Genomic DNA, 71,345 nt, shown 5'->3' on the forward strand with positions numbered 1-71,345 from the left:
GGGTAAACACATATCCCGAGGTTGACTTTCTTGAGTCAATATCTCCTTGGAAATCTGAGTTTGTGTAACCAACGGTTTCAAGACTCCCACTACAATAGACCAACATATAATCTCTTGTTCTCCGTAGGTACTTGAGTATATGTTTAACCGCTATCCAGTGTTCCTCTCCAGGATTAGATTGGTACCGGCTTACTACTCCCACTGCATAGCAGATATCTGGTCTGGTGCACAGCATAGCATACATGGGACTACCTACCGCTGAAGCGTAAGGTATCCTACTCATGCGTTCTTTCTGCTCAGGAGTCTTAGGAGACTGCTCCTTAGAGAGATGAATCCCATGCCTGAAGGGTAGAATTCCCTTCTTGGAATTCTACATGCTGAACCTGGCAAGTATTTTGTCAATGTAGTTAGCCTGGGATAATGCCAATACCTTATTCTTACGGTCTCGCAAGAATTTAATACCAAGAATATAATTGGCCTCTCCCAAGTCCTTCATATCAAAATGCTTGCTCAGCCAGGTCTTTATGCCTGACAATACCTCTGCATCATTTCCGATGAGGAGAATATCATCCACATAAAGCACTAGAAAAGATATTGCGTTACCTTGGATCCTTTTATACACACACGGCTCATCAGGACTTTTCAAAAAACCATAAGACTTAATAGCTTTATCAAATCTGATGTTCCATGCTCTGGATGCTTGCTTAAGTCCATAGATGGACCTTTGCAACTTGCATACCATATCTTCTTGCCCTTTGGCTATGAACCCTTTTGGTTGCTCCATATAGATATCCTCTTCCAAATTTCCATTTAGAAAAGCAGTTTTGACATCCATTTGCCAAATCTCATAATCAAGATTTGCTGCAAGAGCTAAGAGAATTCGGATGGACTTGAGCATGGCAACTGGCGAAAAGGTTTCTTCATAATCCACACCTATTTGGGTGTACCCTTTCCCCACCAATCTAGCTTTGAAGGTTTGAACCTTTCCGTCCGATCCTCTCTTTCTCTTGTAGATCCACTTGCATCCAATGGGTCTTGCCCCTTTAGGTGCTTCTACAAGAATCCAAACTGAGTTAGAATGCATAGATCCCATCTCACGATTCATAACCTCAAGCCATTCCTGAGCATCAACATCTTCTAGTGCCTTGTCATAACTAGTGGGGTCATTATCTTCCTCAATGACGACATCTTGACTCAATTCACCCAACAAGAGATATCTTGCTGGCTTACGAATCAATCTCCCACTACGACTGAGCTGCACTTGTTGTTGAGCATCTACAGGATGATCCAAGTCTGGTGGGTTAACAATTTCAGGAGGAGGACCCTCATTCATTTCTGGATAAACCATTTGATGTTGTTCTACCACAAGCGGTGACTCCACTTGTTGTTCATCATGTTGAATTTCTGGTTCTATTTCTGGTTCCTGTGTATGTTCAACTTTGGGCATATTTTCCCCTCTTTGAACAAATACAGGAATAAAAGCTGGAACCCCTTGAGGTTGAGACGAAACTTGATCCGAGTCTAGCTCATCAAGTATAACCGTACTCCTCGGCTTGTGATTTTCCATATAGTCCTCCTCTAAGAAAGTCGCATGTGTACTCACTAAGACCTTCTTTTCTTTCGGACTATAAAATAACCAGCCTCTGGTTCCTTTAGGATAGCCTATAAACATGCACACTTCTGTACGAGAGTCCATCTTATTTGGCTTCTGTTGTAAGACATGTGTCGGAGCACCCCAAATCCGAATATGGTTCAAGTTGGGCTTACACCCTTTCCATAATTCTATTGGAGTCTTTAAAACAGATTTTGATGGAGCAAAGTTCAAAAGGTACATAGCAGTTTCTAAGGCATATCCCCAGAATGAATCAGGCAAAGGTGAATAACTGAGCATCGATCTTGCCATCTCTAAAAGGGTTATATTTCTCCTTTCAGCTACTCCATTCTGCTGGGGTGTCCCAGGAGAAGATAATTGTGAAACTATCCCCTCTTTGGTCAAGTAAGACCTGAACTCGCCAGATAGGTATTCACCCCCTCGGTCAGACCGAAGAGTCTTAATTTGAACACCAAGATGCTTTTCTGCCTCAGCCTGAAACTCTTGGAATTTTCCAAAAGCCTCAGACTTGTGACGCATCAGGTACACATGTCCAAATCTAGAGTAATCATCAGTAAATGTGATGAAGTACTGATACCCGCCTCTGGCCTGGACATTCATTGGTCCACATACATCAGTATGTACCAATTCCAGCTGAAGTGTGGCACGATTCCCTTTGGTTTTGAAGGATCGCTTAGTCATTTTTCCCTCTAAACAAGATTCACATACTGGCATTGGTTCAAAGTCCAGGGATTTTAATATCCCACTTTTCACCAAACCGTGTATCCTGTTAGAATTAATATGACCCAATCTCAAATGCCAAAGGTAAGTTTCATTGGAAACTTTTCTTTTCTTTGAAGAATGAGTATGCTCATCATCCTCTAATTCAACATGATTAATTTCACAGGGTGCAGGACTAAGGAAATACAGACCATTAAACAATTCACCGGAACAGATAAAAGAAGATGAACTTCTAATATTAACTGAGGAATTAAATTGAACTGTCAAACCATGTTTAAACAAACAACTAACAGAAATCAAATTCCTCTTAAAATCCGGAATAAACAAACAGTCTTCCAAAACCAAAGTTCTGCAATTATTAAAAGATAAAATAACTTGTCCTACTGCTAGTGCAGACACAAGTTCCCCATTGCCAAGCTTCAACACTCTTTGTCCTTCACTGATCGGCAAGCTATGTTTGAACCACTGCAAAGAGCAACAAACATGGTTAGTGGCTCCTGAATCAATGATCCAAATATCATTGTAATTCTCCACTAAACAAGCCTCAATCACAAATAAATTACCCATACCTTGCTTATTCACACGAGGGCAATTTTTCTTCCAATGCCCTTGTTGTCCGCATTTGAAGTACTTGCCTTTCGGCTGCCTCACTGCAACAGGTCTGGCTACTGGAATCCCTGATTTCTTCTTTTTCTTGTTCTTTTTCTTACCCTTGGGTTTCCCCTTAGGTTTACCAGAACTCTCACCAACATGAAATGCACTGCCCTGCTTGACCAGAGACTGTTCAACACTCTCAAGCTCGTGCATCAGCTGAGTGAGATCAAGATTGAACTTGTTCATATTATAGTTCATCTTGAACTGACTGAAGCAATCAGGGAGTGATTGTAAGAGAAGGTCAACTTTCACTTCTTGTTCAAACCTAACCCCATGATCCTCAGCTTTCTTGAAGTTTGCAATCATTGACAAACAATGATCCCGCACACTTCCTCCAGACATTACTGTCTTAGTGACAGCATTCAGCGCAATCTACCTAGCAGAGCTGCTAGACGTAGCAAACATGCCATCAAGAGTCTGGAGCATAGCTGCCCCACTCTTAATCATGTTTACCTGCTCCTGAAGGTGACTGGCAAGACTGGCTAAAATGTAACAGCGAACTGCCACATTTGCCTTCTCCTTCTCATGCTGAAATTGTGCCTTTGTTGCCTCAGGCGCATCTTCAGCAGGCTGCGCTGGTATAGGGGTGGTCAGTACAAAGTTGAGCTTTTCGAATTGTAGAACAATATCAAGATTAGTTTTCCATTGTTTGTAATTGGTACCATCCATAGGTTTTTGGCTCAAAATAGTTGCTAAAGGATTGAATGAAGACATTTTTCTGGAAAAACAGTCAAAGCACACTAATTACAAACTAGTATTAACAACAAACAAAAAATATCGCTAGTAGATTCTAATAACTACTAATTGTTTATTGTTGAACAATCCATTAGTTATCTTTACAAGGCTTACGATGGGCAAGGTACTTGTAAAACTAACATTATTATTTGGGCCTTTAGTTCCATTGCTAGAGCCTCGATGGGAGGGTTAACAACTTTACCTAAGTTGAATGTTTTTAACCATTGTTTACTTCCAAAATTATCTTTAGTGTCTAAGTGTTGCCAACGATGGGCCGTACAAAACTTTACTAAAATTTCGAAAATATTAAGGTTTAATCTAGTGAAATCCGATTATCCTTATCCGATGGGGCTTCAGCGATAACCATTCACTAATAAACCCACAATTGGAGCCCTTAGGTTTTTGAAAACTTAATTTTAAAAAACCTTAACCCATTCAATATTTTAAAATTTTAGAATTTTCCAATTTCCAAGAAATTTTTAATTCGAAAATAATTTTGTTTGATTTCCAATCCGGTCACTTTACGTCAGCGTGTGCTCCACACATTCATGATACATGAATGTTGTATGCATCGTGTGTTATTCCATGACCATTTCAGAAAACTCACAAAAATTTATTTTCTTCAAACAATTTTCTCTTAGGAAATTATCTTGCTAATTTGTTTTGATTTTAAACTCCAAAAATAATCAATTTGATTATTCTAGATTTTACCAAAATCATAATAATTAATTAATTTTCGAAATTAATATAACCATTAATCTAGATTTTGTTTCTAAAATCATAATCATAATTTTATTTAACCGGAATATTTAAAATCAAAAATTACGCGCATAAACTATCATACTAGTCGGTAACGACATAATAGTAAATATGCACGTATGACATGTGATCATGCAACAATATGGCACCTTCCTATCCTATATGACATGATATCGCAAATATCATGTTAATCGCACATATAATTCATACCAATCAATAAAAGCATTAAATAATAAATTCTAATTACTTTAATCCATGGTCTTCCTATTTTTTTTTAAAAAAAATAAAATAAATAAAATAAAATAAAATATTACAACTTTGGAATTCAACTTTCGCCTAGCCCATAGTATCTGTCTCAAGCCCCTTTAGGGTTTCCATGGATTAAAGTATTTTTACCGATTAAAATTTAAACTTTTATGAAAAAGAACTATAAACAATCAACATGAATTTAAATAACAGAATGAAGGTGCCATATTTTCATAAATCACAAAAAAAATGAATAAATCAAAACTGATCTTAATCCCCATCACAATCCGGCTCTGATACCAATTGAAGGTATATCATCAGAAACGCGGAAGCGCATCGTACCGATGCGATAAGGAATGAAGAACACCGCTTTGATTACCTGGGGTGAAGAAGCGAGCGTGACGATTCCTCACGTTCAGTTCTCCTTCTACGACTCACGATCTGCAGCAACCACCACGAACGGTAGGAAAATCCACTCTGCGGTTGATCTTCCAGGCTATGACTCAAGGGGATCAGGGAGTCGTGTGGGCAACCGTTCAGATGATGAACGTCTGCCTCTTTGTGTTTCTGATGTCTGTAACCCTAGGAGGCAAAGGGAGAAAAGTGTGCTTATATACCTGCCCAATCCAAAACTAACCCTAAGTTTCATGGGTTAGAATTAGTCTTTGGGCTCATCTCACTAAAGCTATCGGGCTTAAGTGAAAAGAGCATACTTAAACCCAACAAAATTGATCCGTTCAGCCTCGTTAAATATTCAACTATGCCCTGTACAATGCAAATATTTGAAAGTTTTTATTTTCAACTCTTAAGTTGTCAAACAAATGAGCGTGGATATATGCAAAATTGATCCGTTCAGCCTCGTTAAATATTCAACTATGCCCTGTACAATACAAATATTTAAAAGTTTGAAACGAACCCAACAGTGGATGTAGGGCATACGATCCTGGCATTAAGATTAGGTTAGACTTTAGAGTAATTTAAAAGAGTCTCCAATTTGCAAGAAATCATCAAATTGAAAGAAACAAAAAAGGAGTTTCCAATGAAATATGATTCACCAGATTTATTCTCCAGACATTGACAACACTCCCAATAAAAATAAGCACCAAAATCCAACAGTAGCAGACTTTTGGGCCTAGCCTAATGCACAAGTGCACATTTTCACCCTTTTTAAGATAAAGGTTGTACAATCACCAGGTACATGAGCATACATTAATACCAATTTTCTACATCAAACAGCAGTAAATCTTAATTAAAATGATAAAATTTTAAAAAAACACAACAGGTAAAGCATTATAAGTTCCTCAATGCAAAATAATATACCTGTAGGTCCCCCGACATTAACCACAAGCAACGGCTTTGGCAGAGTTGCTAACTCATCATGCCAAGCAGAAGCAGCAACCCTGAGAGCAGTGGAATCAGCTTGATGAAGCGCTCCCACAGTGAGGACCTGTAAAAATGTAAAATCAGTGACCTTCAAGATAGGATAAAAAGTAAACATTTCAGCATAAACATGACAACCATAAAATGTTGTTCTTAGGCAGAGACATCACTAGAGCTACCACTCAACCACAATACCTACCACATTGCGGCCAGGAGGTTCCCATGGAGTGACCCACCTCCGAAGAAACCAAGGTATTTGCTGTTGGGCATGAGGAGTCAGCGGATAATAATCATGGCGTGGAGTAATAACAAGATCAAACCTACTCAGGTGCCATCTTGGATGTTGTATCTGAATTGGGCATGGGCATCTAGGAGAGTTAGAAAGCAATATACATAAAGTATGTATGCATTAATCTATTATACATAATCTACGCACATATGGAATGGAAACGGAAAAATTATCAAAACACGCACCAAAGAGAAATAGGCATTTCATGTTAAACCTCAAAAGAAGCAAAATAAGAATAGTGGGGAGGGGGAAAGAAAAAAAGGAAATTGATTATTTCACCTAAAAGTTATAAGAGTTCATACAACTTATAACAAAGGTACTTAGATGGCATTCAATCATTATATATGATTCAAGGGACAGAAAAGAATAAAGTGCAAAGTTTAACCTGAACAAGAAAAACATTTTCTGGAGCTAACCGTTTAATGGAGCTGGCAACAGAAATGGTGTCTCGTCCAGATGCAACCACCAACAAGGGGCCATCCCTAGGAATAAAGTAATTGAGCATTTCATTAATCTCATTCTTTCTTATAGAACTCAATTTACCAGAAGCATAACTAGAATAGAACAATCACAACAACATACTTGCGAAACGTTTCACGTGCCACTGTTGCAATGTGGTGAGCATCAGCTTCTAACACGTCAGATATACCTGAACAGAACTAGCATCATTTTAATGCTCAAAAATTACAGAGACTGGCGTATAGTATGAAAGGGAAACGTTACCTTTCGATGTTTGAAAGCGTGAATTGCCACATAATTTTCTGATAACGTATTCTATCTTTTTATGGAGAGAAACCGGAAGCCAACGAAGCCACCTATTGATTCCTCCTCGGGGCCTCGTCACGCGCTTCAACAACAACAGAATTCAATTCAATTCAGTTCTATAAATGTAACGTAGAAAGGAAGGCACAAGAAGAAGCTTACGTATAAGGAGTGGCGATTGGAGAGACCGAGAGCACGGACCAATCCAATGCATTGATTCTCAGCGCCGGCGAATCCGTTTCCGATTACAACGGCTCGCCGAATTGCACCGTCCAAGATCTCAGGCATAGCTTTCATTCCAATATTCAAATGTGAAAAAAGGAAGGGAAAGAAGGGAACAGGTCATTTTCTGGGCCCAAGCCCTAAGTCCTATAAGAAGGCCCGGCCCAACAAAAAGGCAAAGGTAAGAAAGAAAGAAGCGCTTTGAACTGTGACGCTGACAGAAAGAACGAGTTGAGCAAAAAATGTGGGCAAGCGCCGAAGGTGGTTCTCCGGAGGTTACTCTAGAAACTTCCATGGGTTCCTTCACCATCGAGGTAGGCACGCTTTATCAACATTCTTAGTATTGGGTCATCAAAATTCTATTTTTTTATTTATTTATTTATATAATTTTGGGTTTAGCTGTACTACAAGCATGCGCCGAGAACTTGCAGGAACTTCATAGAACTATCTCGCAGAGGTTATTACGACAACGTTAAATTCCACAGAATCATCAAGGTATTACCCACTTTCCTCGTTCCCCTTCTTGGTTAATATTCTTACATAGAATAATGTGGTCGGTGCTGTAGGACTTCATAGTACAAGGTGGTGATCCCACTGGAACAGGAAGGGGAGGAGAATCCATATATGGGTATATGACATAAACTTTGGATTATTATTATTATTGTTGTTGAAATTTGGTTACTTGATGATTTATTACTTTGCTCATGTTATTGTTTAAAACAGTCCAAAATTTGAAGATGAGATTAAACAAGAGTTGAAGCACACTGGAGCTGGTATCTTGTCCATGGCAAATGCTGGACCAAATACTAATGGTAGTCAGTTCTTTATTACTCTGGCACCCTGCCCCTCTCTTGATGGTAATATTGTGCTTCTTTCTACTTTAGAATTTAGATATAGAAAGCCACTGCTATTAGAATTTAGAGAAAAGCTCACCTTCTGGTTTGCTTCACCTATGCCCTTGTGGTTTTGTGGTTTTTTATTTATCACATATGCCCCTGTAGTTTGTAAAAAGTAAAAAACCACATGAGCATATATGATAAAAAACATACCTCACAGGGGCATATGTGATAAAAAAAAACCACAGGACATAGGTGATTCTGGAATAAACCTGAACTTTTCCCTAGAATTTATTACTTGTAGATCCATGTTGACAATTTTCTTTTATCACTGCATTTCGAGGATTCTGTGTTCAAATGCCATCCTTTTTTCATTCAAGTTACTTGAGAATTATATGCATGTTGCCAAGAGTACTGGTTTATGGACACATCAACTATGCACATTGCACACGAATTGTCTCACAAGTAATGGGTTAAGCCTTGAATCTCCTTGATTGTGTCTGCTTTTTAACTCACCTGTCAAAAGAACTATGGTGCATGGATCACCAACATGGCTAGCCTATATGATACGACTTCTTGCTTATGTTTCATATATTTTCTACTTTATTGAGTAGATCCCCGCATGCATATTTGTAGCGCACATTTTCTCATCTAACTGCATATTATTTTTCGTCCTTTTGCATTAATTTCCTTCACCAAATTGGTAAGAAAACAAAACGAGAGGGGCTCTTATTTTCTCTTTTAGAAGTTGTTTGAGTTCTCTAATATCATCTCTGCATTAAGTAAACATAGACTTGCAGTTCTACTTAGTACTTTTTCATTGATTACTGGAGTTTAGTCTAGTAAATTTTTAGCCATAACCTTGGCATCAGAATGGTTAATTGACCAAGTTTGGGTGGTTAGTTTATGATTAATCATTCTAATTCATATAATGAAATTTCTGGAAGCCTAATGATACTGTTTCTGTTTTAACCAGGAAAACACGCAATATTTGGAAGAGTATGCCGGGGGATGGAAATCATCAAAAGACTTGGCAGCGTCCAAACAGATAATAACGATAGGTATGTCAAATATGTTTCAAAATAACCATTTGAAATAGATACTATACATAAACCAACAATCTTGCCAAGAATTAGTCTAATAATGACACTCTGAAATTAGCAGCAAATCAATTGACAACAACATTAACTTGGGGCATTGGGGACCATAAACCTGCTGACTTTGGATTATGCTATGCTTGGTATACTAAAGAATGATACAATTTACACCGTTTTTTTTTTGTCATCTGGGGTATGGATTTAAGTGTTGCACCTGCATTGTCACAATTAGTTTTCATGATTCTTCTGTAAATACATGATTACTGGGGAATTTATGGCCAATGAACCCCTATCAGAGTCTATGAATTGAAAAAATATGGGAACAAAAGGAAGAAAAAGGCAACACTATAGTTTTGAAATGGGCTACAGGGGCTTACGGCCTAGCTTATATTAGGCCAGATTTGGCCGATTATATATAGTCAAATAGAGCAGGTCTAGGCTTTTAAAAAAATATATTTAAAGTTTTTTTTTTTCCACGTGTCGGGTGTATAAGCTTACAGGTCGACCTATATTATATTATTTATTTTAAATAAAACAAATAAAATTATTATTTTAATAATAAAATGATATTATTTTAATTATTTTTTTATTTATTGAATATTTAATAGGCTTAAACAGGCTAAAAGGTCTAGGTCAAGACTTTTGCTTTTTTAACTATAGGTCAGACCAGACTTATAATTTAGCCCTACACAAGGTCAATCTGCGAAGTCATGTCTAAGATATTTTACACAAGCCTTGGCTATTTAAGCCAAAATCTAACTTAGCTTAACCTATTTACACCCCTAGTTGTCGACCTATATTATATTATTTATTTTAAATAAAACAAATAAAATTAGTATTTTAATAATTTTTAATAATAAAATGATATTATTTTAATTATTTTTTTATTTATTGAATATTTAATAGGCTTAAACAGGCTAAAAGGTCTAGGTCAAGACTTTTGTTTTTTAACTATAGGTCAGACCAGACTTATAATTTAGGCCTACACAAGGTCAATATGCGAAGTCATGTCTAAGATATTTTACACAAGCCTTGGCTATTTAAGCCAAAATCTAACTTAGCTTAACCTATTTACACCCCTAGTTGTCGACCTGTATTATATTATTTATTTTAAATAAAACAAATAAAATTATTATTTTAATAAAATGATATTATTTTAATTATTTTTTTATTTATTGAATATTTAATAGGCTTAAACAGGCTAAAAGGTCTAGGTCAAGACTTTTGTTTTTTAACTATAGGTCAGACCAGACTTATAATTTAGGCCTACACAAGGTCAATATGCGAAGTCATGTCTAAGATATTTTACACAAGCCTCGGCTATTTAAGCCAAAATCTAACTTAGCTTAACTTATTTACACCCCTAGTTTTGACAATTAGATTATGTCATAATAGGGGTTCCATGAAACAGAATTCATGAAAAACATTCTTCGATCTACATTGTAAGCTAAAACGGGGGCTTTCTTTGAGCTTCCTTTGTGAACTTATTGAAAAATCATTGAAGCATTTCTAATTTTCACTTTCGACTTATCAGGCCCATCCATGACGTGAAGATACTACGGACATCAGTCAAGGATTGAGATGAGTTGCATGATATTCATATGATATGAAGAAACTGTAATTTTATTATCAATTTCTGGTGGAAGTATGGCTGGAAGTATCATTGCCTATTTGGCTTCAAGCTTATTTGTAAGAGTTGTATGTAGTTTTCTGCACTAGTCACCAACATACTGAAGACATTACTTTTACCCCGAAGACCATGATTTTAACCTGCAGTTTGAGACAATATTTACAACAAAAGAAAACTTCAATTTGATATAGTTTCCATTGAGCCTGATAATCTGTAGAATCGTAGAAAAGTTAACCTGGCATGCGAGGATACTTATACACGTTATCTAAAGCGGATCAGTTAATTTTCCATTTCCGTTTTTATTTTAAATAGCCGAGCTACATGATTTGGACGTTATGCAGCGTTGGTGACCACGATAGTTCCGATAGATATCTAACCCGGGCAGACTTCACAAGTGAGGTACACATATGCACATGCTGGCTGATCATGATACTCGCGGTTTCCTTCAAACTTGTTTTGGGATCTGTACATTGTACCCTAAACATATTAGGGGCCCTTATCAAAGGTTTTGTTTAAAGATTTAATATGTTGTAAAAGATAAAATTATGTCTTACATATATATTTACATATAAAAATATATAGAATTTATATTTATTTTTTTCTATTCACATGTCCCATATAAAATTCAACCTTACGTATATATAAAAAAGATAATTTTATTTCCTATATCAAACCCTTTGATTAATTAGCATGGTGATTATTATTTTTTGGTACATGTTAACACAACAATCTTAAGTTTATTCATTTCCTGCTCTTTCATATGAAAGCCTTACACATTTACCCAACGAAAAATGCCATGTTAAAATAGACGGACAAGAACCCTTGCTCAAGGTGAATATATATTACACAAGATTTACAGAACTATTATAATTCAGGGGGAAATTGTGTCACTGGCTACAGCTACCGAAAGATTGCAGTTACAGGCTACAGCTCAAGGTAGCATCTCCTCGTTGCACATCCACTTCACTCAAGGGAACATATAGTTGTTAACTGTTGCCGATAGCTTTCCCATCCCCCCTCACCCCCCAAAAAATGTAATTTATGCAAGTCAACCTTGTGTGATGCTGTGGTTTCTCCAGCCTCTTCCAGCAGCATTCACAATATACACCATGCAACCTAATAATGCACCTATTGTAATAAAGTTCAACATCCTGGAATCGCTAAAAGGATTCTCAGACGAAATTCAACCTGAATTCGTCTTTCCTTGTTTACTACTGTCATTCAATGACAGGCCGTTTTCTTCGCAACTGAGTATATTAAGCTTTGACGGATGCATTGAATTAAATCCATTGGCCTTGACAGATCCAGAACTGTCCTCCCTTGAGTTTGAAATCCTTATTGGCTCAGAATTCTTATTGGATGAGTCACAAGTACCAACTGGTTGTTGCAACAATTCCATGCGTTTCAAGGATGGAACATCTCCTTTACAATACCTAAGCCACACTTTTCTATATGTTGACTCTAGGCCAAGGATAAAATTTGCACCATCACATAGAGGAGACTTGGACATAAGATCTCGCAGACTCGTTCTCAAATTTTGTAGTGCGGAAATGTCAGAGGCCAACTGCAGAGCCAATTGAACGTATTCATCTTCGTTTTTGGCAATCAAACGCTCCAGTCCTGAATTGTAACAAGTGAAATATTCAAGAGTTTTAGTGGTGATGCCAAAGATGCAATAAAAATATGATGCTTTACAAATTAGAAGACAGACTGAATAATTCAATACCCTCTCCCAATAAAGAAACACGATGAAAAAGCACAACCATGCAGGCACATAGACAAACAAACACAAGTCCACCTCAGGTAATAGAGGAAACATTGAAACTCTAAAGCTTATAGCACACATGCAAAGATCTGATGAGAGTAAAAGAATTGCACATACTACTTGGCCCAGGCAGACAGAAATTAAAATAAACCCATAATCCAACAAAATTGCAAATGTAATTGACATTGGGCAAATGAATTATTAGAATGATTATAATGCAGGATTCTAAAAACTTGTTCAAGCCCTTTAAGATAAACAATGCCATGTGACAACCATCAGGTATCAGCGCCGGCTGTCCTTTGCGATAAAACATTCCCCATCCCAAGAAATTTACCAATTCGGACTCACTGATTCCAAGTAAAGTGACTTATCCACTACCAGTTCGACAAGACTGAGATGGAGTTCAAATTTCGTGCCAAAATATCACGATTTGCCAAACTATAGACAGGTTTATTCTCAGTATGACTTTCTTAGCATTTTTTTTCCTGATAGCGTGAGTACCAGAATGTGCAATGAATACCATGAGGGTATCAACTATAAAGCAGAGTCATATTTGTTATTCAGAGGACAAAAGTAGGATAGACCTTTTTCCTAAAAAGAACTACAGAAAGTGCCAAAAAAAGAACACTATATGAATCCAATGCAGCAGCAAACAAATAATATTGCTCATCAAAGAAAAGAACACTATATGGCCCAATATTATTACAGAGAAACTAAATAAGAATTTAATATATAACTTTAGGAAAGACAAAAGGTTGAACTTTTTGAAACTAGTCTAAACTTGCAGCAAAACATGGAAGTTTTAATGACACTTCCCAAGCACTATTTGGCTAGATTAAGGACATTTCACAAAAGCACAAATTAAATGAAACAACCGTTCATTTATTGGGAAAAGATACATAAGACAATTAATAAATTGACAATAAACAAATATTCTGAAGAGTTTCTCACCAACTTTGCTAATAAGACTAACACCAACATTGTGCGCGTGTACTGAGCCAGCCATAGTGACACATGGAACTCCCATGTATAAAGATTCACATGTAGTGGTTGTTCCAGCATATGGAAATGTGTCCAAACTACACAAAACAAGACATGAGAGTTTACGAAGGGGTATGAGACTAGCCACATGACCAAACACAGTGCATAACATCCTTTCATTGGATTTCAGAGATATATGCTGCTCTGACATCCATTTTTCTAGAAATACAAATAATCAACAATAAAATAATAAAAACATTGGTCATGATTCATGAAGTAAGATTAAAACCACTGCATGTGAAAAGCCTATAAAAATAAAGTTATAAGCATAAGCTAAATAAAATTTTAGTTTTTAACATTCAACAAACTAAACAAAAGATATGTTTCGAACATATCAAACAGCTTATGTTTTTGAAAATTAAATAGGCTAAAAGAACCATGTAACCAACAGATAACCTTGCAATCTCTGTTTATTAACAGAACTTTCAATAGTGCTTTTGCATGCTATTCATATGATGCAGTCCCATTATGGCATAGCCACATAACTACACAGCTAAACTATGTCAATGAACGGTAACGCTGAATTCTTTAAATTTCCAAAAACTATGTCTAATAATTTATGTGCCTGTAACCCTGTACTATATGGTAATTGGCTTGAGAAAAAAAAATTGTTGAAATGATTTTTAAATTTTATGATACAAACAAATTTATAAGAGAAAGCTATTAATTTAAATGATGTCACGTGGTACCGGAGAGATGCAAGTTTGCCAGATTGCAGCCATATCTAATTCACAGACAAATTAAAGATTAACAGATTCAAGCCACTACCAGCAATAAGAATTAGAAGAAGCATTAAAGATTGAAAACATAGGAGATTAAAAAGGTTGTAAAATTACTAAGAACATTCGGAAAAAACTGAAGTGCTATTCATAAAACAAGACTTGTAGTCAACACAAACAAAATATGCATGAATCAATTTACTAAAAAAAAAAATACGCATGAATCACAAAATGTGAGCTTAAGCAGGACCATTAAAACCCTAAGTAATACAAAAAAGAGATATTACCTGATGTCCATCAGAGAATATGCTTGCATATGATCATGGTTTAGAAGAATAAGGGGCAAAAGATCAACACGTAGCGGTTCCAAACCTAACTGCTCTAGTGTTGAAAGGAATCTTTGTCTCACACTGTCACAGCAAAATGGTTTACATTTTACCACAAGGCGAGAATTTGGAATAGCACACAGTATCCTTGCCCAAACCTGCAATACTTTAGGAGTAATCTGATGAAATAAAAAGAACACACATGTTAGGGGCTATATGACTTATGTTTCACAATTTGTTCCCGATAAACAAAAAGGGTCATATATGTAACATATTTAACACAACCGATACCTTGGCAAGATTGTTAAAACTACCAAATGTAATGAAGCCATTAGAAAGAGCGGGAGTTGGACAAACAGGACCAGCCTCAGGTGAAGGGGTGTAACAAAGGAAGCTTTCTGGCAATCTAAGTAACTCCTCAACATGCCTGTAATTTAGGAAAAGTACCATAAGCAAATAAACTATAATAAGAGTTATAGAGAAGTGTTCTAGTACAGATCAATGACAAGAAAGTACTGAAGTTCTTGAAGAGATCTACTTCTGCTTTGTTTCAGGAGGGTCAGCCAGTGAATCAGTGATTCTATAATCAATTGTAGGCAATCCTGTTGTATTGGGATAACCAATCCAAGTCACCTGAGTGTTAAGCAACATGAGTCACAATTTTGCATATAATGATAGCAAAATGCATGTTGTTATGAATGATACATGCCACTTCATATCACAAGCTTGATAGCTAAAAATTTAGCACTGCTTGCATATATTGAGATCACTAAATGTGGCATTGAAACAAAAGCAAAGATTAAAGGCATATATGGAAAATAAATAGTTATAACATCTATGGAAAATAAATACTGCTCGGTAGCTAGGATAAACAAATCACAATTTCTATTCAACCAGCTCCCTAATTTTTATAAACAAAAAAAAAAATCATAATAATTCACAGCATAATACATCGGGAGAAATGTGAAATAATAACATGCTAGAAATCACACTGCGGCATCCAAATTATCGAGCATCACAAAAACAACATAATAGTAAATAGAGGTAGGAGTAGGACGATAAACAGGGATAAAAGATATAGTAACCAAAGGTAAGAAGAGTAATAAGCCAAAAAACAAAGGGATCAAATCCATATATAGACATGCTGAAGTCTAAACACACCTGAATTGGTGCAGGTCGACATGCCATCATGCCCAACTTATTGTTCGCAGTATGACCTGTAAGTTCTACCAAAATATCAACTTGATCTTCTCTAACCATGTTGGCAACCTTCTTTTCATCAATCCCATAAATATCTTTCCAGATACCACCCTTCTTTAAGACTTTCTCTCTAAATTTAATGGTTTTTGCATCTGCCTGCAATATCACATGAAAATCAATTCCAAATTATATGGAAAAAAGTCAAAATCAGAGATATTGATGACAAAATAATGAAACAAAGTCAGAATATTAACAATAATGTAACATAACTCGTTACAAATTCTAAAAATGTGTAAATTCTGTTAACGTAACCAAAGTCAGAATGTTAACCCAGCTAGCCATTAGTACCAACAAGCCAATTTGAAGAGTTTCTTGAAAATTGGTCTTTCAGTAAACTATTGTAACAGCAATTTTCAATGAATCATATTCTTTTCCCCAAAAAAAATTGTTAAATCATATCTGACAGACAGAATCACAAAATAATCAATATCAATAAAGCATAATGAAATTTTGGTCAAACTAGATAAACCAAGCTAGAAAAGAGTGCGACAATAGCAAACTAAGTGCAAACTTCAACCAAAAGAAGAAAATTGCAATTTTTTTAAATAAGAGACATAATGCAAAAGATAAAGAGCCCAAATATTTGGACAAGCAAAATGTATTCAAGCAGGTTCACACTGATTAATGCACACTGGAATCATTCTGGACAGATAAGCCATAGGAGCCCAAGCCACTATAATTGATAGAGTGTCCTCATTTAGAATGTAATCCACAATGCAGGATGAACATCAACTTGAATGGTTGACTAGTGCAAAAGCAACTATAGCCACAACCCATGATGGAAAGTAATATCAGCACCAAGGACCAGAGTAATTACAACCAGAGGGTGTCTTATAAAATAATAATAATAGTAACAACAACAGGAAGTAGAGGGGGGACTGGTGGGTTAGTTCCCACTGAATTTCCTGCAACAGTTTGGTGAAGAAAGAGAAAAAGATCTTCCTCCAGCCAGCAATATGGTATATTGTTTTTTACATTCCCAGTGCCAATCCATCTTAATTGATAGTTGGTACTGAAATAACATAGATATGGACATTCACAATTGGTACCCAATTTCACCCGTAAATGGCGTTCTTGCTATGTACCCACAAGGAAGATATAAAGGCTGGTGAGTAAGATAGTGGTACCCGTGCCAGTCTCTTTAGTTGCTTAATGAATATTAGCTAAGATAAAAATCAGAATATATTAACACTGTATAACCTATTAGATATATTAGAGACATAATATAAAATGTGTCTTCACCTAACATCTTAAGTTTTTCGTATAGTTGGTTCATGACATGGTACCAGAGCTTCTCTAGTTCAAATCCTTCCCAATCATTCTTTCAAATAAAAAAAAATGAAATTTCAGCAGGTATGTAAGCTTGTGCATTATTTACGCTTCAAGCCCAAAGGATTCCTGCACCGGGGAGCATATTAGAGATGTAATATAAAATCACTTATATGTCTTTACCTAACAGTTTAAGCTTTTAGGATAGTTGACTGATGACAAGATCAATTATGATCGAAAATAGAAGAAGAAACCAAAATGGGGAACCAAAACTTGAACTAAATATTTTATCTATGATTATAGTTCAATATTGTGTTGAACTACCTATTGATCCATCAGTTTGAAATGTTGGAAAACAGGACCAGCAATGTACATGAAACTAACTGAACAAAGGTAACCACACTTCCTAAAGCAAATATTTCTATCTCCTAGAACTAAAATCATTCATATAGATTGAGAATCTTTCTCTTCAAGATACTCTAGATCACCCATAACAAAAAATTGTCAGTTACAGTTAAGAAAGAACAAGTTCAAGCTCTTCCAATATTTGTTGGACATTTCTACTATTAAAGAAAGTGAAACACCATATAAACCTTTGATAGCCAATCAATTTTGGTTCTTAGCTGCAAATATAGTTGAATTAAAGTTTGAATTTTAAGAGAACACGAGAAAATGTTATGCCAATGGTCTAGAGTAATGATTAGATGCACGGAAAATACATTAAGATAGTTAGGTATTGCGATTTGCATACATGAATTCATAACTGATACCTTGACAACTGCAGAATAAACAATCACTTTATAATTGGTGTAGTCATGATAGACAAGGGGAGCTTCTATGAAATATGACACAGAATGAGTAAAATAATCAGGTGATACATATCCTATCACAAGAGGCCGTTCAGGATCTTTTGAGTTGTCCCATGATGTGTACTGTGGATACAATCTCATAAATCGCCTACCCCACTCCCTGCATGGAAATGATTTTTTATAGTCTCCAAGCTACATATCCTATTTTTGTACATGAAGTAAATTGCTACACATAACTGTAAAATATCATGAATGACAATTTGCCAATTAAAACTATCACTCATCAAAACCATGCAACAGATAGATCACATAAGTATTGCTTCCAGAGCCAACATAAAGCAAATGTTGACGCGGGTTTATATTCTACATTAAGTGGAAAGTTACTATTTAAAGGTTTAATTTGACTACTCTCAATATCACACTAGCAGCTTCCTTTGGTGTAAATAGACATTAGAGAGCGCAAGAGCATTTTCTTCAAGCTTTTACTGAAAAAGAAAGTATTTCTGTGCTTAGAAGTTGACAACCAGCACATATTTCATCTTACCAATGCATGCTAATTGATCCCTATATTTAGAACAAGAAATCATTATTTTGTCTTTAAAACTTAATCAAGGTCTGACTGTATATTCTTGCTTTTCTTTCCTAATAGAAGCTACCCAGAAAAGCATTTTACTCAATACTCTTATTTTTCTTCTTTTTTTCCATTATCTTTTTATGCACTGGACCACAGCTAATAAAATTGTACAAACCATTACTCTAGGTTGTCAGTAGCGGCCTGTAGCGCCGCTAAACCGCTACCGTAGCGGGTAGCGGCAGTCGGCCGCTACAAACCGCGATGCTACGCGACATTGGCCGTAGCAGAAGGTAGCGGCGTAGCGTAGCAGCAATACCTCTACCCGCTACACCCGCTACAACACTCCCATGTTGGAATTTGATGGAGAATCCGGAGATGATGATGATTTTCTTTATTAGTCCAGTTCTTGTACTTGACTATTTGACAATTTTATTGTTCAGTTGTGTTTAATTTTGGATCCTTCCTTTATGTTCCTTGTATTTGACATTGATTGTGGAATTATGTGTTTGATTTTGTGTGACTTCTTATGTTTGAGCATTAATACTAAAAGCAGTATTGCCTCGTTTCTTGACTGTTAGTATATTATATGTGGAATTAATACTTCACCGTAGCGGTAATACCGCTACCCGCTACACTGCTATACCATTTTCGGGGTCAGCCACTACCGGCCGCTAACTGCTATTGACAACTATGCCATTACTTTATCTCCACCAGCATAATGCAGATAGAATATATCTTTCAGGCAATAAATAAAAGTAATTTTTTTCATCACCTGAGGAAATTAGATATGTAATTGAACATTTATGAAAAATCAATGAAGTTGATTAAATATTATAGATAATGAAGTTGATCAAACACTACCAATGATCAAAATTTAAGTATACAAGGTCAGTCAGTGGAGAAAGCAACAACCTGTGAACCTCAAAAAGTGTGTCATCAATTCCTTCATCTATGTAATTCATTGCAAGCAAGCGGTTCTGCATATTAAGGTGGATTAAAATGAGACATAAAATACTGATGAAAATAGCTCCAACAATCAAAAAGTGAGATAATTCTTGCAAAAAAAGAAATCCATTCATCCGCCCATTGTATTACAACTAATGTGAATATGACAAAAACAAGTATTCAAATTATGATCAAAATATTTGAATTGAAACTAAAAATGGCACTTTCAATATCACTAATACCCAGCTGAAGCAGCTGAACAACCTTTTGTTATCATGTCAACTTGAACTCCCCTTCACTTTCTTATGAAAGCCATGAAAAAAATAGAACCAGAGACATGGAGAGAAAGGTAGAGTGGGGTGGGGAGAATCTTCTGGCTTCAAGGATACTTATGTGGTTCCCCATTCTCCAGGATAGGTATATAGGCTTCCCATAATTGATGAACAAATCCAAGAAAGTAACAATTGCAGAAGTAAAAGAGAGGCAGGCTTGCAAGCTCAATAATTGGAAGGCAAACCATTTTAGTGGCTTCAGCAATACTAGTGTATACGATGTCCTGCTTTAAACTCCTAAAAAACCCTTTGTCGAAATTTAAATAGATTGGAGGCAAAATTTTGGCAGGGGTAAAGAATAAAAGGGAAAAAAATGACAAAATGGGTTAGTTGGAAAAAGGTTTCAGACCAAAAAGCAATATGTGGGTTTGAACTTAAAGATGTTGGGCATTTAATTTCACTAAATTGACTATGCATGGCTGGCATTTACGTAGCAGTAGGGAAATTCAATACAATTTAAATTCTAAGGGTGTCCATACACAATTTCATGGATGCCTAAAATGGTCATTATCCTTCACAAACATAGCAAATAATTCATAAAGGGGGAAGAATCTTGGAGGTCAATAAAGGCAAGTTGATCATAGATGCCATGAAATGGAAGCAAATAATGGTGTAGAGTAAATAAAATAATATTTTCAAAGACAAATAACTTTCTCTGCTCACATAGTCACAGCACTTACAAGTACTCCTTCCTGTTCCCTTTCCCTTTTACAATTCAATATTACCCTGCTTTTTTCTCAATAAAGCCTTACCGTAGACATCTAAAATCCTTACTTTTTTGCCGCTGCCGCCCCAAAATTTTAGCAACTTATACTTTCATACAAGTCACTTTTCACCTTTTAAACCTCAAATTTATCCTATCCCTATAACAAAGATCCCAAACTGCAAGCTCACCCGCTAGAAAATTTAAACTCTACAGTCTACATCATGGGGACCATAATATGTATCTAAAATTAAACTCTACAGTCTACATCATGGGGACCATAATATGCTCACTATGGGCACCATAATCCATCATAATTTAAAGACATGTATCTAGTTTTACATGAATCCCAATTCAGATGGATGTAATCCAGTTCCTAAACAGAAGATAGGGAGACAGGCATTTTAGGTATAATGTTATATATTTAAGTATGCATCTAAACAATTAACAGAACTCATCAAGGATGAAACAATCACCCAATATGCACCATTACCTGGCCAGCATTTCGGGAATCAGGATCAATCTTTAGACATTGCTCATAAGCATTAATTGATTGAGCGATATCACCGGCATCCCTATAAAGAACTCCTGCACAACATAAATACAGAAGATAAGCATATCTTGAAAGATGTGCTTAGATTTTCACTGCCTTGTGCCCCTTGCAATAAAACATTTTGTGATTACATGCAAAGAAAAAGAAAATAATAGATCCTGGTATTCACACTGGAATTATACAGAAAGTATACAGCAATGCTCTATTACAATAGCAAGAAAACAGAAAGAAACAGCAGACGAAAGTAGAAAATTAAGATGGACTCAGAGAAGCACGGGTTGCTACTTGCCCCAAGGCCTAAGCCTCCCCAATTCCCATCACAGACTCAATGCCGTCATCTGGTCCAGCTTCCTCCATCATATTCTTTCCACTCCCCATCCTTCCCACACCCCTTCAACAGTGCCCTGTAGCCACCTGAAATACTGTTAGACTCATCCCTAACATCTCGCACACATTTCCTATCCTGCCCTTTTCTTCCCTGCTTCTATTCTTTCTCTGGTAAACCCAAATTGAAGGCCCAGGGATGCCTATCAATAGCCCCACCCAGTGAATTCCATCTCGTCCTCAAGGTGCAATTCTGGGAAAGATGCTTGGGTGAGAGTAAAATCTTCCCCAAGTGATGTAATGGTGAGGCAGTGAGCCCACTTAATGAGGACTTCAATGTCCCCATTTATTAACCTTTGCATATGCTAAAACTTCTTCAGGTACAACCCGCAATTCCCAGTCTTCTACGAGAAAATATGGGATTTGCTAGCTGTATTGAATAAGGCCAGTTCAAGCTGTGAAACATTGAAAATAGGGAGTAATATTGAGCACTCAGGTAGTTGCAGCCAATAAGCCACTGTGCCAATTATGTATAGTACCTGAAATGACTCTTATCCCTCCAATAGTAATTAGTCCCCCATAACTTCAATATGTTGGTATGCTACAGAGATTCAGCAGCAGGTTCATCTCTACTTCAACTTCCTCCACCACCTTGGCCTCTCATCCTCCTCCCCAAGCAAGATCACATGCAGCTGCTTGTTGCAGCATACATGGCCGGAGAATACCAACATCATAGCGAAAACATAGGCCCCTTCTTCTCTTATCATTTTCTTCATCCTTTGTTAATTTATTAAACCCCATTCCTCTCCTATTGCCGCTGTCCAGACCACATATTGGGCCTTGTGGTCCACTCCCTTCCTCCTATCATGTCCTGGATCCCAATTCCTCTAAGGTCAAAGCTGGTCTCACGACATTGTAGCTGTACCCATAGGTTGTGCTCCCCACTAAACCTGTGTTTCTCTGACTCTATCTTAATTTTCCCTTTTCATCTTCTGTTTCTTTCTGTTTTCTTTCTACTGTAATTAGAGCTTTGCTCTATACTTTCCCTTTAATTCAAGTGTGAATACCAAGATCTATCAGAAAATGAAAACAAAAAATCCATAAAACATTTTGGGGAAAGAGGGGGGCAACTTGCAGAACTCTCCAAGCAAAGAATACAAACACAATTCAATTTTTTCAAAATTCTTGCACAGAACATTTTATAGCTCAAAATGAAATTTCACAGCAATTTTAGCTTTCTTATCCTTGCTTCAGTTGTTCTAATATCATTTTAAAACAAGTTTTTTTTCTGTACATATTTCAAAATAAGCTTTATAACCAACTATTTGGTTGATTAATCTCTTGGAATATATACATTTATATAACCATTCAACTACCACAAAAAAAGACCTAACCAAAGAGATAGCAGACATGTTTTACTTGTGTTAGAGAATAAAATAAGTGGTTATTTACAACTTGTATGCATTCTTTGTTCATCATTGACCATGTTGATAAGTCTAAAATGTTCTCAATTACTATAATGTTTTCAGGTTACATTACTGAGAAATCTGACAGTTAAATTGATCTTTAGCAACCAGGAAGCTTAGAAAAGTCCAGATCAAAAAACCGATCACACATTTACTCATTAATCATTCATTCCACATTTAAATATTTAATCGACCCAGTATAACCTAATTAAAAAATTATGCCAGTAAAATGTCAATCATAAATTAGCACAACCATGACACACACAATCGCTAAGTGTGGTAAAACCATAATAACCAAACAGATAAATAATTAGAGGAAGAATAAAAAATACCTAGGTTATTGTATGCTTCTGCATATGTTGGATTTGCAATGATTGCTTTCTCAATCATACTTGCAGCAGCATCCATTTTACCCTGGAGAAGGAAGAAAAGATAGTCACTTAATGAAGATATTTGATAACTCCAAAATTCAAGAATTATGCAATACTTAACCTGGACAGTGTATACAACACCAAGGTTATTTAATGACTGTGAAAAGTTAGGTTTGATTGATAAAGCAAGCTGCGTAACAAAAATAATAGGTTATGATTATAAATCTATGCAATCCAACAGGAGTGAAAATAAATTGACATGATCATCACTGTTACCTGGTAACATTCTACAGCTTTATCAAGATTGTCACGATCTTTATATATAACTCCAAGATTGTTACAAGCTTCCGCACAATGTGGATTGAAGTGAAAGGCAAGTTCATAGAATACAATAGCCTAAATTGTAGATTGAATTTCCACCAACAAAATTAGTATGGAATAATATGTACATGTGTGATGTATCTTAATGTAATACATGCAGATGTGCAGGTAGGAACATAGGCACGTGAGTGTCAGAGACATACCATATCAAACTTAAGCATCTCACCATAAGCAACCCCAAGATTATACATGGCATCAGCATAATGCCAGTTATAATACAAAGCTTTCTTATAAAAAGCCACACCTCGGTTGATGTCCCCCTCCAATTTAACCTATCCACCAAAATAATTCTCTCAGTAAGATAGCAAAGATCCAAATATGTCAAGGTATCTCATTATATATGGGAAACAAAGATAATGATAGAATGGTGCTTCAATAGATGCACTTTAAAGGGCAGCCCAGTGCACAAGACTCCCACCATTGTGAGGTCCTGGAGGGTCAAATGTATGCAGCTTCCCTCCCCCAAAAAAAAAAAAAATAAGCAACGAAGCTGTGTCTGTGGCTAAAGCCTGGGACCATTAGATTACAAATCAGCAACTTGCTGTTGTGCCAACTGCCAAGGCTCACCCTCTAATTGGCAAGGGGAGATTAAAAACATAAACTGGCTAGCAGTAACTACTGGACTCAAGTCAGAACTTAGAATTTCACTAAAATTGCTTCTCGATTCACTAGGAACTACGAGACTGTATTTCCTTAAAGCCACTGTAAAATCAAGTTGATGTTAAAGGTGTCATTTCTTAAGCAACAACTGTTGTTTCCACCCCTATCCAGCACACAATTTTACATTGCATTAAAGTCGTTCTAAAAAAATGACAATCTCCATTATGATTCATTATATCATCATTGCATTAATATTATCAAGGATGAACTGTCCCTTCAGAAGTTTTACAATAAACATGGTGATAATTAAGTATTTTACCTTTCAATTAAAACAAGAAAAAGGACATAAAATATATATATATATAGCAATAAGGCTTCTAAAAAGCAATTATCATATTGTAGGATTTCGGATGTGTCACCTTCGTTCCCAAATCTGTCAAAGCTATAGCCATATTATTCTTTGCAATCTCGAAGTTGGGTGACACAGCTAAACACCTACCATAAAACATCAACTGATCATTAGAACCAAGAAGTCAAGTCATTAAATAACAAATAAATACATGCAAAACTTGGCTCAGAAAAGCAAGACCAAGCTCGAGATATGTAGAGTACCTCTCATAACAAGTAATAGCTGCTTCCAAATCACCGCGATTTTTAAAAATCACACCCATGTTGCAATACGCTTCAGCGTACATAGGCCTCTCTGACGCGGCCTTTTCATAGAAACTGAGGGCCATGTCATATTGCATCATTTCAGAGTACACCACACCAAGGTTATAATACGCTGGCTGCAAGCCCGTAACAAAAGAAAAAAGATATATCATGCAAACAAAAAGCAAAATAAATTTTAACAGGGTTTAATGATAAAACCAAAGTATCTAGAATAAGAAAAAATTACAGCATAGTGCGGATCTATTTTAAGGGCTTCAAAATATTTTTGAATTCCCTCCTGAGTGTTTCCTGCAAGCTTTATGTTGGTACCAATATCTGTTAAAACAATGGCAAGGCATTCGGAAGCTGCTTTGTTTGAAGGATCCACTCGTAAAGCCTTCTGGTATGACTGTTCCAAGTAAATCAATTGATTAACAGTGATGAACACCGGACAAATTTTCAATTAACTTCTATAAACACTGGCATGGTAAAGATATAAAACAAAAAGTAAAGAGCCAGCTAAAATTTTGTGATATGGGCAAGGGGAAAATGTAGCACGAAGGATATGTAGATTAAGCTAAGCATACCTCATTATAACCTAAAACCAGACATAGCTGAGAAAAAATAACCAATTGGAGCCCTGTACCTAACATCTAAAGTAATGATGTAACGTTTGGTCTCATAACACGTCAAAGCCATAACTAGAACAGACAGCCCTGAATAATTACAGGAAAATTCATCCCTTTATCTACCAAAGCTATCAAGTAAACTATGGTTGCAACAGGGAGGCAATGAGAGACTGAATAGAGGTGGGTAAGCCTAAGAACCTTCTGTCAACACATGTAACTCCTGATCACTTTATGTACTAAAGTTCGGTGTCAACAAACTTAAGCATGAACTTATTGAACTCAGTTCTAAGTGATCGTCCAAACAATAATTGTGATGACGCATGCACGCAGGCTATGTACAATCTTCTCATTTGAAGTCAAGTGGGCTTAAATTAGCAATTCATTTTTCAAAGGTGCCTTCCATTCTTTATGTAATTTGCACATTTACCTTTGTAAGGTGAAATTCGACAACACAGTCAAAATAAATTGCAGACCAATAATTTCGGTAATGTTAGCATAAACTGTCACAAATATCCAAGTTCAACAAGCACTACCATTTCTTCCTGCTAATTTACTTACATTGAATAGAACTACAACTTTGAGAACTTTACTAACAATCACATATACAAGACACAATCAGAGTCTGGTCATAAACAATATACATAGACCTGTATTATGTGCCACAATGAATCTATTATTATAAATTCCTTATCACCTCGAAATATGATGAATTTCACCATAGAGCTATTAAACTATCATAGACATACCTCAGCAGCCTCGACAAGGCGACCCTCCTCCTTGTATAGAATACCGCAATGCGTGAGGGCACAAGCATTTTGAGGATCGAGCCTGATAGCCTCAGAGAAAGTTTCAAAAGCAAGCCTCCCCATGTTCTGCATCTGCAAGCATATCCCTTTTCCAATGAGAGCCTCTACATTTGCACTATCCTTCTCCAGAACACGCTCGTACAGAGCAAGAGAATCAACAAACTTGTTCCTAGAACGCAGGATGTTTGCATAAGAAAGACTATCTTTCCCTTCACACCCAGCACCACCAGCAGAGCCACTAGCACTAACAGAAGGCTCTGAAACTTGCACAAAACCATTATCTCCCGCTAATTCCCTTTCACTCGCACGATTCCCGTCATGATTTTCCATCTCTGCCATCTGCACAAACGGAATTCGAGTAATATAGTCAGAACTCGTCAACACAAATTGATCGCATAACAAACCCTAGCAAACAAGAAGTAGAACTAAAGAGGATTGAAATAGATGAGAAATTGAGGAAGAAATTAGGGTTAGGGAAGTTACAGAGTGCGAGCGAGTTCAAGTGAAGGAAGGAGCACTGGAGCAGAGTGAGCGGAAAGAAATAGAAAATAGAGAGTGAAATTAAAGGGTGAAGAAGAAGAAGAAGGTAGTTGGAGAGAGAAGGAAGTAGCAGAGTTGGGAGGACTCAATGGGAATTGACAGCAACTCGCTCCGACACAGAGAGTTGGATGTGCGCCAAACCCAGAGGCCCTCTTGTAGAGGTTCCTTGCTGTTACAACATTGGGGTTGGGGGACAACAAGCTTTGTTTCTTTAACCCCCATTTCCCTCTTTTCTCTCGCCAATTCTACACTGAATAATCACATGTTTAATTCTGCGTCTGTTTTTTTTTTTTTTTTTTTAACACAGGTCAAGAAATTACTGTGAAGAGATTTCTTATTTCAAGTTGTCTAAATCAATGATTTTTTTTTATGGAAAAAGTATTTTTCGTTTTAAATAACATAATTTGTGTTATTTTTTTATTTTATTTTTAAAATTGATTCTAATTGAGGCGAATCAGAATTTCTGGTATCCTCACATGTTCGACTCTTTGAGCCTAATCTAGAGTTTGGGTGCGAGTACAAGGATTACGATACTTATGCTCTCTCCATATGGTGTTGGTGGGATTCGAACCGAGGTCTTCTCCCACCACTCAGTCAATTTGTGTTATTTTATTTTATAAATAAATGAGACTCACATCTTTATTTTCTTTTTTATCCACTCTCTTTTATGATCTATCTCTTTTTCTTATTTAAAATGACATAATTTTACATCCTTTAAAATTAGTACATTACCCGTGTAATGCACAGGAAAAAAAGATCAAAAAATTTGTTGGAAAATGTCGTTGGTTAACCTCTAAAAAGAAAGAATCATATCATTATTTTGTGCTATTTTTGGAGTAGAAAAAGTTACAACATCTATAGAGAACTACGTGAATATCAACCATAAACAAAATTCTACAATTAAGAAACATCAATTATTATGCAAATCAAATATAATTATGTACTAAATAATTTAGTATCTTCATATACAGCAATGCATATAGCAAGAATAGTGATAAAATGCATATTGTCCTACCAAAGAAAAATAATCAAAAAATAAGTAAAAGTTCTTGCGTTCAATAGAACAATTATCAGCGTTCGTTAAGTGATACTATTGAGATTTAAACTTATAATCTCATATAAATTATTAAATTCTAAGATCACTAACTTAATTTTAATAATTTGCTAGGTAGTTAAATTTGCCCGTGAGAAAGTGAACAAACATTAAGAAATTAAAACACACTCATCAGTGAATTTTTTTTTTTTTTTCCTATAAATTTTACAGTATGTAAAAACTTATTTTGGCAACAATGATGCAAATTCCTCTAAGCAAAAAAATGTGACGACAAAATTGAAGCTGTTTAGAATTTTTTTTATTTTGTAAAGTACAAACGATAATAAAGGTGTTTGTTCAATACAGTCACCAAATTATTGAGGGGGAGAAAAAGATTAAAAAAAAATTAAGAATAGAAAGTTCATTACACTAAAATCCAAAAATGTGATTTAAGCAAAAGTTAGGGTGAAAAGGGCAAAAAAATTGGGATAAATTTTTTCTACGAAGTCAAATTAACGGTAAGTTTAATAGAGCTTTTAGCTACTTGAGTCGGCAATAAATTGGGATAGATTTCAGATTTTCATTAGACCTCTGGGTTATGAGAAAAAAAAACAAGGGGGAAAAAAATGAGAAAGAAACATAAAAGGAAAAAGTAAGAGAAAAGAATAAAAAAAAATAATAAAAGAAAACCGAGTTAAGTGATTAGAGGATTGGTGAAAACTTTCAGGTAAGTAAGAGTTAATTTTTTAACAAAAATTGTTATGATTGTATTTTATATTTGTTTATACTCAAATAATATTAGAAAATTCACTTTTTTTTAAAAAAATCTCTATACACATACTATCTGGTTTACATTTAAATTCAAAGAACATCTTATATTAGGTTCTCAAATTCAGATAATCCAACCCATAATTGCAAGAATGGAGCTTTACCAACTGAGCTAAATATAAAATAATTTGTCATTTAACTCACGTGATTTCAAGCCAATGTGACATTTTCTGATTTTAAGAACCTAGGGTAAAGCTACATGCTAACACTTTAGAATAATATGCATCCCCTCACTTTTACATTGTTTTTGCAACTAATTCAATAGCTTCACTTAATAACTAAGGAGACATATGTAACTTAATGGTTTTGAAGATTCATCAACATTTAAATAAATTATTTATGAATAGTCCCTATACAACGGATTGTCACCAGTTTCATCAGACAATTGACTACATGACCTAATATTTACTCTTCACAGAAAAATAAAATATCTTTCTTTTTTTTTTGGTAACAATAAAATTTATTTACAACAAAATATCTTTGTTATCATGTTAGATGTCTACATTTCTATCATGTCAAATATCCACTTTATATGTGATTCCCCATGTGTAGGCACATTTTTCATGCTTACAAAGTAATAATCTCTATGTCTTCTAGTTATTTTATTTGTTAAATAACATGGTCTTTTTTATTATTGTGTCCCTCATTCATTAAAAGATAATTAATTAATCCCTCACCCAAAATATTTCATAAGTCTGCAACTGTTTCACCGTTGACTGAAAGGTTTAATGGATTACAATATGGACGTAGTCAATTAAATCTTAAAAAAACGTTGGTCATTGACCCGTGATGTAATGGATTACAGCACAGTGTGTAATCGATTACATAACGCCAGAAACTTTATATTCCCTGTCTCATTTCACTTATACCCATTTGATACACTAAAATCTCTCTCGTTTCTCATATCCATTCCAACTCATTAGATTTTATTTCATCCCACCATCTCTAAAGTCTTTATCTTGTTAAATCATTGTCATTACAAGAGGCATATTCCATTTTTGGTAAAATTTGAACCCAATCCCAAAAATTCGAACCCTACTCCCCAATTTCGTGTGAAAGATAAGCTCAAGTTCAAACACCTATGTTACACTTATCTATCACAATGGGAGGCATTTTGAACCTCCCAATGGTGTCCAATTTGAAGAAAAAACAAAAATGATGAAAATCAAATGGGGCACTACATACAATGAGCTCAGGGGGAGAATTTACCAAAATTTTGAGCTACAAGACAGCTAATGCATTCATCGGTTGATTGCCAAGGTAGAGACTACAGTTGGTAACGATACTGTATACTGCATTAGTAGCGATATTTACGACGATGAAGATGTGGAGTGTGTCATAGATGCATTTGCTAACTGAAAATCTCAAAATTTTATTGAGATATATGTTAAAGTTGATTTTGGTCAGTCTTCATATTTACCTATGCATATAAGAACTCCACAATATTTTGGTCGAGAAGACAAAGTTGTCGGTTTATCTGCATTTGCACAAGCGTTAAGTCATATAACATTGCGGGGGGGGAGATGAAGATGGGGAGGAGGATATGGACAGCGATGAGCAGGGAAAACCTAAGAGTGTTATTCCACCAAGTGACACATCAGATACTGACATGGAGGGTGATTTTGACGTTGACACAAACCCAGTAAGCCCGAGTTCCCCGGCTATGTCACCACTCCACTTCATGTTGACCCAGGTAACAGTGGTAAGTTAGTAAATTTCAATTTTTATTTAACATTTAATATTTGTGTTGTTATTACTTCTGACAAAAATATCATGCTTTAGATGCAGGGCCTGAGATTGAGTCATTTTGGAATGAAAGTAAACATTATTATTTCATTAATTGGGCGCACCCTAATGACAAGATAAAGATGGTGTATGATGATGATAACTTGCACAGTGGTTGGCAGTTAGGGGATCCATTATATGTGCAACACGAGTTTCATTCCAAATTTGAAATGCAACATGTCGTTAAATTATATTGCATGAAGGATCATTGTAAAAGGATGATTGTGCTTGGTATGTGAGGGCAAACATGTCGAAGAATGGAAATACTTGGATGGTCTGTAAGTAGGGTAAAGATCACACCTACCTGAACCAGGCTTTTGCTCAGGATCATAGACAACTGGATTCAGAGGTTATATGTGCAACCATTATGAGTATGTTTTGTACTAATAGCAGTTACATATGATTTGTTTGTGTTATTTATTTAGTGAAGAATGCTCATTGGCAATATTGCAAACTTGCTTTGTTTTTTACAGGTATGTTAAAAGAAGATCCAGCTTTAAAATCAAATCTGATGTAAAAGAGGATACAACGTATATATGGATACAATATATCATACAAGAAGGCTTGTGAGACAAAAATAAAGAGCATTGTGAAGTTATTTGGTGACTGAGAGAAATTGTATGCATTCTTTCCCAATTGGCTTACATGCGTGACGCCGCGTAATGTTGGTTCTGTCTTCAAGCTTGATACAAATGAATGTTCTAACAAACGTCAAGTTTATACCAACAAGGTCGTCTTTCATAGGGTCATTTGGACATTTCATCAGTGCATTGAAGCATTCGAATATTGTAAGCTCATAATTCAAATTAATGGCACTCATCTGTACGGGAAATACAAAGGAACTATTTTGATTGCGACGTCATATGATGGAGATGGATACATTCTACCAGTTTTCTTTGTTGTTATTCCTCCAAGTGAGAATCTTGAAGATTGGTGGTGGTTTCTTAGCCTTCTAGGTGATCATGTGACATAGAGGCGAGGTATTTGTGTAATGTATGGTCGTCATTCCAACAATATAAAGGCGGTCAAAGAACATGTTAGTTGGCAACCTCCATTTGACTATCGCGTGTTTTGCCTACGTCACATCGGAAGCAATTTTAATACTGAGTTTAGGGATGTGGAATTGAAGAAAACGTGATGAAACTAGGTATAAAATTTCATTAATATGTACTTGTTATGAATTTTCATTATTTGTATTGTACATATTCGAATGCATTGAAACTCTTTGTTTTGTAGGGAACACGAGTTGAAAGATTCATTTTGACATGAGATTTCAGGAATTTACCGACAATAACATAAAAGTTGTTGCGTGGATTAATCGAATTCTGAAAGAGCAATGGTGCAGGTCTTATGATGAGAAGGGACAGAGGTTTGGTCACGTGACAACTAACATATCTGAGTGTGTGAATAAGACCCTCGACGAGTGCACGTAAACTACCGATAACAACATTGGTCAAGATGACGTGCAGTAGACTTGTTGAATATTTCATCAAGAGACGTGATAAGATCCATTTAATAAGATTTCAGGAATATGTCCAAATATAGTGGTACGTGCGGGAAGAACGAAGTTTGCACCATTGAATAAGGTAAATGACACTTAGGTGGCCTAAAACAAGATTATGGTCATATTAATGGAATCAGTAAAACAAGTAGGTCCCATGAGACCACAAAACCCCTCCCCAAGTCACATTGGATAAGTTAATGGTGAACAAAAATTGTTTGATCAAAAAATTTCATGGAACATTATGCAAACAATTTTTGGATAATTGATGCGTAAGATCGGCAAATGCACCGATCGTACCAAGTAATAAAGAGTGAGTAGAGTATTGTCTCCACGAGGATTGAGGCACCTAAGTTGTTATAATTATTCCTCTCTTGTTGGATTAATCAAAATAGGTTGAGAATGATTGTAGTTCATGAAACAAACTAAAACAATTAAAGTAAAAATGTAAATGATTCCAAAAGTGTTTTCAGAATGCAAGGACAAAAGATTAAGGATGGAGAAAATATTTGAGAAAATATGGCGGTAAAGAGAAACAAACACCTTTCCGATCCCCACCTTACAACTTGGATTACGTTTACATTTACCTATTTAATTGATCGAACAATTCATCATCTTTTATATGAGTAGTTAAGCCTTAATCCCTTAGTGACTTTAACCTTGTTAACTCTATTAGAATCTTAATCCCTTAGAAATACCTTTTTGAGTTAACCCTTAGAATTAATGAATCGTTAACGTTCGCGGTTCATGTAGCCTATCCCTAGTGCGTACATGAGCAGTTATCTTATTCTTTGTCAGGAATTAGAATTCCAACATCCCTATTGTAAACCCTAACCCTCGCAATCCTACTAGATTGATCAGTTCCAATAGAATTATAGAATGAAGAACAAGAAAAGATAAATTCAATTAAAATAGATAAACGTAAATTTCAACCAAGGTACAAGGGGTTCACATCAAGGATTGTGACCCTTACCACAATGATAAAACTAGCCAGACATGTTAATGTCTGACAAAATAACAATAAAATAAAGTAGCATTTAAAACCTAGAAGAGAAAGGGAAGATGGAGATCTTCCGTCTTGATCGATCGAATCCTTGAATCTCCGAGAAGATCCAAGGAATCTCCACTCTCTTTGTTTTTTTTCTCCTCTTGATTCTCAGAAAAGTTTCTTCTTCTTCTGTTTCTGATCCTTTTATTAGGTTTTGGGAAAACCTATTTTCACTTGCACTCCAATTGAGCCTTATTTTGGCTGATTCGCAGTAAAAATTATATCGCCCACGCACGGGGCGCCAAGCCTGGCGCCCCAAACTTGGGAGAAATAGAAGATGAATTCGTCAACAGCGCCCCGGGCGCCAACTCTGGAGTGTAGTGCGTCAGGTTGGCGCGCCGTGCGCCACCTCCTGCGCTCCGGGCGCCAGGTTGGTGCGCCGTGCACGGCCGAAACAGAAGCAAATCGTCGCTTTGGCGCCCCGTGCGCCAGGTACCGCGCCCCATGCGCCAACCTCCGCGCGTTGTGCTCCAGCGGGAAATTTGGTTTCTCCGTTTTTGCTCATTTTTGCGGCGTTTCCTGCTATTTAACATATAACTTGAGTGAGAGCATGATTGAGAAGGAATAATCAATATTTATATCATTTAATGACTATTTTCACACATTTATGATTAATTCCTTGCTTCTTTTAAGTTAGAAAACATCATCTGCTAGACTCACATCAAACAATTCCCAGATTTAGATGTTGTTGTCCTCAGCAATAAATTGAATTTAAGCATGGGAAGCAAGGTTCAATTAATCATGCATAGCATTGCACAGACAATCATAAAGATTACTATACTAAGCATGAATGATTTCTAAGTCAAACTTAAGATGATGCTTAACACTACATTCAAACGTCAGAGTCTAACTTGATTACCCCTCACAAGACATGATATTCACTCATCACTCAGTGTTTGGGGTCATTCATCATCACTCATTTCATCACAGCTGTTGTACTACCATAAGCTTGATCTTTTTCTCAAGTTCCTAAAGATGAGGAACATCAACACATGCCTGATTGATCAAAAGGGCTTCTTAAGGTTATAACTTGGCTTGGCTTAAGGTTAGAATCTTTTGGAAAGTAGCTGAATAATTATTGAGATTAAAACATCATTTTCATTAAGACTCAATCATCTCTCAATTCAAGTTTCAGCTCCACTTTTTATTCGAATTCATGATTCCTTCCTTTTTCTCACTTTTTCCTTCATAATTGCTTGTCAATTTTTGCAATTTATTTTTCTTTCTCTTTAAATTCATGTGAGAACTATTCTTTTCTTTTCCTTTTCAACTGCTTAACCTCTAGTGGAGATTACCTCAATTACTTCTAACTTTTTGATTACTGACATTTCAATCTCAATCAAGGTAAGTTCTGATGGAAGTGGTCTAAACAGTTTAATAAGGTAATTAAAAAAAATTGGTCTCAGGCTCAACATGGCTAACAATGGATGATTTCTCAGGTAACTATTTGGCCATAAGCTTAATTGAACAAAATGTCTCTATCACTTCAATCAACACATGCATTGGAGAGAATTAGATCAAGTTCTAGAGTACCACTGCAGTGAGGACTCTAAAAAAAAAAATTTAACTGTATAGGCACAAACCTCACAAGCTGTGGTATCAAACTAGACTCTTCTTAATTTCATTTCAAGCATCATTATCATAGAAACCAAACAAACGAGCAATCATAATCTCTATTCATGCTCTATGCAATGTCATGACAATCTTGCATATCATGCAATGCTTACTCATATTCAACCAAGGAATTGACTGAGTAGCACATCTAAATCAGGACTGTGCTTTCACATAGCAGGAAATGAAACTAAAAACAAAAAATTTCTACCAAAATGAAAATAACTAGAAAGGTTAAAATAACTCCCCTGAAGTAGCTATGAATCTGCTGAACCTTTTTTTTGTGTGATACCTCGATTGTCGTGTATGCGGCCCCAATTTCCAGATTTAGAATATTGCTGTCATCAACAATAACTAAAGTAGTCGGAGAAAATACTGCTGCGCACGTATAAACATCACACATGTGAAATATCAGGCAGAAAATAACATGACCAATGTACTGGAGAATTACAACCCAAAATACCAAAGAGGTTAAAATGACCCCAACATAAACCTAGATGGTCAAAGAAAGACAACGAAAATAAAACATCAAAATAAAAATTAACACAGATACGGGAAAAGAAATAAAATAAAATAAAAATAATAATAAAAACTCATTGGGTTGCTTCCCAAATAGCGCTTGTTTAACGTCACGAGCCTGACGTACCCCTTGTGATCATGGTGGTTGGTAACTCGGGCTCAGTGATGACACTATACCCTTGCTCAGAATTTGTGTCCCGCCATGGTTATACTCATATGCATGTGGATAAGGATGAGGGTTCTCAGAAACTTTAAACTTAGTCCTCACATGCTTTTCCTTACCCTTAGGCTTTTCCATCTTAACCTTTGGCTTGCTTCCTTCATGCCACTGATGAATTTCCTTCTTATTCCTTTCCTCAACATTTTTCTCCGCAATGTAATTGACTTGATTCTTAGGTTGAGGAGTAGGCAATGAAGGAGCTTCATTTATAAGTACTTTGAATATTGTTTGCTCTCCATCCATGCGCATTATCAACTCACCCTTAGGTACATCGATTAATGCTCCTGAGGTTGCTAAGAATGGCCTCCCGAAGATCATAGGCACACTGGCATCTTCATCAATGTCAAGGATAACAAAATCAGCAGGAATTAGAAATTTGTCTACCTTGACTAGCACATCTTCCACAATACCATGTGCTTGCTTTGTTGAGCGGTCAGCCAGTTGGACATTCATCCTTGTTGGCTTGACTTCGTCAATTCCCAGCTTCTTCATCAGGGCTAATGGCATCACATTAACGCTGGCACCAAGATCACATAAGACTCTCTTTATAGTTGTCTTGCCAATGATGCATGGAATACTGAAGCTTCTTGGATCCTTCAACTTCAGAGGCATGTTTTTCTGTAGGATTACACTGCACTCCTCTGTTAATGTGACATGTTCATCCTCTGTGAGCTTCCGCTTCTTAGATAATGTCTCCTTCAGGAATTTGGCATACGAAGGCATTTGCTCTAGAGCTTCTGCAAAAGGAATATTAATCTGCAATTTCTTAAAAATATCTTAAAATTTAGAAAATTGCTTCCTTTGCTCATTTTGCTTAGGCCTCATTGGATATGGAGGTTTCTCAAAATGTGAGAAATCCCATTGCTTCTTTTGAACTGCAGGAGTTTGTTCTTTTTCTTTTTCTTTGCCTTCTTGAGTGTGTTCATTCTTGCCTGTAGAAGCTTCAACTTCCTCTTTTTCTAGCTCCTCACTTTGAGTAGTGATGGCATTGCAATGCTCCTTTGGATTCACCATGGTATCACTAGGAAGCTGCCCTTGAACCCTTTCAGCCAACTGCCTAGATAACTGGCCTATCTGACTCTCCAAGTTCCGGATGGAAGCATCCTGGTTCTTGTGGTAGGCTCTTGTCTCATTTATGTGATCATTTATGGTTTTGGACAGTTGTATCATCGCTTTCTCCAATTCTGATGGCTCTTTTGTGGCAGAGGAGGAGGTTGCAGATAGTTGTTGGATTTATAATCTAAGTCACTCCCTTGGTTCCTCCTTTGGAAGTTATTTCCTTGGCCGCCATTCTGATTCCTTTGGTAACCTTGAGTATTCTGGGGAGGCCGTGGATTATACCAAATTCCATTGACCTGGAATGGTTCAGCTTTATTGAGTGTAGGGCACTCATTAGTGTCATGCGGCTCCTTGCAATACTCACAGTCAAATATATCAACCTTGGATGTTGAGAGCTGCATCTTGTCGAGCTTGGCATTCAAACTGGCCAATTGCTGTGAAATCACCTTTTGCTCAGCCAGTGATGCATCATTATTCCCCAATTGTAAGATTCCTTTCTTGGGCTGAACAGATGGGGCTGCCATAGACGCATTCTCATTCCTTGCCATTAAATCCAGTAGCTCTAAGGTCTCATCTGCTGTCTTTTTTCCTATGGTTCCACCACCCGCTCCATTGACAATCATTCTGCATTCTGGTGTCATCCCATTATAGAAGACTCTGACCTTCTTTGTATCTGGCAAGTCATATTGTGGGCACTTTCTGATCAACTCCTGGTATCGAGTCCAGGCTGCACATAAGGTCTCTCATGGTTGTTTGGTAAAATTGGTGATTTCATTCACCAACTTATTGTACTTTTCCATGGAAAAGTGCTCAGCAAAAAATTTAGCCGCCAAATCCTCCCATGTTCTGATGCTGTTGGGAGCTTGTCGATCCAACCATTTGAGAGCTCTCCCGGTCAATGCAAACGAGAACAATCAGAGTCTGATCGCATCGTCTGACACTTCGTTGTGTTTAGTTGTATCACAGATCCTTAAAAATCTGTCGATGAAGTCGTGAGGATCTTCATAGTCCTCTCCACCAAACTGAGTTTTCTCCACCAATGTGATGAGTGCTGGCTGGATGTCATAATTATTAGCAGCAATCGGTGGTTTGACAATACTCGAGTTTGGCCTTCTGAATTGAGGAGCCAAAACTAATTCCATCAGCTCAGCTGCTGGTGGATTTTCTTCTGCCATCTCTGTTTCTACTTCAAAGGGTGGAGTAGAATTTTCTGCTTCAGAATGTGAAGTAGAAGTCTCTGCTTGCCTCTTCTGCTTAGTATGTTGTCTTATCCTCTTTGCAGTCCTTTCTATCTCTGGATCGTAAATCAAAGTTGCAGGATCAACTGTACCACGCATAAACTAAAGCAAACAGATTAGTAACACAAAGATCCAAGCAAGAAAATCAAAAGTTATAAATAACTTGGCGTAGTCAATCCCCGGCAACGGCGCCAAAAACTTGATGCGTAAGATCGGCAAGTGCACCGATCGTACCAAGTAATAAAGAGTGAGTAGAGTATCGTCTCCACGAGGATTGAGGCACCTAAGTTGTTATAACTATTCCTCTCTTGTTGGATTAATCAAAATAGGTTGAGAATGATTGTAGTTCATGAAACAAACTAAAACAATTAAAGTAAAAATGTAAATGATTCCAAAAGTGTTTTCAGAATGCAAGAACAAAAGATTAAGGATGGAGAAAATATTTGAGAAAATATTGCGGTAAAGAGAAACAAACACGTTTCCGATCCCCACCTTGCAACTTGGATTACGTTTACATTTACCTATTTAATTGATCGAACAATTCATCATCTTTTATATGAGTAGTTAAGCCTTAATCCCTTAGTGACTTTAACCTTGTTAACTCTATTAGAATCCTAATCCCTTAGAAATCCCTTTTTGAGTTAACCCTTAGAATTAATGAATCCTTAACGTTCGCGGTTCATGTAGCCTATCCCTAGTGCGTACATGAGCAGTTATCTTATTCTTTGTCAGGAATTAGAATTCCAACATCCCTATTGTAAACCCTAACCCTCGTAATCCTACTAGATTGATCATTTCCAATAGAATTATAGAATGAAGAACACGAAAAGATAAATTCAATTAAAATAGATAAACGTAAATTTCAACCTAGGTACAAGGGGTTCACATCAAGGGTTGTGACCCTTACCACAATGATAAAACTAACCAGACATGTTCATGTCCGACAAAATAACAATAAAATAAAGTAGCATTTAAAACCTAGAAGAGAAAGGGAAGATGAAGATCTTCCGTCTTGATCGATCGAATCCTTGAATCTCCGAGAAGCTCCAAGGAATCTCCACTCTCTTTGTTGTTTTTCTCCTCTTGATTCTCAGAAAAGTTCCTTCTTCTTCTGTTTCTGATCCTTTTATTAAGTTTTGGGAAAACCTATTTTCACTTGCACTCCAACTGGGCCTTATTTTGGCTTATTCGCAGTAAAAATTATATCGCCCACGCACGGGGCGCCAAGCCTGGCGCCCCAAACTTGGGAGAAATAGAAGCTGAATCCGTCAACAGCGCCCCGGGCGCCAACTCTGGAGTGCTGTGCGCTAGGTTGGCGCGTCGTGCCCCACCTCCTGCGCTCCGGGCGCCAGGTTGGCGCGCCGTGCGCCACCTCCCGCGCGACGTGTGCGGCCGAAACAGAAGCAAATCGTCACTTTGGCGCCCCGTGCGCCAGGTACCTCGCCCCGTGCGCCAACCTCCGCGCGTCGTGCGCCAGCGGGAAATTTGGTTTCTCTGTTTTTGCTCATTTTTGCGGCGTTTCCTGCTATTTAACATATAACTTGAGTGAGAGCATGATTGAGAAGGAATAATCAATATTTATTGCATTTAATGACTATTTTCACACATTTATGATTAATTCCTTGCTTCTTTTAAGTTAGAAAACATCATCTGCTAGACTCTCATCAATAATCAGTTACATCAGCATTAGGTAATCAATTACAACAGTTGGTTTTACTAAATGAATATGTTTTCCATGATTTTTTTGATCAAATGATTTTTGTTCACCATTAACTTATCCAATATGACTTGGGTAGGGGTTTTGTTGTCTCACAGGACCTTCTTGCGTTACCGATTCCATAAATGTACCATAATTGGGTTTAATGTTGGTTTTGACATTTCAAAGTATCATTTACCTTCTTTAAATACCTAGACTTCATTCATTCCACTTGTACTAGTATATTAGGACTATAAAAACTTTAAAAAGCCAATTTTAAGCTCTCATTCCAAGATTAAAAAAGCCAATTTTAAGTTCTCATTCCAAGATACAAAATTCAAAACTTGTATACATTAACAATATGTAAAAATTTCAACAAATAAACATCAATGACATCAAAATAGACCTCCATATCATTAATAAAAGTTTGTTACATAAAGGAAATTCACAACATAAACGAAAAATACATCAACAGCCCTACAAACAAAAAAAACCCATAAATCTACTATGACTCGATCTCCTCCTCCTACTCATCTGACACATCTGCCTCCTCCTCGTCACCACCTGTTGTTTCTTCATTAATATGAACTTGTGAAAACTACCCTCCAGGCCCTTCAATCGACCCTGAATGTGCCTAAACCTTTTATTATGTGTATTCACCATGCTTTTCCACCTATTTTTCTGTTTATTCTCAATGAGATCTATTCTCCCAAGTATGGCATTAATGCCTTTCATGACATCACTCAAGGTCCATCCACCCCCAGGCTCCATCATCTCCTGCAGGTTAGCACCGTCAGCATAATCAACATCATCAGCCTCAGCCTCAACCATCTGTACATCCGGCTCAACCATAGTGACTTAAACCTGGGGTTGGGTTTTCCACTGCCACACACGCCTTGTCTTTAAGATCACGCATTGCTCCAGTAGACGTTGTCCGAACTGGGCTACGCTCAGTCTTCATGGGAACTTCAAAATGCTCTAATATCCTCTTAACCAGGAAGGCATATGGAAGTGCACCCTTATGCTTAGTCTTACACATAAGCCAACATATGTAGTGCCTCCAATTCACCCGTATGTTGTGACGAATAATGCACAAGAGAGGTCAATCACCCTTTAGCACCCTGCTATGGTTGTGTGCTCGTGAGAAATATAAGTGGGTCGTGATGTAGAACAAAATACGAGCATCAACACTAAGCAGCCCCATAATATAAATATCATTTTCCCACGCGTAATATCATGACTCCTAGTCTCCTGTACAATATCTCCTTGCACATATCCAGGAATAGGGGCATTGGTATCCCCATCATACTCCACTATAGGATGGCCATCAAAGTCGTACCCTAATAAATCCATACATATCTGAGTCGTCATGACTATGTCAACACTGCAAACGTGGGACCTCAGCTCACCCTGTCTATAATTGAGGTTATGGTAAAAGGCCTTCAACACAACCTCTAAATATGGACATGATATCTCAGCCAGCACTTGTAACATCTCGGGCGCTGATGAGGGCGGGGAGCGATCGCCGATGCGAAAGGGCATGGACAAGGATCGACTCCTGGCAGACTTCCAGCGACGGGGGTACATGAATGAATCGAATCAACACCCGAAAAAGAGGAATTCCAGAGACTGTGCTGGTATGGGACGGTACAGTTGAGAATAACTTATAAGAATTAATTGGTACTACCTATACTAACAAGATGCATATACTTTTCGGTAGCCCATAACGGAAAAACTCCATAGTTAAGCGTGCTTGACTTGGAGCAATTCTGGGATGGGTGACCTATTGGGAAGTTTTCTCGGGAAGTGTGCGAGTGAGGAAAAAGCACACTGTAAAGTCTCGTGTTAGTATGTGGGGATAGTCGTTGATTCTTGAAGCGGCCGGGCGTTACAACACTCGAAGATATGACGCCTCCAACAATGCCACTATATCAAATCCCTCTGCCACAGAGAATGTTGAATTCAATGACTTCGACTCAACAATGGGTTTGCTAGCCAAACCACCCATAAATCGTGCATAATGTGAGGCATTATAATCAAGAAAATATCTATACGGGAGGTCTACAGTCTCAGGCATAGACTCTTGTGTCCTCGAAGAAGAAGCATGGTCATTGCGGTGCTTGGTCCTACTTTCTTTTTTAGTTGCAGATTTCTTCAAAGTTCGTTTGCCGCCAGCCACGACAATAGAAGTAACCTACAAAAACACATGAAAATTTATCAACAACACAAAACACAAACATAATAAAAAAACAAACTAAAAAATGGGTCATGAAAATCGACCAAAAAATTAAAAATTATAAAACCTATGAAACCTCAACCCTAAACCATATACATTATAAAAACCTAAACTAAATAACCATAAAACCGAAGAATCAAAGCAAAACCTCATGGCAATCGAACTAAACCACTGCCCAATCAGTCTAGGGTTCATAGATCCAAAAAAAATAAGGAAAAAAAATCAAGAAAACACATCGTGCAAGATGAAGAAAGGAGTAGGAGATGTTGTCTTGTAAATCCACCTCACGATTCGAGGAAATTTTTGGGCAAAAACCACAAATTTGGAGCTTAGGGTTTATGTACTCAATTACCCTTTTGTTTATAACCCCCTTCGGGCAAATGGGGGTTTTTAAAAAATGGTTCTAGCGTTACATATTTAATACTCTAATCAATTACATCACAGGTCACTGGTCAACTCTTTTTGTTTGAAAGTTTAATCGGTTATGCCTGTGTTGTAATATATTAAACCTTCAGTTAACGGTCAAACAGTGACAAATTGATGGAATATTTGGATGAAAGGCAAATTGGTTATTTTTTAATTAATGAGGGACACAATGGTCGAACAGCTAAATAACATGTATTCTAGTTAGCACATTAGTGATACAATAAAACCTTACCTTTAGGATGTAATTCGTAGACAGAAACATGGGTTTAAATATCTGAGTTATTAATGAATTGAAAAGCTCAATTTAGGGTGCATCTGTTTCAATTTTATTAACAATAACACCTTTTATAATACCTTTTTAGATTTTTTTAGGGTTTTATAAGAGTTATGTTGTAGGAAAAGTGATTGTGTAATGTTATAGAGATTCGTTTTGTGTGCTGTAGTTTTTTTTCTTCAAAAAGTGTGGCTCCACAAAATATTGTGTGTGTAGGAAATTTTGTTGTGTCATGTTAAATGATAAATGCAAATCCCATTTTTTTATAAACTATTATTTTTAAATTTTATGAGAAATACTAAAACTTTTTTTTAAGGTTTTTGCTTTAAAAGAAACTTGTATAATTATTATAAAAAAAATAAAGATGCTAAAAAAAAAAATTTATTCTTAAAAAACACAGAAACGGGTCTTTAGTCTAGTAAATTAATTTTCATTCATATATAATTATTACATTTTTAGATATATATTATGGGATAGGATCCGTTTACAAACTTTTTTTGCAAATTACACTAAGTACGATCGGTCGTACACTGCATGATTAAAGTATGACCGGTCGTACTTAGTGTAGTTTTTAAGAGTTTGTAAACAAAAAAAGTTGTAAATATAACCTATCCCTATATTATTGTGATAATTGGTGAAGGAAAAGGATTTCCCAAAAAAAAATTCAAAAATTGAACTTTCGACTTTAGAGATTCGAACAATTATGGAGAGGCTCGTACTCCACAAAATTCATGATTTTTTCTAAGTATCCGATGGATCAAAATCTGGTGCTTAGGAGAGAAACATTAGTGCGTTTTGTGGTCAAACGTTAGGTCAACTCCAACCAACCATTCAACAGCGACAACTTTATTAACTACGTGCTCAATGTTTGGCAATAATCTGGAAACTTAGGCTACGTTGATTATTGTTTTTAAAAATAATTTTTTAGTTTTCAATACTAAAAAATTAAAAAACTCGTTTGGTAAGGTTTGTTTTGTAAAATATTTTGAAAATTATAACTGTATTTTTTGTTTTTAGAATCAAATTTAGAGAACATGTCTGAGTTATTTTTGTTTTCTGTTTTGGTTTTTAACTTTGAAAAATTTAAAAATATAGAAAATAATTGTTTCCATAACTATTTTGCAAAACAGTTTTAAGAACAAAAAAAACCAAAACACAATCAAACAGACCCTTAGTCTTCGCAATCAATCTACTTAGATGCCACTGGGGCAAATGGAAAGGCCGCTAATAAAGTTAATTATTTTAATTCAAATTCTTAAGATATTATATTATTAATAATTTTATATTTTTTTAACACGCTTCTCTATATAAGAGTCTTTTGATCGCATGAATAGTGCACATGTCCATTCTTTAGTTTATCTTATGTTGCATATGTCCATTTTTTTATTTATCTTGTATTTACTTAATTCCATCACAAAATGATCTAACTCATCACCATTTGGTCATTCTAGCTATTATGTAAAGAATTATTTCAATCCAAAATATTAAGCCTTAGGTGAGATGGTTGCTTATGACTATTAGGTGAGATGATTGCTTCTCCTGCCTTATGATTTTGAGTTGAAATGGTTCTTTATCCGATGGCTATGATGTCCTTAATTTGCCATCTTCGGTGGACGTCCGTGTAACAAAATCATCATTCCCAGCTCTGCTAATTGAAGTGTCACGAGGGAGAGGGTCAATTATATTTAATATGATTAAATTCTCCAACTTATAAAAGCTAACCGAACTATGAAGAGCAGAAATGATATTGACCATTAGCTTCACCTTCCCTTCCCTCATTTCTTGGGAAAACTGGTTGTACTGCTCTGATATTTATTTCCTTTGCCACTGACCCTTCGACACCAACACCCAGGCTATCACGATTGTACGTACAGCACAGAAAAGCTAACACCGGAAGCTTAAGGATACGAGTAATGTAAGCCCCTTTCGAACTTCTCTTTTAAGTGAAACATATTTACAACTACACCTTGCTTCTTTGTTTCTATATATGATCAATTTCCTTTCATATTCGATTAAGTGTAACATTTTCAGTTTCTTTCCCCGATTTCCTGTTTCTATTTTTATCAGAGAAAGTCTAAAACATCTACTGCTTCTTTTTTTCTTTTTTGAGACAAAGAATGTTATTAATTTATTTTTGACGGGAAAACAAAATACTTCATTAGATACGATTTTAACAAGTCCAATAGAGCAAGATTACAAAATAAAATCTGGGGCTTCATCAAATACATAACACATTTTGCATAAAAATGGGCTAGCAAATAGCTCGAACATCTAACACAAAAAAACCATCATTTAAACCGAAAATTATAACACAGATTCTGATCCTTGCAAATTCCAATCTACCATGCAGAAGTTTTCTTGGCTTTCCTATGGATTCCGTTGAAGCAAACTTCACCATACAAAGTCATACAGAGGAAAAACAAGGCGTCCACACCTATGTTTCCCAGTGGCCTATATCGGCAATAGCATGGTCAATGCGCCGTGACAAAACCCCACGCCTCGCCATTGGTAGTTACTTAGAAGAGTACACCAACAAGGTTGAACTGGTCCACTTTAACTATGACACGTTTAATTTCACCACCGACCCTCGTTTAGTTCTTGACCATCCTTATGCACCAACAAACCTTATGTTCTTTCCCTCCGAGGATGACACGAATCCTGACCTCATTGCCACTTCAGGTGACAGCTTAAGATTATGGGAAATCCATGATGACCGTATTCAACTAAAGTCCCCACTAATTGGTAACAAAGTAAATCAGAACTCGGCTATAACCTCATTTGATTGGGCAGTGTTTGATACCCGTCTTGTGGCTACTTCTAGCGTGGACACTACATGCACCATTTGGGACATAGAAAGGGAAATTGTGAACACACAATTAGTGGCACACGACAAAGAAGTGTATGACATTTCGTGGGGTGGATTTAATGTGTTTGCTTCCGTGTCCGGTGATGGTTCTGTCAGGGTATTTGATTTAAGAGACAGAGAAAAATCAACCATAATATATGAAAATCCTGTTCAGGATTGTCCTTTGTTGCGTTTGGAATGGAATAAAAGTGACTCGAGGTTTATGGCCACGGTCGGAATGAACAGCAATAAAGTGGTAATCATAGATATTAGGTTACCAACCAAACCTTTCATGGAATTAAGTAAGCACATGACAAGTGTTAATGCTATATCATGGTCTCCAAATTTGGGACGATATTTGTGCTCCGCTAGTGACGATGCAAGGGCTTTGATTTGGGAGATGATGGACACAGGATTCCCAACAGGGATTAATGGTGGTGATGTGGAACCCACTATGTGGTATGGATCTTCAGCTGCAATCAATCACGTGCGTTGGTCTCCGGTGCAGATGGACTGGATTGCCCTTGATTTATTGAATCACTTGCAGCTGCTCAAGTTGTAATTTGTGATATTTTGGTAATAAACTACAAGATCAAGAGCAGAGGTGAATAAATTTGTAAAATCTTTCAATAATTTTGGAGGCTTCATTGCTTATAAAATTTGTACGGAGATCTCTAAATTCACATTTTGACGTGGGATATGTCTTTAAAATTGTTGAAGTTCAATTTAGACTTGATCAACGCAAAGACAAATTTAAAATTATCTTCATATTATTTGCAAGAAAAAGCATAATAAAATGGTTATTGATTTTTTTTATTGTATCATCATTCACAAGTGATAAAAAAATCAATAATGATAGTTCAGTTGGTGCAATGGAGCTGAGTAGTATGAGAAATGACCTCGATTCGATTCCTACCAATACAATTCTGGAGAATGACATAAAACTTTAATCCTATATCCATTCTGAACACCGGATTAGTTTCATAGTCGGTTTAAAGAGTCAAACCTGTAGAGATATTGAAGGGTCCAATTCGCTTCATAAAGATAATTAAGATTGGTTACCAAAAAAAATTGACAAAATGAATAAAGACTACATATAAAAGGTTGATTTATATTCTCTCACCAAGTCAAATTTTATCCTCCACTATTTTGGCGATAATGTGAGAAAAGATACAGAGGAAGGTTTATGTAGGGGTGAAAGTGGGCTGGGCTGGGCTGGGCTAAGCTTTGCCTCGAAAAGTCCAAGCCTACGTCAAAAAATTTCAATTTGGCCTGGTCCAAGCCTAGTATGAGTATAACTGTTATCCTGGCTTGATCCGTTAGCCTGTTAATTTTTAACTTCCAAGCAGAACCATATACAAAGTACTCAAATTCTGTTGATACACCAAAAATCATAATTTAAACGTCTAAACAGAATCATGAATCATAACAAAACTCATACAATATGCATTTAAGTCATTTTCAAAAGCAAAATGCTCAAACTAAATAACATATTTCATCAGATCCAACAAACAAATCCATACTATGTAAATTAAAATAACTACATGAATCCAACAAACACATCATGATGCTTGTAGTAAGTATAACATCTCCCAAAAATCTTTTAATATATTCGTATACACAATCTAACATGTTGAGATGTTAGTTCCTCCTATATAAGAAATAAAGTAAGATTTCTATTAAAATATAATCGAATATAATTAAATTATAAATAATTATAATTGATTAAATTTATATCTTTTGTTTTTTCTTCAATACTTACTCTATTTTAATTTATTTAAAATAAATAGTACAATATAGGCCGGCCTGTAGGCTTATAGGTCCGGCCTTTTGAAAGTGGGCCTACGACTTTTTTATTAAACAAGTTTTTTTAAGGCGCAAGTCCAACCTATTATACAAAATATACTAGATCAGGCCTGGCCTGATGTAGCCGAGCCGTAGGCCCCTGTAGGCCGACCCGGTCCAGTTTCACCCCTAGGTTTATGTATATGTAATAGGAAAAAATATTTGTGCTTTTAAACGAATGTAATTTTAGTTAAAAATGTTACTTTTTATTTAATATTTAATTTCAAAAACAAAACTTTCCATTTTCTTTCTCCATAATTTCTATCTCTGTCACTATAAAACACACAATAGTTTCAGTTAAAATGACAAAAAATTATGTATTTAAAAAAAAGCACTAATTCCTATGTAATATGTGTCATAAAGTTTAAATATGAATATAACTTTAATTAGAGATGTTTATCAATTGATCCAAACAAATTCAAACCGTCGTAAACGAACCGAAAAATTGATAACCGAATTAACCGAAAATAGAAAAACCAAAAACCGAAAAAAGCTACATATTTTAATTGGATTATATCGGTTTTCGATTTGGTTGATGAAAATCGATCCAATCCAAACCAATCCAATGTATTGCTGTGATACCTGGTCCCCGATATAAATTATGATTTGTGGAATGGAGTTTAGAGAAGCTTTATGAAAATGAGGATGCAGAATTTTAAGTGTTAGAGTTAAGGAGACTTTAAATAAGATGTTCTATAGCTATAACCATTTTCATGGAAATAATCTTTCTCAAATGTCGACCAAATATCATCATGAGGTAAAAGACATTGATTTGGCAGCATTTGATAACTTTTCATTTGCTAGTGAATTTGAGAGGGACATAACTGTAAGTAAAAAAAGAACTAAAAAATGAGGTGGATCTGTTTCTCATGGAGCCACTAAAGAAAATAACTCAAAATTTTGATATCTTGAATTGGTGCCTTGGTGGAAGGTGAATTCTAACAAATATTATACCTGGTCAAATAGCTAAAAGTATCTACAGTTGCTTCAGAATCTGCATTCAGGACTAGGGGTAGAATTCTTAACAACTACAAGAGTTCTCTAACTCCAAAGACAAATGAAGCATTAATTTTGTGCATAAAATTGGTTCCGGTCCACTCTTTTTTCCATTGATGTAGAATAGCTTATAGAAGAATTTGCAAAGATGGAGATGGGTAATTTACTTTATTCTACTTGTATAATTTTTTATTTTTATATCATCTTTTTATTTTTCTAATTATTAAGTTACTAACAATATTTTATTATAAATATTTTAGATAATTCTCCAACTACAGAAGTTGATGACGATTCTAGTGCGGATTCTGAATAAAAGTGAATGATATAAGTTGTTATTTTTTTAATTTCAATTGTTCATGTATTTATTTTAAATTTGGTGTTGCTTGAACCCTCTCTGTAATCTCTTATTTTCGCGAAAGTTGTTGTCTTACTGTTGTTTTGAAGATCACAGTGAACATTGAGTAAGCTGAAAGAGTGAAGTATGAAAGAGAAAGATGGTGATTTGAAATATTGTTGTTTTGTAAACTTGGAATATTATTGTTTTGTAAACTTGGAATATTTGATGTTATTAATAACAAACTACCTTATTTTAGTTTTTATTGTCTATTATTCTATTTTAACACTTTATGAGCTTTAAGACTTATTTTAGTTTGTAGACTTAAATCTTTTAGTAGTTTGTAATTCTACATGACTTCATTTTGATATAATAGTGATTTGTATGGCTGAAATTTTGACTTTTCGAAAAATTGAAAGTCGAAATCGAATAAAATTGGATTTGATTGGATCAGATTTGAAAAAAAATCAAACTGAATAGATAATTAAATAATGAAACGAAAAGATTAAATTATATAATTTTTGCTTCAAAATTCATCAAATCCATACCAACAATACTCCTAATTTTAATATTAAATAATAGGATATGATCATAAAAAACTCTTATGAATGTTTTAATTAATTACGAGGCACCCAGTTTTTATCAGACAGAATCTGACATGAAAAGAAATAAAAACAAAAATAAAAATAACAAGAGAAGAGAAGCTTTGTTCTAAAGGCATATATTGATACATAAGGAGAAACAGAAAAGTTAGGCTAAAATTCGGAGCAACTCCCAGCTCTGCACTTTTTTTTCGTTTGAATTAAATCCTTGTTCCCTCGAGAGTGATAGCTCCCATGGCGATGACAATACACGGTATGCGCTCTCAATTTTAACTTTATACTCAAACTATCGTTTCTCCTTTCCGCGATCCTCTCTATTACTCCAATTAGATCACAATTACTTTCACTCCCATCACCAATTGTTGCAACTTGTTTCTCTACAGCCGAATCTCCCTCACAATTGGGTTAGGGTTTTGTGACCAGTAAGTTTCTATAGCAATCCATTGGGTTTTCGTAAAATTCTGATGGGAAACTTGGGGGATTAGTTAGTGTATTAGAGAGACAGGCTGATCTTTTCTGTTAAGTTGCTTTCCAAGCCCAATAGAAGCGAAGATTAACGAAATTGCTCGAGGAATATACAATTCTAAGAAAGTTTTTTTCAAACAAAATTGGGGAATTTATGCTCTCCTCATGTCAAAGACACTTGGGTTATACATGTAAAACCACGGATGACACATCCTTTGCAATATTGAGTACAAATCCAAAGAAGTAAGAACATAAATGGCCAAATTCATGCTGCACTTTTTCTACTAAGGATTTATGTTTGCTTATCTTTTTCTTTTTAAATTTGTTTCCTCAATGTATTCTTCATTATGGTACTGATTCTTTCTTGTATGTAACGTTACAACTCGGTGGACTGGGACTGTTCTTGACTTTACAGTGTAAGTTGAAACTAAACTCTCCGACCTTTGTTTCATGGTTGATTATCTAGCAAAATCAGTGATATTAACTTTACATTTTTCTTTTCTGGACGTGCAGCCTTGCTGGGCTGGCTTTTATGTTTTCGGCTAGCATTTTGCTACAGATACTGGTATGTTTTCCACAATGAGACTAATTGTTCTGGTCCTAAATGCTTGAAATAAACTAAGTAATGTCTGTTTGCTTCTTCTTTTTCGCAATTGTGTTTCCTCCAAGTTAGGTTTGACCAACTCTACTTTGAAGTATTATATTTGTTTTTAGATTAATGTAATTTTAATTTTGATTGTTTTTGAAATAAATCGAGACACATTGCTGTTTGTAACTACTTCCTTAAAAGTAATCTCCTAGCTATCACATAAATTTTCTGACCACACGAACAGTTCAAATTCGTATTGAATCTTGGGTGAGAATTCTATGTATTACGGTCATCAAGTGAAACAGTAAAAGCATACTATCTTCCTGAAAAATATTTCAGGGGAGCCATAAATACAGTGTGTTCAACCCTGCCGAAAATTTCTTAGTTGTATTATGAATCATGATTTTATTCAGAATCAAGTTTTGTTATATCCTTAAAGATGCCGGAAAAAAGAAACACTTGACTTTAAAGCCTATCAACATCAACATCAACATCAACAACACCTTTATCCCAAATTAATTGGGGTTGGTGGTAGATGAACCCACATGAAAGATACAAAACGGTTGAAAAAAAAGTAAAATAAAAAATAAAAAAAATAAAAAATAAAAAAATAAATAAATAAATCAATTAATAAATGGGAATGAAATATTTAAAGCCTATATATGTTTGAAATATTTAGATGGGAATGAAAGAATAGTTCATCAAGGAAAATGGTGGGAAGGGAATGAGTGGGAAGTGGAGGGAAAAATCTCTATTGCTTGAATGTTCGATGAGGCAAAGAAGGGTTGTAATTTCTAGAATTTAATATAGCTTTCAGGAATATAGGATGAAAAGGAAATGGAGAGGATAAAAATTTAGCCATACAAATATTACAGGAAATAGCACTATTTGAGTCTTGCAAGACCATGATCACATATTGCAACTTTTTAAATTCAACCACTGCTACTGGTGGGTCCTCTGTGCATTATGTCTTGGATTTATAATAATCAAATTTGCACGTGTTAGAGAATAATATAAACCATTAACAAGGCCCTCATCCAACACCTTAAGGTTTTGGGTTGAATTGAATTGGTTCTTTATATGATATTAGAGCTTCAATGACCACAAGTTCACGATTTCGATCCTTACCTTCCCCCACTTTCTAGTGGAATTAAATAAGCATAAGGTAAATAAAAAATTGGGCCTGTGCAATATCCACGCTTCAAGCCCAAAAGGCTCTTGCGTGAGGGGATGCGTTAGAGAATAATATAAACCATTAAAAAGGCTCTCACCCAACACCTTAAGGTTTTGGGTTGAATTAGTTCTTTATAGCCAGAAGAGGAGAACATGTTTTTGCCTTAGCAATTCGGCATAATTTGTGTAGATAGATTTTAGAAACACTATTGGAATTAATTTTTGAGCTGAGTACTCAAACTTGTAGGTCTCAGGTCATGCTCAAAACCAATTGGGAGTAGGTGGGGTCAGATTTTATGGTATGGGAATGGGCCAGCCTATATTCTATGAACCGTATTTGGGTTGAACAGAAAAAAAGATGAAGATATATTAAAATAGGGCTTTGTGTCTTTTGCTATTTTTTTATGATACGGTTGATACATGATCTAATTGAAATATTCATTATGGAATGCTATAGCAGCACATATGACTCTTATGTGATCTGTTGAATGCACATTTACTTTCAAGTGTAAAAGTGTATTCCATTTGCTTTCTATTTGCTGTGGCAGGCTTGCGCTATATACAACAATTGGTGGCCCATGTTATCAGGTGAGTTAAAGTGTTTTAAGCTGGAAGTCTTGTTTATTAGTTGGAAATTTTTAATGGTCAGAACATTGCACCTGCAGCTCTCATGTATGTGTTGGTACCTATGCCTTGCTTATTCTTTGGAGGTGGGTCCACTCAATTTCTGATGAGCCGTGATGGTGGTGGGTAAGTATCTGTTGTAGTTTAGAGCTCAAAAAAGTTCTCTGGTTTTATATACTTACATTTTCCATGCGATTAGCTTTTGGGTTATCTGCTATTCTGTTTTATGCAATGGGTATTTACCTCCTTTATATGACCTTTTCAATTCAATTCGAGTTCGGGGACAAATTTCTTAAAGACTAATTTGTTTATAACAGTAAATATAATATCTGATATTATGTTACAGTTGGATAGATGCTGCAAAATTTTTGACTGGAGCATCAGCCGTAGGGAGCATAGCCATTCCGATAATCCTTAAGCACGCCCATATGATTGAGACTGGAGCGATGCTCATTGAGCTTGTATCATTCTTCATATTTATCTGCACTGTGTTGTGTTTCCATCAAGCGAGCCTTGATGATGATTGGTGATAGCAAATTCCTCAAAATTCTGACATCCTGCTAGTCATTAGGGTTAGTTACCCATAAAAAGGAAAACCAAATAGTGAAACTTATGACAACCATGGGAAAAGAAATGTATGATACGTTTGTAAAGCTTTGCCAGTAATTGCTTTTCCGTCAGTTTGCTTTTTTGTTATAATAAGATATCTCTGATAATTTTCTGTCGTGGAGTATACATAACTTAGTCACTGATTTAACATAATGTCGTTCTTGGATGTTATTCTCTTACACTAAAATCTACATAATACGTTTATGCGCACACAAATGCTCATGTACATGCAGACGCCCATCTTTGTGGTGAAACCATTCATTTTTGTGGCCATTCTTACTCTTTTTAGGTCATATTCATTTATATGATAAAAGAGGTGAATGAAACGTTAAGTAGAAGTGCAGTGTCAAGAGATTAACTGAAAATATGATTTTTAATTTTTAACTACTCAAGTCCTTATATTAGGGTAAAAGGGTCTGATTAAAGATTGGGCTTCTTCTTCTTCTTTTTTAGTACAATTGGGCTTGTTCTTTGACTTTTGAGTTTTTGCCAAATTCCACCTTTTCTTTGGTGTTCAGAAAAAGGGTTTAATGTTTCTTTTTAGGATATAAATTTTATTTCTTATACATATATGCTCATGTGATTTCATGTAAGGAGAAAGAGAGAAAGAAAAAATATAGGTTCTATATATTTTTATGTGTGTGTATGAGATAAATTTATCTCTTATAATATGAGAAACAATAAATCCTTACAAAAATAGAAAAGTTGGATACAAAAAGTGGACTTCCAGGATACCCTAACTATTTTGTCAGATGCATTAATCGAACTTGGGACTATGTGGACCACTTCAATTACTGACTTAACAAATGTTAATCAAAGGGATTTTTTTTGGTTTTTTTGTTATTTTTCTGTGGGGCAAGTTGAATAAAGGGGATCGAGGAGCCAAGCAAAAACAAAACGAATTAAAAATCTCAGTAAAGCAAATGCCACGCTTATCATCTAGGAGAGCTAAGCGAAGAAACGATACCACTTGGTAAGAGTAAGTATATTTGGTGTGATGTATTCCTGGATTAATATGGATCGAGGGGGAGAGGTAGGACACCCATGTTGAACAAGATGAAGAGCAGTACGAGGGTTGGATTCAACAATTTTGTGCATAATGTAAACTCCACATTAGTTGCACATACAACCAATGTGGGACTATATATCTCAACACACCTACAACATATATCTCAACACATAAGGATAAGATTGTATGCCATGTAAAGAACCTTGGGAGAGCTAAGCGAAGAAACGATACCACTTGGTAAGAGTAAGTATATTTGGTGTGATGTATTCATGGATTAATATGGATCGAGGGGGAGAGGTAGGACACCCATGTTGAACAAGATGAAGAGCAGTACGAGGGTTGGATTCAACAATTTTGTGCATAATGTAAACTCCACATTAGTTGCACATTCAACCAATGTGGGACTATATATCTCAACACACCTACAACATATATCTCAACACATAAGGATAAGATTGTATGCCATGTAAAGAACCTTGGGAGAGCTAAGCGAAGAAACGATACCACTTGGTAAGAGTAAGTATATTTGGTGTGATGTATTCCTGGATTAATATGGATCGAGGGGGAGAGGTAGGACACCCATGTTGAACAAGATGAAGAGCAGTACGAGGGTTGGATTCAACAATTTTGTGCATAATGTAAACTCCACATTATAAAGAACCTTGGGATACACCATCCCAAAAGCTAGCTCAAAGAGTGGGAGTGCCCAAGACCTTATAAACTCCACATTAGTTGCACATACAACCAATGTGGGACTATATATCTCAACACATAAGGATAAGATTGTCAAGTAAGAAGATAGTAGAACACAAGGAAACAATATTTTTTTGAGTTTGGTCCAGCTCAAGTCTAAATGCATCATTTTATTTTATTTTCTTATTCTCTTCTACCAAACACTGGAAATGTTTTCTTCTCACTATTCATGCTTGCTTACTTAAATTTGCTTTTCCAAGCATAGTCTTAACAACCCGAAATATAGGAAACTTTGATCTAAAACAATGGTCTTGTGTTGTCTTGTTGTAGAAGAGGCTTTTATATATAGGCAACCTTATTATAAGTGATGGAGAGGGGGCGAGGTTAGGGTTGTGAACATGATTTACATTATTTTTTATCATATAGATAATGATAGCTTCTCTTCGAGTTATATTTGTTTTAATTGTGAATATAATCTATGTTCTTTTGATCATATAAATAGCTAAAACTTATAAGGAATAATATACTAATAATTTTGTTTCTTTTCACACAATTTTTTTTACTCTCCCATTGATTGTGAAGATGCTCAAATAGAATATTCTCATTCATGACTTGCTATAAAGAACTGGTTAAAGACTTGGTTTGCGAAATGCATGAAAATTCGCAAAGTTGATTTTTCGTAATCTTAATTTTATCAAGTTAATTTTGATAAAAAATGAGTTTGAATTGAATTGGTTTATGTTTGAACTTCATCCGCACGAATGCAAAAGTTACATAAAGTTACTTTTACTTAAAATTAAGTTTTTTTTTTTTTATAAAAAAAAAACACACCCGAACGCAGAAAGAAAAGAAAGAAAAAACGTGAAACCAAACAAGTTTCAATAAAAATGGAATCCTGTTTGAGTGCCCAAACTCTCGTTCGACGGAGCCAAACGCTCATCCGAACATATTATTAAAGCCATGAAATATTTATTTATTTATTTATTTTTGGAAATCTCCATGGAATATTTTAAATCATTTTATTTATCCAATACAAATAATATTTTTTGGTAAAAATAATTTTAGGAAATATATAAGTTGCTATACTATTGAAACAATATTTACACGATTTAATGAATATATATTAATGAATCACAATGTACGAATGTTGCTGAACTTTGCTAATCGAGCATTCTTCTTTAATCTCTTGTACAAATTATTAATTAAGAAATCTATTTTCTTTAAATGTTAAATAATAAGAAAGATTCTGTTGGAAAAAAATAAGATAAAAAACACATCTAATTATAACTATAGTTTCTCATAATTAATCACGATGGGTCTTTCCATAAGAAAATATTTGTCTCTTTCTTCAGCAAGATAATCATATGACGAGAAAGAATCTAAATCCTTATTTAGATCCTCGTCACGGTTTGTTTTGTACTCCATAATTTTTTTTTTTACTTATTCTGACTTTAATTATCTCTTTGATGTAAACAAATTTTAACTCTGTAAAAAGCGTATGAAACTACTCCAAAGTGCGAGGTGAATCAAAAATAAAAATATTTAAATTCATCCCAAATATAATATGTAGAAATTGAACCAAGATCATTTTCTTTTCACTTATTCAGCTCCCTTAGGGAGCTACTCTCGATAATTTTTAATCTAATACTTTTTTTTTTTGGATTGTAACTCAACAAGCCTGCTGGCAATGAGAATATGAGATTTAAAAAAGACCGTCTTTTTTTTTTTTTTTAAAAAAAAAATAGTCGTATGAAGAGATGCAGAAAATTAGAAGAATTTTGTTATACTCTCATTACGTGTTCTCTTAATATGAAATGAAAATATATTTAATATATTAAACACATAAAAATTCTAATAATTTATTTAACCAGTTATAAGAAAGTTAATTAAGAAAATTTAAAGTGGTATCTAGTTAGAAACCTAAAGTTTATAAATACTTGAGTTTTAAGCACCGTTAATTATTATTTTTAAATTGATTCTGATCATTCTAATAAAAATCGTGCTGGATCACACACAATTGAGCATGATCCACAAGTGTATGTGTCTTTGTAAAGGTTGATGTTGCGAGATAAAGCCTCTGCGAGATATTTGACTTCACAAGCGGAATTCACTGCGGAATGAAATGTTAAATTCAGATTCTTATTATTGATTGGAGGGACTTAGGGAGGTACTTTGACGTTCAAAAGTCAATAGATGCGTAATGTATTCAAGTTAAGATAGAAAAATGATTATATATGAGCTTCAAGCCTATGTTTATATAGTGGTCGAGTATTCTGATTATGCCGCCTTAGTGTGGCAACATTCAGTCCCATTAGTGTGCAAAAGTGTCTCTTGGAGGTGATGTAAGATGTCTATTTATAGGCTACACCATGTAAGTGAAGCTAGAAGCATGTGTCTATCCTTTAACCATTAGTTATTATGGTAAGTAGGTTTGTTGGCTCAAACAAATAAAGCAAATGTAAATCGAAGTAAACACTTCATAAATCAAATAAGAATTACAGGAAATAATAAATGGACATTTTATGCAGAAAACCCAATGTGAGAAAAGAGAGAGGATCTTTATGAGAGTCCATTCAAATCTACACTATCAATAACAATAATGGATACACAATAATAATGTTCTCACTATATAATAAGGGTTTTATAATTCTTATTTAATATGAGAATTATAATTTTCTTACACACCCTTCGATTTTCGTGCTGATATGAGTCCTACATATAATTTTTTCTAACACATGGGTCCCACATGCTTTTTATCTCTACAATATGAGATTTTAATTCTCTTTCAACATGAGAATTATAAAATCCATATAATAATAGAGGAATCAAAATATCATCACTTAAAAAATGAAAATCTAGAAATAAAAATAAAGAAGGAAGTCATTAATAATGCTGCAAAAAGGAAAATAGATCTCGAACTCTAAAGACGTTCAAATCACAAAATATTTGTTGGATATGGAATACTAGAGACTGTGAGTACTCCCTCGAAAAATAGATCTTACCCTTGGATTCTTTGGAAAAAATCTACTTTTTATTTTATTTTTCTTCTTTTCTCCCTCGTCCCTTTTCTCTCTCCTTTCTCTTCTTTTTCTATCTGCGACGCTACCTGTACACGCTCGCTCTCCCTTCTTTTTTCTTTTATGCGGCTGTTTCACTTTTGTTGAGATATAGTCCCACGTTGATTGGATGAGCAACTAATATGATTTTTATAAGGCCTTAGGTACTTCCACCCCTTGAGCTAGCTTTTGGGTGGTGACCTCAAGGTTCTTTACATGGTATCGGAGCCTCACCGTCTCACACCTTAAAAAGTGGAATTAAAATAAAAAAAAAAGCACAAAAAGGTAAACCAAAAATGGGCCTGTGCAATTTCCACGCTTGGCTCTTGCGTGAGGGAGCATGTTGAGATATATAGTCCCACATTGATTAATTTTGGGGTGATGAACTCAACCGTTCTTTACAACTTTTGACACAACTTGCATTTCCTTTTACTGTGTCACAGTTATTGGACCCTTCGCTAGATCAAATTTTTTTTGGTGGGACTGAAATGAAAGAAAGAAAAAGTTGAGGAGAGAAGAGAGAAAAGAGAAAATTTTTTTTTAATAAAGTCAATTTTTGAATGGAAGGATCCCATGTACGTTAAAAAACTCCCGCTAGATGGATCTTTAATCCCAAATCAGATTTACTTAAAAATACACGATGTCGAAGATTTCCACGACCGACATTGCTGTCGGCTGAATAACGAAGTCTTAAATTGGGGACCAAAAGGCAAGGCGTGCTAATTAATAAAAGAGGATAAAACAAAGATTGAATATAAAGAGCATGTCCACACCCCGTTAGTTTGATGTGATTTATAAATTTGATATTCTTTTATATTGAATTTAAATTTAAAGTAAATAAAAAAATTATATTTTAATTTTAATTATATTAATTTTTTGATTGTTAATTATTTTATTAAAATTAAATTTACTTTTAAAGATTTTTTAAATTTCTAAATCTACTTAATAGTTAATTGTTATTTTTCGGATCTAATTTAAAACAGATTTAATCCATTTAAAATAAAAATTTATATATTATTAAAAAATATTTCATGTTAACAAATTAAATTTTCATATTGCATATATTTATTTAAGAATTTTTTTTAACATATATCTCAAGTTAAATTTAACTTCCTTTCTTAAATTAGGACATGGGATGGACAAATGATTTTGACTTATATTATAAATTATTTTTGTGAATTAGTTTAAACTTGTATTCATTGTATTTTGAAAAGTAAATTTAAACTTGTATTTGATGTATTTAAATTAATTTACGAATTTCTATATTAAAATTTTATATCAATTTTTTTTGAAACTGATTTAATCAAAACAACTATGTTTGATTAAATCAGATCAGATTTGTGTTTTGGACTAAATTAAGTAAATTAAAGATAATAAAAGCATACTGATTAAATTTCAATTGTTAGTTTTCTCGCTTAAAATTGATCCAGTATAATCTGTGAACACTCATGGCGAAATTGACTTGCAATAAAATTAGCTTTCCATTTAAGAAATATGTAAAAATCTTATGATCTTGCTAAAAAATAAAGTGAAATTAAATAAAATATTTATATAATCTAATATTTTATAAAAAGGTCTTATTATAAGTGAGAGAATAGAGAAAAAGAGAAAAAATAGAGTTCACTCACTTTCATATACGTATAGTAAATAAGATTAAATTAAAATTATCTACTGTTTATAGAAGAAACATTAAATCCGTAAATATAAAAAATTATGACTAACTAATTTATTAAATAATAATCAGAGTTATAATTTATTAATTTCACAAAGTTGCTTGTGACTCTTCTTACACTGAAATCTGAATTACTTTCATTCAAAATTGATTCTTAATATATATTTTTATAAATATTAACGGAACAATTTTAATAATTACGCAAAGAATTCGGAAAAAACTAAAATTTAGAAGATATAATTGTTAGATTTTCATTTAACTGGTTACGACTTATAATATGGGCAAGTGCCGTCATTAACCAACACTATTGCGACTCAAGTCGTGCATGCAGTTACTCAGAAATTTCTTAACCAATTTAAAGAAAAGGAGAAACTCCATAATTAATTAGATGGCTTTGGTTACTGAGTTTCTGTCTCTTGTCTATACAGTTCCTTTCCGACACCAAATGAGTCCAACGCGATGTGATAATTGAAAACGCGTTAATACACTGACAAGTGATAACATATTTTACTTCCCCCAAGTTTGGTCCATTAAGTCCAATCCCAACTATCAATTCTTCAAGCCCTGCCAGTCATCAGTCAGTCGAGTTTTAAATTAGTTTGCATTTCCTCTATTGTTTCCAAGAATCAACCATGCTACCTGTTACAAAATAGTGTGTCAGTGTATATAATATAAATTATTAAAGTGGCTCTTACTCAATAACATATTTTTTATTTTTTTTGTGAATTTTTTTAGAAATAGTAGACCGAGGGTTGAATTGATTATTTACATAGTGTTACTTTGTAGGGCTTAATTGGGTGGACCTTCGTGCATTTTCCAGAAACTACACGTGAATTGAACAACTCTAGTCGTTACCGTATGATTTAAATTTCGAGTTAAACTTCAATCCATTTGAACTCTTACTTAATTCTCATCACTAATCGAACATAAGTTATTTTCAACTGGTAATATATGGGCACCACCAAAGTGACAACCAGTTTGTGGTGTTTGTATATCGAATTTTGTTTTAAACCTTCAGTGATAGTTCAAATGTTATAGTATCCCAATAAAATTTTCACTTTATTAATCACATATAATAGCTAAACTTTTTTTTTTTTTTTTTTTGGTATATAGTAGATAAAATACAGGTCTAGAAAAATATTTATCATGCGTTTCTTCTTTTTCTTTTTTTTGCAATTTCATAAGAACATGAATACCACCAAATCATCATAATTAATGTTTCTCATGTTATTCTTTACCGATATATAAAAAATTGAAGTCTTACCTATTAAATCAGAGGTGCAAGCTACTTTGGCTTTGGCTAGAAGTGTTTGTTTTCCCAAACACATATTTTTATTTTATTTTATTTTTGGTGAAAAGTTTTCCTAAACATTTTAATCACAACAAAGTGCACAATTTGAAGGACGTTAATTAATACATATATAATCAGCTAACTAAGCTAAAATCACTTTCTGTTTATTGAATTGAATCATTGATCCACTCGTAAGCGTTGTACTTAATTTCCCCCCCAAAATGACTGTTTTCAGAGAAGGGTACGCAAAGCATAGGGGAATGTTCTTACATTCTTACATGTTCACGGTTTTTCATGAGGTATCGAGTTCGTGTACCTATCGATAAAAACAATAAAAATACAACTCAGAAGTTGATGACAAGATCCTACTAATTGCTGGGACCTTCATTGATCGAGTGTGTCAACTAAGTCTTATAGTCAACTTTCTATAGATCATAGTGTTGTAGTTACTCAGAAATTCTTTACAAGCGAATGCCATTTTGGATCGCAGCACATGATTTGTATATCATTGGATCTTGTTTCGTTTCTTGGACCTCTTCAATGCCGGTCACAATTAGACAGTTATCAAAATCAACAAGTTGGTGTTTTATGTTCTATGTTGTCTCGGTGGAGGTTAGGGGGAAAAGAAAAGAAAAAAACAAGTGAATCAAACTGAAGTGTGAACCGATTTGAACCGCATCAAAATAATCACATTTTTTTAACTAGTTTAACAACCGAATTGTTTTTTCTAAGTCGCGGTTTGATTTATGAACAAAATCACTTTACCACAATTCGGTCAATTTGGGCTAAAAATTGAATCATTTCCACTCTTAGAAGTGTGAAAAAATCAAATGAACAGAACTGTATCATATTCTTTTAAACAGAATCATATTTTTCCGAACCGAATAGAACCGCAATATAATGGATGAGTCTGTTTTAGCTAAATGAGATTTCTAACTTAATATTTCTGTTTCCAATAATCACCTCGAAAACATGGTTGCTATAGTCCTACCACACTTGAATTCGTTATAGTTTCCAAAATCGGTGAGTGATCAATACTCTAAACCTTGTATTTGAGTTAGCTTATGGGGTGATGTATCCCAAGGTTCTTTACAAATACGATACTATTATCAGTATTATGTGCTTCGGGAGTAGATCATCTGATGTTAAAATTTCTTGAACTTTATAGTCATATGAGAATGTTTTTTCTATTTCTTTCTTTACTGACATTAAACACGTGAGGTTTAATTAAAATTTATATATGAAAAGAGAATAAAAACCAAATCTTCTTGTGATCGAATCATGTAAAATTTCAACATGAAAGGATCGATTTTCCTATGCTATAGAAACAAATACTCATTGCTCTTCTCTCTGTAAATGACAAGGGTAACGACAAAAAAAAACTAATTGGAAAGTGCTAGATTTAATATAATATTATATATCATCTTAGACGATGGATGCTGAATGACTAACCAAAGACGAAGAATAATTTGTGAAAATAGCTCCCTAAACCTCAAAACTCAATGTGCTGTGGTATTATTATTGCATTGTATTTGATTTTTAATGTACCCCACAATTAATTTGATAGTTACATACCCTCATTATAGCATTTATACTATTTCAGGTAAAATAGGTGTTATGCCTTTTCGGTTGATTTAACAATAGCAGTATTGATTGTCGTGAATAAAGTGCCATTAAATCTACCCAAGAAAAATATGCCATCAAATGATTATTAAAATGTATTAGTGCGAGTCAAATACCTTTCGTTAGTTGAAAGTATATGAAAACTTGAAGTCCTCTCTGCAATTTAAGTCCGGTGGTCTTTGAGGTTTTTCCTTCTGTTTGTTTGGCAGTGGTCAACTTGGACTGTTGTCAAGTGGAGTTTGGATTTAGGGTTTTGAGGTGCCAAGGACTACAATGGCATTTTCTTAGGAGATCAAACAATCGACTTAGACAAAAAAAATTCAAAGACTTCTAAAGCAAGGTTTTGAGACCTTCTATATATCTGTGTCTCTATCAATCCCCTATATTCTTCCCTAATTATTGTCCATTATTTTTCTATTCACTGGTTATTGAATTGTTGCCAATGGTAAATTTTTCTAAGTTGAATATAACTATAAACTTTAAGATGGCACAAATAAAAATGAATGATAGAAAATATTTCAAATAGTGTTATAATTCCAATATATTTAACAAAATGAGAAAAAAAAAAGGAAACGGAAAAGAATCAAAATAATTTCCATTTATCCAACCTATAGTAATATATATGAGGCATGCCTATCAATTGCTTGCCTCATTTAAAAACTTAATTGGCCAATTAAAATCCCACTTTATGTTTTCTTTTGGTGAATTTATGACCATAGGATTAAACCAACATAGTCAAAATCAGATAATTTTTAAAAGTCAGATAATTTTTAAAAGAAAAGCAATTTTTCTCCAAAAACTAATCAAAACCAAATCCATGATATCTCGTTTCCATAAATTATATTTCACCTGATTCTAGCTGGAATTAAACGGACAGCTCCACATCTTTAATTTTTAAGTCATGCATGACGTAGTTTCTTTCTTTCTTTATTCTTTTACGAGGATATAAAGAAGGGTTATGTTTATCTCATTTTACATGAGATAAATAACTTTTCTACACACGTAAAAAAGAATTGGATATCATCACTTTTTTTCTCTCTCTCCTCTTACTTGTAGATCCTACTTGTAATTTTATTTCTACAACATGAGGCAATTACTTACTTACAACATAAGAAAAGTATATCCCTATAAAGAAAGAGTTCGATTGTTCTGCAGTAAGCTCAATACGACTTGTTTTGAAGCGGAAATCATGATGTTTTTATAATTTTAATTTATTTCAAGGTTATAATAGTCTTTGTATTTATAATTTTTTAAGATTTCAATACGGATAATAAATGCAGATAACTTATATGCACTAAGTGGTATTTTTGCCACAAAGAAATCTTACAATCAAATTCTCTAAATCTAAACTCAAAATAAAGATGATCGCAGATCGCCACATAAATTGTTTCGGCTATGGCGAATTTATTTCATATTCTTCCATTCATGAAGATGGGCATATGGTGCGATAGATCACAAGAAGAAGAGTTTCTGATATATATAGTTTATGAGACAAACTAGTCATTACACGTCTTTACAAATTAGCTAGATTATTGAAACAATTAATAGTAAGAAATAAATTAAAGTAGTGGTTCTGCGACGCATATAACTACGTACACAAGCCTTCTGTCCATTCGATGAGTCCAGCTAATTATTTCCACTTGCACCACTTTTGCTGTAGCTAGCAGCAAGGTTTATAGATTGCATATCTTCTGCTCATGATTCTGATCCCAAGAACCAATCTACTTGCTCCCAATCCAACAATGGCTCATTGTCAAGCTCCATTTGGCTAGCTTCCCCACCACCATGGGAGGGTTGACCATGGTCTCCAGAGGATGAACTCTCTGGTGAGCTTGTTGCATGAGATGTTGAACCCTTCTGATGCTGATCTCCAACATTTTTAACATTAGGATAACTAGCTGTACATGTGTCCCTCCTTGGCGGTGGTCGCCTATCAAATGCTCGTAAGCACTTTAATTTCTTGTATACTCGGCATAAACTATATTCCTGCCTTAACTGCAATTAAGTAATAGTAAAATCATAACGTTAATGTTCAAGAATTGCAACTATTCTACCATATAAAAATTGGAAAAAACTACTCTTATGCTAATAATTTTTTCTCCTACACACCCTTCAATAACTCTGCCACATTTTTTCTTTTCTTTTATTTTTATTTTTCAGATGGTGGAATCCACAAATTTATTTCTATGACATGAGATAACTTATTTCCTTTAACATAAGATTAATAAAACCCATAAAAACTGCACAATAAAAAGAACCATTTATGATCTAACTAGCCCTAATTGCAACTATAGAGAGTAGGTGTCTATAGAACTTGAATATAGTTAATTACATAAGAAATTAATTAGTCAGCCACTTATATGATCTAGCTAGCTAGCCCTAATTTTGAGACCTTATAATTAAAAGTACCTTAGGAACTGAATTGTTTGAAGAGGATATTTCGCCTTGGATGGCCTTATACTCATTCATCTTCCAATCGGTTTTCTTTCCCTTAGGAGCTCTTCCAGTATAGAAAACCATGGTCCTTTTCATGCCGATGATGTGATTATCAGAAGAATAAACATGATTAGGAGAGCCAGTAGCCTTCCAGTACCCAGTAGTTGTGAGACGCTTTGGTCTCCCTCCTCGTGCTTCACTTTCTTGCCTCGGAATGAAAAAGAACCATTGCTCCGTGTCTCTCAGACTCGCCTCTCCTGAAATTTCTGAAACCGAAAATAAGAGGAAAATTAGAATATTAATTGCTTACGAGCAACTACGCATGAAAAGAAGAACAAGGCATGCTCACAAACCATAGCTTATAATTACATGAAATAAAAGTATTATATAATAATGTCTATTTTTCCAAAGTTAGAAATCTATGAAGGACTAGATAAAATGAAATAAGTTGAACCATAGCTTTCAAGTCTAGCTCCAGATTGATTTAAAATAATATATATAAAAAAAGAATCAGAAAAATGAAAGAAAAAGAGAGAGAAGGAGGAATCAAAGGGTTTTTTTTTTTTTTTACGTGGGAGTTGGGAGGGGTTGTAGTCATAGATATCAACGACGGGTATAATCCGATTGATCATGTCTTCCCTCACTCCTTCGAGCTTATTGTGAAGATAGCACGAAATCAGCTCCTCTTCGGTAGGGTAGAAACGATAACCTGGTGGCATATTTTCCATCTTAATTTGTCTTGATAATAATGTTCTCTCTATTTCTCTCACTGTTTTGTCGTACCAACAAAGAAAACAACTCGAAAATTTTCTTTCTATTTTTCCCCCTTATTTTTTCTAGTCCAATTAATTGTCATGCAGTTACTCGTTATATATAGATCCACAACCTCTAGCGGTTTCCTGGGAATTAAGGACTGAGAAAGTTAGGCAAGTTGCAAAAAAGATAAACAGAGATCGATACGAGTGAAATGAGAAAAAACTGCATCAGAATCCTTTTGGTTTGCCCGGAAATTTCCACTCCACGCGCTTCCTACGTCGTTGTCAATGGTCATTTTCTATTTCCGTACAATGCATTTTAAAAATTCAATTTTGTTAGTTCCACTCTCTCTCTCTCTCTCTCTCTCTCATTTTTTTCTAGTTATAAACTTCTTCTTTCACATAGCCTAATTGACTTGGTAATAACCCACTCTCAACCCGGCAAAAAGGGCCTGAGCAAGTTGGATTCCGCCTTTAAAAAATGGGTTAAGAATAGCATAATGGGGGCGTTTCGTTAAAAACTTTCGTTTGATTCCCCATCCATCTTGAATTAGTATTCCATTATTGTTTTGTTTGGAAGGTGGAACAAAAAAATTTAGTCATGTTTTTTTTTTTTTTTTTTTGGTAATCTAGTCATGCTTCTCTTTTTCCCAACCTTTGAAAAGCATATGTAAAAAGGAAAACAAATCACAGTTGAATTTTACCACTTCGTATATGGTATTTCTAGAAAACTACCTAATTTAACCACAAAAAGATGAACGAAGAGTATTACCATATTATCCTATTCTAAGTACACATGTCTACATATCTAGTAAAATTAAGGGTTATTTTCGATATTTCAACACATTAACCCATCGTTATTTCACCTTCAATGAAATAAAGACTCACAAAATTTAACCAAATTTTTCTGATAAAATTTTGGCCAAGCAAACAACTTTTTTTTAACTTTCCTATCATATTACTGATAATTGCATTTACTTGGTAAAAAAAATCTCCTCTACCAAAAATATTTGGGATAAAAATATTAGATATCACAAAAATTTGGTATTATAAATGAAATATTAGCTTACATCAACATTAACAACACATTTATCTCAAATCAATTGCAGTCGATGGTAGATGAACCAAAATAAAAGTACGAAGGAATAAAAATAAAAATTAATAGAATAATATATATACTCATAAAAGTAAAAAAAAAGGGTATAAAAATAATAAATAAATAAAATAAAAAGAAGAAGAAGATGGGGAAGGGTAAAAGAGATAAAGGAAAAGAATGAGAAAAGAAGAACAGGGTGGAGATGAAGAGGAAAAGGACCATCTGCAACTCGCAGGTTGACCCACGAGTTGACCTATTTTAACCTGACTTAATACAGGGCATAATGGTAGATTAAAATATTCAACCCAACCCGTCATTGTTCGAATTGTCTAATCTCCTAAAAAATGACCGGTGATAATCGATACGAAAAAACTATTAAGTGCTTAGAGTGTACTTATAATTATATTTTAATAGGGATAAGTTATTCTGCCTACTCTTGTTTTGCTTACATTTCTCAACACCGTTAGATTACAATCTCATCCAATGATAGAGATTTACGCGATAAAATCAACCATTTTATTCCTTCCTCTTTCCCACTACGCTCACATTTTCTCTCTCCTCCCCTTTTTCTCTCCCCAGAAACAGATTGTCAATTAGCAACGGATTGTTAATTAGAAGTAAAGGGTGATCAGAAGCCACGAATCTGATCCTTATTTTGTCATTAACACTTTTCAAATTTTAAAGTTATTATATTGTATACAAAATACGGATCAGATTCATGGCTTTTGATGCAGCAACGAAAAGTGTTGATGACAAAATAAGGATCAGATTCATGGCTTCTGATCACCCTTTACTTTTAATTGACAATATGTTCAAGGGAGAGAAAAGGGTCAGGGTAGTGGGAAAGAGGAAGGAGTGAAAGGGTTAATTTTATCCCGTAAATCTCTATCATTGGATGAGATTGCAATCTAATGGTGTTGAGAAAGGTAGGCAAAACAAGAGTAGGCAGAGTAACTTATCCCTATAAATTAACCCGTTATAATACAAATAACTTTTCGACCCCGTTAATGTAATATTTTTTATAATAAAATATCAAATAATATTATCTGTAGATATAATATCAATCTAATGTAGTAAGTCTTATACCTCGTTCATGCAAAACTGTCACGTGTCTTTCTTATATATGTTTTTTTTTGGGGGGGGGGAGGGGGGAATAGTCACAATTCAATTTTGTAGCTATCCCGCTGGTACGTGAGCAGAACTAGTTTTACAAAATATGCCCCGATTTAAATCGAGACTAATTTGTATTTGTTCTGTCTTGGAGACAGAGGTGTCTAGCCCAATGGACTAGTATGTTGATTTTGAATCTAGTGCCCTCTCCAAGGTATCTATAGAAGAGATACCCTTGAGTCAAGCAGATCACTGTGCACAATAAAGCAATAACGGCTTTGCCAATGAGGGTGTGTGTGCGCACAGTGACAACGTAACAGTAAGAGAAAGAGCGTACCATATCTGTAAGTTTTCCCTCTTATTTATAGGATTTACCTGTGGGTAGTGGATTCTGAACCTTTAGTGCCTCTGATGAGGGCCCAAGCCCATCTGCCATGTTGTCGTATTAGGATTTCCCCCCTGTTGGGCCTGTCAATCAATGGGACCCTTATATGGGTCCATAACAGTTTCCCCTCAGCCAGGCTGCATGGGCGTTCGGGCTGCCGGGGTGAATTTTCTTTTGCATTGATCTGAATTTTTTTAACTCCTTACGCATATGTTCTAAGCTTCGAAATTGTTGGGAACGGGGAGTAATACCTTATTTCCCCTCATCTTGTCGGGTTGAGCATTCACACGGTGAGATACTGTATATATTCTTATTAATCGGATTGCGAATGTGCTTGAGCTATTGGATTCCAATTGGCGAGTTGCCCCCAAGCACACCATTTTGGAACTCGGCTTGGCATCATTATGCCTGGAGTCCATTTCATGGATCCCGGTTGTAGGTTTATATTTTCCCATGCCAACTTCTCTGTCGGTAATCATTTCATTTTGACACGTGGTGCTTGCTGCACTCATTAGCGTGCTGCACTCATTAGCGTGCTGCAGCCGTTTTTGCATTTCGTGCGCATTTATTAAATAGGTCATTTCAAGCATCTAATCATTACTTTATGATGTAATGACTTCAATGCCCCTGACCTTTGCCATTTGTAACCGTTGTGGTTACCACTATTAGTATATAAACATGCGTCCTTTTCCTTCTTCTTTTTTCTTTGCCTTAGTTATTCTACAGAAGCCTTTATTTGCGCAAATTTCTTGAGTGCTAGCATTTGCAAGTGCATTTTCATATCTCTGCGAGTTCATTTCTTCTACTCAGGTATCTTTACTTGCCTTCCAACTTCTTTCCTCTTCCGGTTCAATCTTTGCATTGGGCTATTTGACTTCTGCATGTTTGTTCTTTTGATATTTGATACATCATTCTGGTAAATCATTTGCTGGTTACATTTTTAGTTTCTTCAGTAGTTTTTCTTTTTGGGGAAGTGCATGTTCTTTAACCTTTGGTATTTAAGCAGCATTGTTGTCTATTTGTCTGTCGTTTCTTTCATTGTTGTTTTGAATTTGGTGTCGTTTCATAATGAGAGGGAAAAATCATTCTTTTTCAGTTTTACGTTGTGAGGGGAAGAAGGGGAAAAAATCCAAGTTGTTAAAGAAGGTCCCTCCTGGGGTTCGTTTTTGGTTCTGGGAGATCCCGAGAATTGAAGAAGAAGAAGAACGTGAAGCCATACTTCGTGGTTATCGTGGTGGTGGATCTAAAATGAGGTCTGGTTTGTCGATTGAGGTCTAAGTGAGAGTCAGGGTTGTGGTTCTTCCAGACGGGGTATGAGTCGTCTTTCTGCAAGCAGACGTGTTTCCAAATATTTTTCCCAAACTGGTTTGAACCCTTCCAGTGTCGCTTCTACCCCCCAGATCTTGATATGTCATCAGTCACCCGAGTTCTTCCAAAGTCTTCCCAGTCCAAGCAAGTTGGACCATGTTATTCTTGTGTCTTTTTTAGCTCCAAACTCATTGAGAAAGGATGAGACTCTTTAGCCGAGTCTACTTTAGCTAGTTGCCAGCATGGAGATGTTCCGGGATCTATCTCAGCTTTTGGTGAGGCAGATGACCCGATCACGATCTTGGACAAATCTACTTCTTCGTCTTCTAACGATCCTTCATCTAGTAGCTTTTTTCATTCAGGTATGCTCATTCTGTCCTTCTGATTAAGCTTTTCTCTTGTTTTAGGTATTTATGACGTCATCTCCACCAGAGATTGTAGAGGAGTCTCGTTCTGCTGAGTCAGATTCTGAGTCTCCTCCTGCCGCCTTAGTAGCTCAATTTCTTTGGGTAACTTATGAAGTCTTAAACACTATGTCCGAGATGAGTGTGGACGATGTGTCTGGGCTTCTTGTTGGGAAGTTGGAGAATTATGATATAGTTCCTCCACGTGAGGATGAGTCGGTTTGCTCTGGGAGGAACTCGGATGAGCCTTGCTTTTTATTTTTCTACTGAGATATGGTTACTTAACTCGGCATTAGGTTTCCCTTGACCGAGTTCCAGATCTGCGTTTTGAACCATCTTCACATAGCTCCCACCTAGCTTCATCCCAACGGTTGGGGTTTTGTTAAGGCCTTTGAGCGTTTTTGTGCCTATTTAGCCCTACCTTCTTCTGTGTCCATTTTTTTTCTTCTTTCAAGCTATCATGCCTCGAACTGGCCTCGAACCACCAGAACGGAAGGGTTGGGTTACTCTCTGGGGTATTGCTGGTCGGAAGCTTTTTCATGTCTACTCTGAGTCCTTTAAGAACTTTAAAGAGAAGTTCTTTAAGGTTTCTGCACATCCCGGCAAGAAAGCTTGGTTTCTCAATGCTTCTGATTCTCAAAATGTAGAAGGGAACTTTTCCTTGTATTGGTCGTCTGACCATTATAATCTTGCTTCCTCGAGTTACCATTTTGAGAAAATTGAGTTGAGTTCTGCTGATGTCGATACCGTGATTGCCATGGGTGAATATATTAAGGCACATGGCAATGCCAGTGTTGCATCCTTTATTTTCAAGTCTCAAGAGAAGCTTGATTCTAAATTAAGTATGATTTTGTTTGAGCATTTATACATATTTTAATCATATTGTGCCTGGATAACCCGATTTCATGTCTTTGATTTGCAGTTCCAGGTATGGATGGTCAGCAAAATGAGCAGCCTAGCTTCCTGGCTGCCCTTAGCCGGGGTAAGAAGGATACAATTGTCGACTTGACAACCAAGGAAAGAAAGGCTCCTGACCCGAAGGCCAAGAATCCTATTGCTGCTGATAAGATCAAGGGGACTCCAGCTGATAAGGGTACCCCCATCTCCATTGGAGACAAGCTTAAGGGAACCCTTGTTGATAAGGGTGGCCCCACCTCTACTCAAGCTTTGATCAAGACCCTTTCTCCTCCCTTCGCTGCTGGTCTTGCCAAGCATGCCTTATGGCAATCTGGGATCAGTGGTGATTTTCGTGATGTCGTTTGCCCATAGGAGCATTTCTTTAATTCTACTCCCTTCGCTATTTCTCAAGTGAGAGAGTTAGAAAATATGGAACTTTACTGTATAAAGATGGATGTAAACTGGGAAGGCCCTTATCGGGCTAATGAAAAGCTTGGAAAATGAGCCTATGTCTTGGAAACGATAGAAGGCAAAGCTATCAAGAGAACATGGAAAACGGATAAACTAAAAATGTATTACACTTAAATTCGGGATCCACAGTCTGGATATTTGAAGTATTTTCAATTTCTAGTCTACCATGTGGTCGTGGGTTCGATTCCCCACAAACAGCGCCAGTGTTCTGTCTTGGAGACTGAGGTGTCTAGCGCAATGGACTAGTACGTTGATCTTGGATATAGTGCCCTCTCCAAGGTATCTATAGAAGATATACCCTTGAGTCAAGTAGATCACTGTGCACAATAAAGCAATAACGGCTTTGCAATGGGGGTGTGCGCGCGCACAGTGACAACATAACACTAAGAGAAAGAGCGTACCATACCTGTAGGTTTTACCTCTTATTTATAAGATTTATCTGTGGGTAGTAGATTCTAGACCTTTAGTGTCTCTGATGAGGGCCCAGACCCATCTGTCATGCTGTCATATTATGATTTGTATCTTTGATGAAGATCTTTTAATAGTTATGCTTGATTTAAATATTAAATTGTTCGTT

At 35.3% G+C, this 71,345-nt stretch overlaps 7 protein-coding genes across 9 annotated transcripts; 3 read left to right on the forward strand and 4 right to left on the reverse strand.

Annotated features, from left to right (window-relative positions):
- Positions 1 to 2,648: 2,648 nt before the first annotated feature.
- Positions 2,649 to 3,434, reverse strand: LOC133309882 (uncharacterized). The gene is made up of 2 exons (XM_061510740.1): positions 2,902 to 3,434; positions 2,649 to 2,797 (listed from the first exon to the last, which is right to left on the reverse strand). Exons 1-2 carry the CDS (start codon positions 3,326 to 3,328, stop codon positions 2,784 to 2,786), a joined length of 441 nt encoding a protein of 146 aa, XP_061366724.1. The 5' UTR covers positions 3,329 to 3,434; the 3' UTR covers positions 2,649 to 2,783.
- LOC133309904 (mitochondrial fission protein ELM1-like) lies at positions 3,359 to 7,461 on the reverse strand. Its single transcript, XM_061510769.1, has 8 exons — positions 7,320 to 7,461; positions 7,119 to 7,242; positions 6,978 to 7,044; positions 6,781 to 6,877; positions 6,306 to 6,455; positions 6,047 to 6,173; positions 3,863 to 3,923; positions 3,359 to 3,704 (listed from the first exon to the last, which is right to left on the reverse strand). The coding sequence occupies exons 1-8, from the start codon at positions 7,452 to 7,454 to the stop codon at positions 3,359 to 3,361; spliced, it is 1,107 nt and encodes a 368-aa protein (XP_061366753.1). The 5' UTR covers positions 7,455 to 7,461.
- A 112-nt stretch (positions 7,462 to 7,573) lies between these two features.
- Positions 7,574 to 11,331, forward strand: LOC133309893 (peptidyl-prolyl cis-trans isomerase CYP18-2). The gene is made up of 6 exons (XM_061510755.1): positions 7,574 to 7,693; positions 7,779 to 7,874; positions 7,946 to 8,007; positions 8,103 to 8,236; positions 9,192 to 9,276; positions 10,847 to 11,331. The coding sequence occupies exons 1-6, from the start codon at positions 7,622 to 7,624 to the stop codon at positions 10,890 to 10,892; spliced, it is 495 nt and encodes a 164-aa protein (XP_061366739.1). The 5' UTR covers positions 7,574 to 7,621; the 3' UTR covers positions 10,893 to 11,331.
- A 383-nt stretch (positions 11,332 to 11,714) lies between these two features.
- On the reverse strand, positions 11,715 to 27,221 carry LOC133309891 (probable UDP-N-acetylglucosamine--peptide N-acetylglucosaminyltransferase SPINDLY). The gene is made up of 18 exons (XM_061510753.1): positions 26,950 to 27,221; positions 26,407 to 26,805; positions 25,279 to 25,440; positions 24,993 to 25,168; positions 24,800 to 24,875; positions 23,924 to 24,052; positions 23,676 to 23,795; positions 23,521 to 23,589; positions 23,361 to 23,442; positions 21,179 to 21,273; positions 19,618 to 19,682; positions 18,093 to 18,291; positions 15,955 to 16,149; positions 15,332 to 15,426; positions 15,085 to 15,220; positions 14,755 to 14,972; positions 13,659 to 13,786; positions 11,715 to 12,562 (listed from the first exon to the last, which is right to left on the reverse strand). Exons 2-18 carry the CDS (start codon positions 26,803 to 26,805, stop codon positions 12,126 to 12,128), a joined length of 2,781 nt encoding a protein of 926 aa, XP_061366737.1. The 5' UTR covers positions 26,950 to 27,221; the 3' UTR covers positions 11,715 to 12,125.
- Positions 27,222 to 44,348: 17,127 nt separating this feature from the next.
- LOC133309918 (WD repeat-containing protein LWD2-like) lies at positions 44,349 to 45,887 on the forward strand. Of its 2 annotated transcripts, none has more exons than XM_061510784.1 (2): positions 44,349 to 44,395; positions 44,831 to 45,887. In XM_061510784.1, the coding sequence occupies exon 2, from the start codon at positions 44,850 to 44,852 to the stop codon at positions 45,885 to 45,887; it is 1,038 nt and encodes a 345-aa protein (XP_061366768.1). In that variant the 5' UTR covers positions 44,349 to 44,395; positions 44,831 to 44,849. The 2 variants fall into 2 exon arrangements, with proteins under 2 accessions (XP_061366768.1, XP_061366769.1); XM_061510785.1 differs by having other exon boundaries at positions 44,834 to 45,887.
- Positions 45,888 to 49,259: 3,372 nt separating this feature from the next.
- LOC133309894 (vacuolar protein sorting-associated protein 55 homolog) lies at positions 49,260 to 52,714 on the forward strand. 2 transcript variants are annotated; one of them, XM_061510757.1, is made up of 6 exons: positions 49,275 to 49,355; positions 49,486 to 49,983; positions 50,081 to 50,132; positions 51,878 to 51,917; positions 51,995 to 52,079; positions 52,300 to 52,714. In XM_061510757.1, exons 3-6 carry the CDS (start codon positions 50,100 to 50,102, stop codon positions 52,481 to 52,483), a joined length of 342 nt encoding a protein of 113 aa, XP_061366741.1. In that variant the 5' UTR covers positions 49,275 to 49,355; positions 49,486 to 49,983; positions 50,081 to 50,099; the 3' UTR covers positions 52,484 to 52,714. The 2 variants fall into 2 exon arrangements, with proteins under 2 accessions (XP_061366740.1, XP_061366741.1); XM_061510756.1 differs by having other exon boundaries at positions 49,260 to 49,983.
- Positions 52,715 to 63,345: 10,631 nt separating this feature from the next.
- Positions 63,346 to 65,170, reverse strand: LOC133309917 (NAC domain-containing protein 90-like). Its single transcript, XM_061510783.1, has 3 exons — positions 64,914 to 65,170; positions 64,316 to 64,608; positions 63,346 to 63,901 (listed from the first exon to the last, which is right to left on the reverse strand). The coding sequence occupies exons 1-3, from the start codon at positions 65,068 to 65,070 to the stop codon at positions 63,602 to 63,604; spliced, it is 750 nt and encodes a 249-aa protein (XP_061366767.1). The 5' UTR covers positions 65,071 to 65,170; the 3' UTR covers positions 63,346 to 63,601.
- Between the last annotated feature and the right edge of the window lie 6,175 nt (positions 65,171 to 71,345).

Source organism: Gastrolobium bilobum, unplaced genomic scaffold, assembly GCF_033153095.1.
Source record: "Gastrolobium bilobum isolate Gb01-03AN ecotype WA unplaced genomic scaffold, APGP_CSIRO_Gbil_v1 utg6679, whole genome shotgun sequence".
Lineage (NCBI taxonomy): Eukaryota > Viridiplantae > Streptophyta > Magnoliopsida > Fabales > Fabaceae > Gastrolobium > Gastrolobium bilobum.

Coding starts and splice junctions, on each gene's coding strand:
- LOC133309917 (XM_061510783.1), bottom strand. CDS start 65,070: ATGGAAAATATGCCACCAGGTTATCGTTTCTACCCTACCGAAGAGGAG. Junction 64,609..64,913: donor CAACCCCTCCCAACTCCCAC/GTAAAAAAAAAA, acceptor TTTCGGTTTCAG/AAATTTCAGGAGAGGCGAGT. Junction 63,902..64,315: donor CAAACAATTCAGTTCCTAAG/GTACTTTTAATT, acceptor ACTTAATTGCAG/TTAAGGCAGGAATATAGTTT.
- LOC133309893 (XM_061510755.1), top strand. CDS start 7,622: ATGTGGGCAAGCGCCGAAGGTGGTTCTCCGGAGGTTACTCTAGAAACT. Junction 8,008..8,102: donor GGAGGAGAATCCATATATGG/GTATATGACATA, acceptor TGTTTAAAACAG/TCCAAAATTTGAAGATGAGA. Junction 9,277..10,846: donor CAAACAGATAATAACGATAG/GTATGTCAAATA, acceptor TCGACTTATCAG/GCCCATCCATGACGTGAAGA.
- LOC133309904 (XM_061510769.1), bottom strand. CDS start 7,454: ATGAAAGCTATGCCTGAGATCTTGGACGGTGCAATTCGGCGAGCCGTT. Junction 7,045..7,118: donor ACGCTTTCAAACATCGAAAG/GTAACGTTTCCC, acceptor AGTTCTGTTCAG/GTATATCTGACGTGTTAGAA. Junction 6,456..6,780: donor AAAATGTTTTTCTTGTTCAG/GTTAAACTTTGC, acceptor TGCCCAATTCAG/ATACAACATCCAAGATGGCA.
- LOC133309891 (XM_061510753.1), bottom strand. CDS start 26,805: ATGGCAGAGATGGAAAATCATGACGGGAATCGTGCGAGTGAAAGGGAA. Junction 21,274..23,360: donor AGAAGCATACAATAACCTAG/GTATTTTTTATT, acceptor TATGTTGTGCAG/GAGTTCTTTATAGGGATGCC. Junction 12,563..13,658: donor TAGTCTTATTAGCAAAGTTG/GTGAGAAACTCT, acceptor GTTACAATTCAG/GACTGGAGCGTTTGATTGCC.
- LOC133309894 (XM_061510756.1), top strand. CDS start 50,100: ATGTTTTCGGCTAGCATTTTGCTACAGATACTG. Junction 50,133..51,877: donor GCATTTTGCTACAGATACTG/GTATGTTTTCCA, acceptor TTGCTGTGGCAG/GCTTGCGCTATATACAACAA. Junction 52,080..52,299: donor ATGAGCCGTGATGGTGGTGG/GTAAGTATCTGT, acceptor ATTATGTTACAG/TTGGATAGATGCTGCAAAAT.
- LOC133309882 (XM_061510740.1), bottom strand. CDS start 3,328: ATGTCTGGAGGAAGTGTGCGGGATCATTGTTTGTCAATGATTGCAAAC.
- LOC133309918 (XM_061510784.1), top strand. CDS start 44,850: ATGGATTCCGTTGAAGCAAACTTCACCATACAAAGTCATACAGAGGAA.